At 42.5% G+C, this 71915-nt stretch overlaps 2 protein-coding genes across 6 annotated transcripts; one reads left to right on the top strand and one right to left on the bottom strand.

Annotated features, from left to right (window-relative positions):
- The first annotated feature begins 13685 nt into the window (after positions 1–13685).
- LOC148018344 (histone acetyltransferase HAC1-like) lies at positions 13686–26594 on the top strand. 3 transcript variants are annotated; one of them, XM_087661868.1, is made up of 17 exons: positions 13686–13917; positions 14274–15239; positions 15340–15492; positions 15974–16067; positions 16206–16776; positions 17177–18831; positions 18936–19232; positions 19311–19586; positions 19988–20116; positions 20290–20490; positions 22355–22497; positions 22578–22887; positions 23169–23311; positions 23666–23744; positions 24868–25242; positions 25379–25593; positions 25687–26594. In XM_087661868.1, exons 3-17 carry the CDS (start codon positions 15353–15355, stop codon positions 25799–25801), a joined length of 4743 nt encoding a protein of 1580 aa, XP_087517994.1. In that variant the 5' UTR covers positions 13686–13917; positions 14274–15239; positions 15340–15352; the 3' UTR covers positions 25802–26594. The 3 variants fall into 3 exon arrangements, with proteins under 3 accessions (XP_087517994.1, XP_087517992.1, XP_087517993.1); XM_087661866.1 differs by having other exon boundaries at positions 15200–15492; XM_087661867.1 differs by having other exon boundaries at positions 14274–15492.
- A 1644-nt stretch (positions 26595–28238) lies between these two features.
- On the bottom strand, positions 28239–30315 carry LOC148018343 (uncharacterized). Of its 3 annotated transcripts, XM_087661805.1 has the most exons (3): positions 29875–30315; positions 29515–29778; positions 28239–28907 (listed from the first exon to the last, which is right to left on the bottom strand). In XM_087661805.1, the coding sequence occupies exons 1-3, from the start codon at positions 29977–29979 to the stop codon at positions 28854–28856; spliced, it is 423 nt and encodes a 140-aa protein (XP_087517931.1). In that variant the 5' UTR covers positions 29980–30315; the 3' UTR covers positions 28239–28853. The 3 variants fall into 3 exon arrangements, 2 of the variants coding, with proteins under 2 accessions (XP_087517931.1, XP_087517932.1); XR_015687708.1 differs by having other exon boundaries at positions 29175–30315; XM_087661806.1 differs by lacking the exon at positions 28239–28907 and having other exon boundaries at positions 28920–29778; positions 29964–30315.
- Between the last annotated feature and the right edge of the window lie 41600 nt (positions 30316–71915).

Raw genomic sequence — 71915 nt, 5'->3', positions numbered from 1 at the left:
AGGAATGAAGAGCACGTCAAACTTTGCAAGCTCAACTCTCTACTCTTCAAAGATCTACTATCGATCAAGATGGACTGCAACCTGAAGATGTTATACGACGTACGATCGATTTGGCATCAGTCTCTAGGTCAATGTGATGTTAGCATACTGTGGGATCAATCCCCTTTAGGTCTTTATACGACCAAGAAAACATGTCTAAGTTCTCCTTTAGTAGGTCTCGCAAGACTACTAATTCTTCTTCTGGAAGATTTAGACCCACTTTCAGGTGACGTTTAGTACTGTCAGTATCCAAGGAAAGAAGTCAAGATAAGTAAAAGAAATTTCAAATTCCGTACTTTTAATGGGTTACGTGATGGAAAGACTATTCTCGTTTTTATTAGTCAATTTGATGATTATTTCTATGAAGAACAGTATACCAAAAAAGACAAACTCAAGTGTGCCAATAACCATTTAGTGGATAAAGCATCGCTATGGTGGACTGTTGTCCACAAAAGTATTGATTCTCCGACTACTTGGGAGGCTTTTCAAAAGAAATTTTTGTAGAACTTTCTTCCACCTCAATTCCACGAAAAAGAAATCAAACAGTGGGATCTTCTGCAACAAAGAGATCGTGAGCCTTTTTCACAATATATCGAGCATTTTTGGAACGCCTTATTGCAACTTCAAATGCTTGAAGATGTACCTGAGGCGATCCACAAGCACAAGTTTATGTCTAGTTTGCTTGGTCACTTTTATGCGGAGGTGAACATGTTCAAGCCAATGACTCTCGAGGATGCAATTTCTTTGGCCCATGATGCTGAAGACAAAATTCGAGGACAAGAGAAGTGACCACAACAATTCCCAACTAACAGTAACTTTGGTACAAAGCAATTCAATTCTAACTTTTGAATATTCAATCAAAATGTCTTCGTTCCATCTTCTTTCCATAAATCCTAGACACGACTCCTTGCTTTACCATCAAACACAAATCCAAATCCTAAGCCATCTTTCCAATCAAATTCCAATATACCTAAACTCCCATCTATTACAAATAATATTTCCAAAGCCAAACCCAGAGTCTACTATAAGTGCCATCAACCTAGATATCTAGTGATGAATTGTTAATCCAAAAAGCTAGTTATTCACATCATCTACTTGGGAGCGACTGAAGATGAAGATTGTGAAGAAATGCCAGATTTTACAGAAGACGATGATGATATCGGTACTACTTCAGATACTTTACTAAGTATGCCGAATCCTCATTCATTACTAAAGATGAAATGTCTTGTGCATGGTAAAGAAAAGATTGTCTTGCATGATGATGGGAGTACGCACGATTTTATTTTTGCAAAATTGGTCAAAGAATTGAATTTACATTGCTATTCCAACTCATTATCGCATAAAGGCTGCATTCTTATGTACTAGATACAATGGTACATAATAAGTTCATAATTTAGAAATTAAATTTGGTGATTATGTTGAGCGTAAAAATTTCCTAGTCGTGCCTTTGCAATCTAGTGACATTATTTTAGGAATGCCTTGGCATCATAAATATAATCTTGATATAGATTATTACACACATTCAATGAAGATTCATTCTAATGAAAAACAAATCACATTACATGGTACACACACTTTTGATAATTTTTCATTACTTAGTCACACACAGGCTAAATGTGCATTAAGAAAATGTAGCAAATCATATTTAGTATGGGTGAATGAAATTGAAGCTAAGGAAAATAAGATGCATCCTAGGCACACACAATTTCTTTTACAATTTAAAGATTGTTTTGCTGTTGACTTACCACCTGGTTTACCACCTACAGGTCTTGAAGATCATAAAATAGACTTAATTCCTGGTTTACAACCACCATGTAAAGTAGCTTATAGACATAATCAAATTGAACAGAAAGAAATTCAAACCCAAGTTGAAGAATTGACCTATAGGATGTGCATTGATTATCGTGTCCTAAATAAGATCACTGTCAAGAATAGATATCCGATCCCTAGGGTAGACGACCTCATGGATAAACTACAAGGGGCCACAATATTTAGCAAGATAGATCTTAAATCTGGATATCATCAAGTACGATTGGATACACTTGATATTTTCAAAACTACATTTAGAACTCAATTTGGTCATTATGAATTCCTTGTTATGCCTTTTGGTTTAACTAATGCACCAGCCATATTCAGTCGTATGATGAATCGCATATTTTTTAAGCATCAGCATTGTGTAGTTGTTTTCTTTGATGACATATTGGTTTTCAGTAAGAATGAGAATGAGAGTTATGAACATTTATCTTTGGTTTTCAAATTGTTGAAAGAGAATCAATTATATGCTAATCGTAAAAAGAGTGAATTTTTTCAAACTCAAATTGAATACTTAGGACATATTGTTTCATCTGACGGTATTAAAGTTGATCCTAAAAAGATAGAAGCAATTTTGAATTGGCCGATACCTAAAAATGTGCATGAATTACATTCTTTCTTAGGTCTTGCTAGCTTTTATAGAAAATTTGTGAGAAATTTTTCATTGCTTGTATTGCCTTTGAAAAAATAATTAAAGAGAGGTATTATGTATCATTGATCTGATAATCAGCAAAAGTCTTTTGATCTATTGAAACGTGCTTTAACACATGCTCCTATATTGCAATTATCTAACTTTAATAGACCATTCTTCCTAGTAGTCACTGATGCTAGTGGATTTGGAATTGGAGCTATCCTTATGCAAGATTCACATTCCATAGCCTACTCTAGCTGCAAACTTAAACCATCTGAACTCAAATATTCTACATATGATAAGGAATTGCTAGCTGTAATACAAGCATTACGTCAATGGAAACACTATTTAATGGGATCTGAATTCATGATCAAAACTGACCAACAAAGTATTAAACATCTCCTTAGTCAGCCACAAATTTTTGACCATCATATTAAATGGGCTGCTTTTATTCAAAATTTTCATCCACTTATCCAATAACAACCCGGAAAAGAGAATGTTGTTGTCGATGCCTTGAATAGAAGACTAAGTATCCATAATATTTATGTTATATCTTTTGATTCTCTTATCTCTATGAAAGATACCTATGACCAAGACCCCAGTTTTCAAGCTGATTGGAGTAAATTAATTGCAAATAACTGGATTCCAATAGATTCATTGTCTTATTCTGAAGGATTTATGTTTTATGAGAAAAGGTTGTGTGTAACTGTTCCATTTCGATCATTTGTGTTGCATGAAATTCATTGTCCCCTATATCAAGGTCATAGAGATATTATTTTTACTTTATGTACATTGGTTGAAGATTTTTATCGATCACAAATGGAATATGATGTTTCCAACGTTGTATCCGAGTGTTTAATTTGTCAAAGAGTTAAGTGATACCATGGTAAGCAATATGATTTATTAATGCCTTTATCGATTCTTGAACGACCATGGGAACATATTTCAATGGATTTTATTACTAGTTTGCCTAACACCCAAGCTAATCATGATATGATTTGGACTATTGTAGATTGATTTACCGAGCAAGCATATTTCATTCCATGCAAGAAAACGTTAACTACATCTCAAGCTGCACAATTGTTTTTGAAGATTGTTTTCACTAACCATGGTTTGCCATTTTAGAGGCTAGTTACCTGTTCACCCTATCTATGAAAACCCTCCTCTGTTAAAAGAAGAAACTGAAATCCTTGAACCCAAAACTATTCTAGACACTGACTTTATGACCACTAGAATTGGCCGTAGATATTCTAGATATTTGGTAAAGTTTACAAATCATCCTATTGAAGAGGCCCAATGAATATACGCTTACGACCTAAGTGCTTATCCCCTCACTACTCGCTCCACATTGAGTTAATAGTAATTCACGTCAATTGTTATCCCACTCCGTGGGTATGATACTAAGAGGCATATTCCATGGTGGATTCCGTAATACTATATTCATTTGCCAGGGCTCATACAGAAGGTGGATTCCTTGTGCGAGAAGTTGACGGGGATGCTTGTTCTTTTCGGGCATTATGTTAATTTAATGTGCACATGGGTGATTCTACAAAATACATATTTTAATTAATGGACGTTTATGAGTTTAGAGTGTACTCGTATTAAATTAAGATTAGGATAGAGTTTCAACCTATTTATTTATTTTGTAGCTAAAAACTACTAGGTATTCACTTTTGTCGGTTTAATTTTATTATTTTTTAACAATTGTGAATGCTTCAATTGATGTGAAGAGCAAGCAACGGTGGCGTTGGGAAGCACTGGGTGATAGCGTGTATTCAAATTACCTAGAAGAAATTATCATTTTTTATGGGCGTGCGTCTTATTATTAAAGGTGTGACACTAATATTTATTTAGACATGCTTATTTACTGAAGCACTTGACAAATATTTATTATTTTGTATGTGCATGGGCGTATGGTTTAAATATTTTATTATTGGACATTGTATTTGGGCACAACCCAACTTTTGGGCCACCCAACCGCTTTATTCTTTCTTTGGACAAAAGCAAACACAAAAGCTAAAGCATGCTTATTGTAAATTTGGGCTATTTTTTGAGCTTTGAGATGAATAAATTTATAAATACATGCCTTGTGAAGGGCTCACACAAGGCATGGGGGGAGATTATACCCAATGTGTCTCTTTTCTTCATGTCGTGCAAGTCTATCTTCTTGCTTTTTGAGCTTAAGTAGAGTTGTTTTGTTCTTGAGGACCTTCCGACGCTCGCTATGTATGCATTCAGCATCCGATTTGCGCATCACTCAAGGCACAATTGAATTACTTTACCTATACCATCACGATAAGTACATGGAACCAATTTGTTACATTTCTTGATTGAAGATAAATATTGTTACATCAAAAGTATCCATTCATTTACGTATTTCATGTCAATTGTGAGCCCATAGGTTTGAGAAAATTAGTAGTACTAATTAAACAAAACATGAGTGGTTGAACTAATAATTTGAGTATCTCACTACATTATAAATTTCCAAAAGTGAAAATATCAACCCAAAGTTTACCTAACTAACTCCATTCAACAAATTTTCTATGCAAAAACATTCAACTAACAAGTGCCTCTCACAAGAAAGTGACCACACTTACTCAACACAACCAAATGACTAAACAAGCAAGCCAATGAGCACAATTAACTAGAACATCAAAGGAACACCTCTAAAACAATCTTTATGTCAATGCTTGTTGGGGGTAAAGGTGCCTTCGCCGTGCCGCCCCGTGTATTACTACACTGACAGTACCCGCCGCTGCACACTGCAAGTGGCGGGTGCCCGTCACGTCACTTTATTCTTTATTCTTTTAGTGACAGTTTGAATAAAGGAAGGCCCGGTCACACATTGTGATTGTTGGAGTTCCCATTTCTTGTCTCTCTCTTTCTTGCTCTTGCTCTCCCGCCATAGCTCGCGTGCAAGCTTCGATCCTTCTCACCTTTCAACTGGTATCAGAGCTTGGCATTCTCTTGCTCGAGCTCGACTCGGTGCTTCCCGACCTTCGCATCGACTCGCTTCACGCATTGGGTCTCCATCCTAACAGCCATAGCCGACCTCTCGAGCTCCCGACTCTCCTCGGCTTCCCGAGCTCCATCCCAGCCTTCTTGAGCTTCATCAGGGCCTTGCCCTTGAGGTATTGCTTCAGTATTTGCAGGCATTTGAGTGTATTCTCAGTTTGAAACAGGGCAGGAACAAAGGGCAGCCACTCTTCTTGAGCTCCATAGCTCATATCTACCCTCCCCTTTGCATTGGGCCTTCATGGCTTGGTATGTGCCTACCTTGGGCCATCATTGAGCCCCCCCAACCATCATAACTCCATGTGATTGGCAGCAGCACTCCAGGCCTCAACATGCTGAATATGGCATTCATTTTCAGACTTTGACCTCCATGTTTTACAGCTGAATGCTTTGTTGCTCATGGAGCACTCATCATTGGCCTATTTGGAGGGCATTTGAGCCATTTTTTGGATGTCATTTTGATGCTTTGGCTTGACATTGAGTTTGGGAGCTGATCATTCTCAGTTTTGAAACTGTCATTCACTGCATAACAGTGTTGGAAATAGGGCAGCACCCCTGACACTGACATTTTTGCTTATGCCTCATTCCATTGGAGCTATTTTATGCACGTATGCGGTCTACTTCCTACCTGGATGTATTGGGGATGTATGCATTTGGTTTGACCATGATTTTGGCTTGAATTTGGGGCTGAAATCTACTGTTTAGAACAGTAAATACATGCTGGAATAACAATGGGCTGAAGGTACTTTACATGCTTTGGCACTTACCTACCAATACCGGATGTATGCTTTGAGCTTTGGCATGATGTCTTTGACATTTGGGGACGACTTGGAGCATATGTATGAGATTATGGGATGCTTTTGAGCTTCGCATTAGCTCCGTCTTCACTAGCATTTGGACCGACTTGGCATGCTTGTGGACCGCCTATGCCTCATGTCTCTGCTTGACAGTTAGGCTTTTGCATTACATGCTTTGGTTCGTGACATATGCTATTTGGTTCGTGTATGCCATACCGACATTTGAAGCTTGGATTTGGATGTATTTGAGCATTCCCGACTTACTTGATCACTGATCTTGGTTGCTATTTGGATGTCATTGAGTTGACCGAGAGTTTATTTGAGCTTATGCATTGCTTCATGGTTAATACGACCGGTGCTTCATGTATGTCATGCTCTCTTGGATGCACTTGATGCATTGACAGGGTCACTTATCACTGGTGCTTTCTCTTGGGTCGTTTGAGCTTCTGAGCTCGCTTTGTACGCCTTTTGTGCCAGTGGGAGCATTTTACATGCTTGCTTGACCTTTGATAGTTGCATGCTATTGGAGCACTTACATGTATTTGGAGCAGTTTATGTCTTGAGCAGCTACATACGCATTGAGACTTTGGGATCATACTCCGATCTTTATGGATATGCATTGATGTACTCTTGGTTCATAGGATGCTTATGAGCTGAGTCTCATATTTGGATCTTTCTCTTTGAGCAGACACCTATTTGTGTTAGGTTTTGGTAGTTACAAGAACACTTTGCCTAGAGTGTCTGGGGGTGTGCCTTTCACTGGCAGATGTTATTTTGACATGCTTCGGTGTTGAGCTCATGTTCTTTTCACTGTCATTGGCCTTGCTTATGTCCGTTTCATGCCAGCTTTGGACCTAGCAGTGTTTGCTTGAAATTGGATCCTATTTTGGGACAGTTTGCTCTCTAGACTACATACCTGCAATTTATTACAGCAAGCAGTTATTGGTGGACTGAGCAGTATTTTTTATGCTGAAATATCCTAATTTGGTGTACTGCACCTAGTACTAAGTGGGTAGCATCTTTTGGCACACTTTTCTCGCCATTTGGAGCTAATTTCAGTGGATTTTGGGCATTTTCTGTAGTAAAACAGCCAGCAGTTTTACATTGTCTGTGCATTTCCAGCCTGCATTATGGCATCCTCTTCGACTGATAATGCCATATTTAACATCACAAAGTTGGATGGTATCAACTACTCTTATTGGAATAGTCAAATTTGGTAGGTCTTGGTGCAGAAATCTCAGATTAAGCCACTTCGGTTGAGTGGGGAGCAGCCTGAAACTATGGACAATGACGTCTGGCTTGAACTTGATGAGCTATGCAAGTCCACGATTGTATTGTCTCTCATTGAACAGGTACATTATAATGTATTTGAGGAAGCACAGAGTGCATGGGATCTATGGAATAAGATCAAGAATCTTTATGATAAGAAAAGTCCGGCGAGTCAGATGTACTGGTTGAAGCAACTTATGGATCTGCGCATGAAGGATAATGCGACTATGTCTGCTCACTTGAGCCAGTTCCATGCTATACTGAAGAACCTAACTTCGCAGGATATCACCTTTGGAGAGGAAGTAACTCCTCTTTTCTTGCTTGGGACTTTGAATGAGTCATGGGATGTATTCCGCACTGCCCTATGTGCCTCTAGTGCTACTCTGAAACTAAATGATGTTGAGAGTGCTCTTCTGCAGGAAGAGGTTAATCGCAAAAACTTGGATGCCTCTCGTGTTTCACATGCTTTGACAGTTAGAGGCAAGAATGACAGGAATGATCGTGGTAATAACCGTGGCCGTGACTCGCAGAAGGGTCGGTCTAAATCTCGCGGAAAGTCGCGTGGGCGCAACGCTAATGTCACTTGTCATCATTGTGGGAAAAAGGGTCATATTAGACCACAGTGTCATGAGTTGCGCAATGAGAAGCGCAAGGATAAGGGGAAAGATAAAGTGCAGGAGAAGTCCTCTGATCGCAGCATAGTACCTGCGAAGTCCAGCGTCAAGATTGAGGAAATTAATGTCACGCAGACTGAGGAGTCCGATGGTGGTGATGAGTTTATACTTGCAGCTAGTTCTTCTAATGCTTCACACTTGACTGAGACATCTAGTATGTATGCACAGTGCTGGTTATTGGATTCAGGAGCATCCTTCCATGTGATGCCTTACCGTGAGTGGTTCCACTCTTACTGCACTATATCTGGTTCAGTCAGACTTGGAGATGATAGGTCTCTTGACATTGTGGGCATGGGTGATATTCAGTTGCAGTTTTCCATTGGCAGTTCCTTTTTGCTCAGGGATGTACGTCATGTACATGCGCTTACGCGCAGTCTTATGTCTGCAGGACAGTTGGATGATGTAGGGTTTCATGTCTGTTTTGGGGATTCTGCCTGGAAGATTACCAAAGGCAGACTTGTGCTTGCTAGAGACGCCAAGGCTGGTAGCCTCTATCCTCTTGTTGTATCTGGGTCTTCTGTAGACCATGTTTTGGCAGTGGGCTCTATCCCACATGTATCACTTTGGCATGCCCGTTTGGGGCATATGTCTTTGAAGGGAATGAAAATGTTATTTGGTTTGCAGTATCTTCCGCCTTTAGACTATGCACGTTTTGACTCGTGTGATCATTGTCTTTATGGTAAGCAGAATAGGTCTACGCATAAGAAATCGGGTAGGCCACGCATGAGTGAGCCCTTGGCATTGGTGCATTCCGATGTTTGTGGGCCTATGCCTTGCATGTCTATGGGTGGCGCGAAGTACTTCGTTACCTTCATTGATGATTTTTCTAGGAAAGTGTGGGCTTATCCCATAAAGCAGAAGTCCGATGTCTTGGCAGCTTTTCAGAGATGGCTTGCTCTTGTTGAGAACCAGACTAGGTATAGGCTGAAATGCCTTAGGACAGATAATGGGGGAGAATATGTCTCGCATGCTTTTGAGCAGTTTTGTGATGACAGGGGTATTAAGCGTCAATTGACCGCCCCCTACATCCCACCCCAGAATGGTTTGGCTGAGCGCATGAACATGACTATTCAGGAGCGTGTGCGCTCTATGCTTAGCCATGCAGGCCTACCCCAGAGTTTTTGGGCTGAGGCAGTTAGTACGGCAGTGCATGTCATAAACCGATCGCCTTCCAATGGATTGGATTTCCAGGTTGTAGAGGAAGCTTGGGCTGGTAAGCCACCCTCTTATGCGCATCTTCGTGTCTTTGGATGTGAGGCAGTCTGCCATGTGCCCAAGGACAAGAGGAGTAAATTGGATCCAAAGAGCATTAAATGCATATTCCTTGGCTATGGTGAGTCAAGAGAGATGGGCTATCGCCTATGGGATCCGCAGGCGCGAAAAATAGTACGCAGCCATGATGTCGTCTTCCATGAAGACAAGATGCACAGGCAGCCTGAGAAGGTGGTTGAGATCCACAGAGTGATCTTTCAAGAGGAGCCTAGAGCTCCAGCACAGCCAGTATTACAACCTGCAGCAGTTCCTCCACAGGGCTAGGGTGTTGGACAGGCAATTAGACAGGCAGCAGAGCCTGCAGTGAGACGGTCTGCTAGAGACAGACGTCCACTTGACAGATTTCAGCCCTCTATGCATTATGTTTTGGTTACAGATACAGGAGAGCCTTTCACTTATGATGAGGCTATGCACAGGGGTGACAATCACTCCTGGGAGAGGGCTATGCAGTCTGAGATAGACTCCCTGCATAAGAATGAGACTTGGGATTTGGTTGCCTTACCTAAGGGCAAGAAGGCTTTGCCATGCAAGTGGGTGTACAAGCTGAAAAGTACCCCTGGACACCCCAAGCCGGCATACAAGGCTAGATTGGTAGCAAAGGGTTTTAAGCAGGAACATGGTGTGGACTTTGATGAGGTCTTCTCTCCTGTGGTTAAGATGACCACCCTGCGCTTAGTCTTCGCTTTGGTTGCACAGCTTGACTCAGATCTATATCAGATGGATGTCAAGACGGATTTTCTACATGGGGACTTGCATGATGAGATCTATATGGATCAGCCTAAGGGCTTTGCAGAACCTGGCAGGGAGCATCTAGTGTGCAAGTTGAAGAAGAGCTTGTATGGCTTGAAGTAGGCACCTAGGGAATGGTATCATAAGTTTGATGCCTTTATGCAGTCACAGGGGTACAGCAGGAGTGCTATGGATCCGTGTCTTTACACGAAGAAAGCCCGTGATGGCAGTTTGCTTATCTTGGTACTCTATGTTGATGATATGTTGATAGCAGGGAAAGCTCATGATGAGCTAGATGCTCTTAAATCTCAGTTGAAGAAAAGCTTTGAGATGAAGGATTTGGGACAAGCCTCACATATACTTGGGATGCGCATTAAGCACGATAGGCATCAGGGGCTTTTGTATCTCTCACAGCAAGAGTACATTCATAAAGTCCTTGAGCGCTTCCGCATGCAGGACATAAAGCCTATTGGCTGTCCATTACCTTCTTATGTGAAGGTATCACAGGCCGATTGTCCACAGACAGATGAGCAGAGGGCCGAGATGGCCAAGATCCCTTATGCTTCAGCCGTGGGCAGTTTGATGTATGCCATGATAGCCACTCGTCCAGATATTGCGCATACAGTTGGTGTTGCGGCATGCTATATGGCTACACCTGGCAGCAAACATTGGGATGCCGTGAAGGGTATCATGAGGTACCTGAAGGGCACATCAGATATGTGTATTTGCTATGGCAGCCAGGATATAGGGGTCGTGGGGTACACTGACTCCGATTATGCAGGACATGCAGATAGTAGGAAGTCCACTTCTGGCTATGTATTCACCTATGCTGGAGGGGCTGTCTCTTGGATATCCAGGGTTCAGAAGTGTACGGCTTTGTCTACCACTGAGGTCGAGTATGTTGCAGCCCACTGAGGCTTGCAAGGAGGCCATATGGTTAGGCCATCTAGTTGCTGACCTTGGGATCAATGCTACACCTACACTGCATTCGGATTCTATGAGTGCCATTCAGTTGGCTAAGAATCCGGTCTTCCATGCGAAGACGAAACACATTGAGGTGAGGTATCACTTCATACGTGGTGTCGTGGAGGACAGGTCTATTGACCTTGTCAAGATCTCCACTGACGAGAATCCTGCAGATCTGCTCACGAAGAGCCTCACTACTGAGCGCTTTGCCTTCCTCAGGAGGTTGATGGGCGTTGGATGAGATGTCGCATTTCCTCATCCCTTGTACCTATGTACATTTGTACTGTCTTTTCTTTTTTCTTTTCTCTCTCACTAGGGCAGATTCGTCTTTAAGTGGGAGGTTGTTGGGGGTAAAGGTGCCTCCGCCGTGCCGCCCCATGTATTACTACACTGATAGTACCCGCCACTGTACACTGCAGGTGGCGGGCGCCCGTCACGTCACTTTATTCTTTATTCTTTTAGTGACAGTTTGAATAAAGGAAGGCCCGGTCACACATTGTGACTGTTGGAGTTCCCATTTCTTGTCTCTCTCTTTCTTGCTCTTGCTCTCCTGCCATAGCTCGCGTGCAAGCTTCGATCCTTCTCACCTTTCAATGCTCACATGTAGCCCATGTGTATTAAGTAAATAAGCTAGAATTAATTGATACCAAAGGTTGCACTTTAATTTGTGTTCATATTGACATGCATAAGAATGGTGTGATCTTTAAGACTTTGATTTAGATTATAATCAAATGAATAAAATAAAATGCAAGTTGCAATGATGCTAATTTTGTAATTAACAAAAGGAAGGCATTTCAATAGGTGAGCTAGTGAACACCTTATCAAAATAGGTAATATAAGCAAGGAGAGCATACATTAACATTAAAGCAGCGATAAGTTGCATAAATTTGTTATTGAATACCACAAATTGTTATCTTGTTATAGTCATGATTGAACTGTCATAATGCTCTTCACATAAGAGCAAGTTTCCTTCCATTCTCCTATATCTAGTGAGTAAAACATAAAACAACTTTTGGGAGAGACTAATGTGTAACACAAACAAGAAAGAATAGAATTTTCTCTTATATGAATAAATTTGGTTGCATATTTGCAAGTATGAAGTTGGTTATTTCCTTTACCTCCTTCTCAATGTATAGAAGTAAGTGGGATTAATGATAAAACTAATGACCTAAAAAGTTGGCATATAAACATACGTTCTTGTCGAACTTTAATATGTTACATGTAATATGAAAATTTTAATTATCTAAAGGTTGCCTTTATAAACATTTAAATGAATAAGTGAATATTGTGTCGAAGGAAAGCTTGTCTCAAGTACTCTCTCAAGTTCAAAAAGTTTTGTAAGGGATAATGTTTGTTTAGCCATATTGCCAGTTTGACACCCACTTCATTCTGTATACAACTATACTTATCATATTCTTTTATTGCAACTGTAACTATTACATTAACCAAAAGATGGTGCTTTGTACAATTTCAAGATAATGCTCCCATAGAAGGATTAATGATCTCAATTAACAATGAAATAGCCGTTACTTGGAAGAAAAAGAAAAATTTAGTAGACCAAAGATGCAAAAGAGGTATTGATGCTTAGGTGGAACTACAACAAGGCAAAATCTAATGAGAAGACACTCTCTTCCATTAAAAATAGTTAGGACTACTAGAAAACTATATCTTTCCCAAAAGCGACAATATATGTGGATAGAGGTGCATGGGATGTAGCACTAGTGCGACATAGGTTAGAGAGTTGTCTGAACAACTTGCTAACTAGTGTCTTTAGGATTGGATGGTACACATGGAGGTAAGATAGTTTCTTCTAGTGGGCTATGCTCTTGGGGTTGGGCATACAACTCAGATGGTTTATTAAGTTCACACAATTGAGCTTTAAAGGCCAAGTTTGTTAGTATTATTGCCTTAAGAGCATATCAGTTAGCTACACTTGTGGTTTAATGCTTGAAATTTCCATCACCTCAGATGGGCCTCATTGCAAAAAGTGGCTCCTTGCTCTCTCCAATGTTGCGTTCCCACCCTTCCATTTTGGCACTCTTACTTCTCGTTGTCTTGTTTGTAGTGCCTACACTCTAGGCTAGGAATTGTGCTCTCTTGTTTGGCCAAGAGAGAGATGCATCCCATTACCTTTCTTATGTAGCCAAGAGAGATAGGCATTCCATTAGAGTTGGTGCTCTCTTGTTTGGCCGATAGAGGCAAGCATCCCATTACCCTTGTCATGTAGGCAACAAAGTTGGGCATTCCATTAGAAGCTGCATTCATTGGGGAGTTAAAGCCTAGCCTAGGCTACTAGCAAGTTTGCAACAACGCCAGAGCAACAACAAGAACCTGGGCTGACATGGCGCCCTTGCCACTTGGCGTCATGCGAGAGGTTAGAAAATGCGGGGGTAAAACGATAATTTTTTCTAATAAAGCCCGAAATGATAGAAAAACGAGTCCCTTCTCTCTCTCCTTCTCTCTCTCCTTTCGTTTACACGCTCTGAAGGTTTTTTGCTATATTTTTTTTTCGGTGTTCTCCGCTTCGACACAGCTTGGGTTTCCTGTGTGTCATCGATCCTGCGAAAGCTCGAGGTCACACACAGGCGCACAGTAGGGTTGCGCCCACACCACACCATAGATGCTGCTGCCGCTCCTACAGGGCCTCTCCCCTTGATCTTCACCTCCTGAGACGCCCTCGCCTTCGCTATCCACCCCCCGCCCCCCGTGCCAGGTATGCACCCCTTCGCCATCGATCCTCTGGTCTTTGCTTGATTCATCCTGCATACCTTCATCGTTGCTTAGCGCGATTCTCTCGAAGGAAAAATTGCATCCATTTTCTCCTCTGCGATTTTACCCTAATTTTTTGTTGCCATCGTTTTCTTCCCCGAATTTGATGGCTGTCATCCGAAGCTCAATAGGACCTCGATGAGGACAACTGTATGCCCTTGTGTTACTTTTGCGTTTCAGACTTATGTTCGTATGTAGGACTCCCCAGGATTCAGCCGGATATGCCAGCTGATCTTCAGAAACAGGCGGTCTGCAGCGTTGGTTGACTAATTGACTGACAATTTCATTACTGCTTGTCAGTTTACATCAAGCTGGGTGGTATTAGAACATCAAGGAGAGCTTCGAGCTTCCCTGCACAGTATGACTTATGAATGAGACCGAATGCATGCACACAGGGAAGTTCGTCAATTTGCATTTTAAGAGGCGTCTGGTACATAACTTTTCAATTTGCAATGTAGATATATCTAGGTCAAATAAGTGTTTTAATTGTATGATGTCTGCTAGTTCAGTTTAGTTGTTGCAGTTACTTGCGAGTACAAATATTAGTTGAACGATTGACAAGCAGAATTCCCTGAAATTGAACCAAGCCAATCAGTGCATTGGCGTCACCATAAGTTGAAGTTTTGGTCATGATGAGCGAAAAGCTAGTCAATCAACGTGATGGCAGTAGCCTCTTAGTTTGGCACATTGCTAATACTGAAATTCTTTCTCCACATTGCTTATGTGAATGTTACTTTTAATACTATGACAGTTGTGATTCTCTGTTTTCACAGCCTTCAAGGCCAGAGCTAGAAATATTTTTGTTTTTCATTACTCCATCTTGTCATGGCTAGCTGAGACTGTCTCAGTAGGCATTTGTGTTCCCATAGAAGGAAGAAAGGTGTACAGTGGAAGGATTTTTACCTTACATGGTAGCCTTTTATTTGATTAATGATTTATCATAATTGTGCTTTCCTTAAGAGAAGTATAAATATAGGTTCATCTTGCATTTTAGGATCTGTTTGGGGCTGCCGTGTCTGCCACAAAGGTAACGTGCCTGGTAATGTGTCTTTGTGTAGCTTGTAGATAATGATTAAATGGTAGACCATGATTGACAATAACTAGTGTAACAAATGTAGCACTTCTGGCATGTGTACAATCGGATGCCAATCAGACATGGTATTTTCTTTTCTTGGTTTTAAAATCATTGCTTTAAGAGGGTTGATGAGTATGAGTGAATATGGCAGGTGGGGAGCCAGGAATCACAGCTGCAGTATCTAAGAAAAGGTGCACCAGGAAAGAAGAAGTATTGCTTGCCAGTTCTGGAGTGTCCTTATTCCTGGTTGACCACAACTTCAGAGTTTTAATGATTGGACTTCCTTTTAAGGTGAAGAGTCAAGATGCTCAATCAAATCCAGATGGCTGGCCAACATGGTCAGCTGGGAGGAGCACCTCATCTTAACAAAGGTTTAGGTGCTTTGCGGAAAGCTTGGCACAGCGAAACTGATGTTAATATTCGACGGGAAATATTGTCTCAAATGTGAGTGTTGACAGGACATCTTGTGACACTAATGGCATTGTAGTGAGCTTTTCGCCATGTGAAATTGTTGATTTTCAATTTTCCTAGCCTGTTCTTTGGGAAATGGTGAAAAAGGTGTAGCCTTTGGACTCAAATAGTTCTTGACGGCTTAGCTATAGGGTCCAAAATTGTATCCGTATGTCAGTGCACAGAGAGGGGAAGGGGGGCACAGGCAGAGGGGGAGGGAGAGGTGGAGAACTATTTCAGTGATTCTAGGGTGCACAGAGCAGGGGAGGGGGAGGGGAAGGCAGAGACAGAGACAGAGACAGAGGGAGAGGGAGAGGGAGATGGAGAGGGAGGGAACTACTTCAGTGATTCTAGAGGGTGAGGTGAGTAGGCTGCTCACTAGTTTAATCGTGCCACATAATAGTTAAACAAAGTAAAAATAAAGAGCTGCTTTTTCCTAATGATTTAACTACCTCTTTCTTTTCATGGTGGCCAGTGCCAAACTTCTACAGAAGACTGGTTTGGAAAACAAAGTGCCTGGAATAGTGAACGAACTGGAGTTGTTCTTGTATGCGAGTGCTGCTTCAAAGGTGTGTTATCAGGCAATTTCAATGTGGTGTTCTGGACATACATAAATGTGTTTATTGCGTGCATCTCTTCATTTGTTTGTGTTTGTTTTGTTGACAAGTCCTTTGATAAGTTTCATTCTATCTTAATCTGTAACTTAGGAGGAATATGGAGACTCAAGTACATTGGAACAGCGGATTCACTCGTTGATGATGAGAGTAAGGAATGGCCACAAGTCTGCGCAGCTGGTTACCCAGTCAGGCCCTGCTGCTTCCAGGGTCTTTTCTCATGGTTTCTCAAATGTCACAGCCCCAACTTCAAGTGGTGGTTACAATTATTCTACGCTAGGCACAGGAAACTTCCAGTCTCCAAATTCAAGAATGCTCCTCAATACCTCTAATGCTCCTACATCCATTACATCCGCATTTGATGTTGACAGTAGTGGGCCCGCTGCGGGTTTCAACATGTATGCACATGGTTCAGCTATTGGACAAGGCGCTTCTTCATTTGGTGTTTGTGAATCAGGGTTTGAAAGAAACAGTCAGTACCTGCATGGTGTAGGCATACCAAGGATAGGGAGCTGTATGATTCCAACCCCTGGCATGAATGTCAGGACGAATGAGGTCCCTTATAATTCTACAGGGCTTAGTTGTGCAAATACTAATGATGGTTCTATTGAGAAGCTAAAGCAACATCTTCTTTTCACAGGGACAAGGGGAGATGACTTGTTTGGTAATGTCTCCATCTGAGCCCTGAGCTACTGCTAGACCCTCTAAACTAAGTTAATAGTCTATTGTGCATGGTGGTCCGCCCATGCAAACATCTGTAAGAAGCAAGGACACTTCCTCTCAAAAGAGAGCTAGGTGGTGTCAGCATCTAAAGTTCATTTGAATGTAAGGATGCATGATGTAACAGCTGGGTCCTCAGTTTTTTACGTCACCATATGAAAACTGTGGTGACATATGGTGATGTAAAACACTGATGTTGGTATGGTTCTTAACATGTGAAAATTGTGAAGCCTTCTGTTATTTTTGTTTTGAAAAATAATCGGGAACAGTGGTTTTGCTGCAGCTATATAATGTCAGTGTTTGCCACATGGACTGGATCAAACTTGTTACTGGTGTTCTTGCAGGTGTAACTCGGGGAAATGGTTTTGTAATGAATGCTCCAGATGTTGTTGATACTAGGAGTCTGTACAATACTATGTTACAGGCAGGATCTGTTTCAAGTAATGAGAATTTGAGCTCATTAGTTGCAAACCAAGCAAGCTTGATTCATGGTACATTAAGTGAGCAACAAGATTTTAAGCATGCTAACAACCTTCAATCTCATCAAATGTCACTGTGTAATGATTCCACACAAAGGTCATTACTCTTTCAACAGCAACAGCAACAGCAGCAACAGCAACAGCAACAGCAACAGCAACAGCAACAGCAGCAACATCAGCAGCAGCATCAGCATAAGCAGCAGCAGCAACCAGGGAGGAGTCTCCTCATCTCAAATAGGTGTGATAAAGCTGCTAGTGATACCTTTATATTGCAGTCACATGTGGAAATGCCAGAGAGGGTTTTCGAAGATCATAGCAACTCAGAGATGCTAATTAATGAACGAGGCCAGTCTCAATCTGAGCGAAGCCAATCTGTGTTTGTGGGTCAGGGTATCCAAGAAGGTAGCTGTCTGAAAAGAGAGGTGCAAATGGATTCTGAAAGGCAGGTTAATTCACAGAAACTACAAGAATGTTCTCAACAGGGTATGTCTGTGAATCAAAATATGGATTCCCACAGTGGACAGGCATGCCAAGCCAATAGTGCTGATACAGGGCAGTCTGAGGTGGTTAGCAATGATGATAGCTTGGCACCAAGTCAGGTCAAAGAGGTGGGCAGCTCAACTTTTTTGCAACAAGTGAAAAGGCAACGTTGGTTATTGATTTTCTTGCGGCATGTTAGTCGCTGCACAAATCCAGGGAGTTGCACTGTAAGCCATTGTGAGGCTGGACAGGATGCATGGAATCATCTTAAATCTTGCCAGACTTATCGGTGTTCCTATCCTAGGTGCAAGCCCTTGAAGGAGTTGCTTCAGCATCATCAGCAATGTCGGAACTCAAAATGTGTCATCTGTAGTCCTGTACGCCTTTATTTTGCCAATCAATCAGTGGCTAATCGCTCAAAGTTGGGGAGACAATCTAATTCATTACCAAGTTGCTCAAAAACATTACAAGTTGGTTCTTCAAAAGAATCTGTATCTAATGAGGTTGAATCACCTCCTGTGAAGCGAGTAAAAATGGAAGCGCTAGTTTCGGATGTATCACAAGGTTCACAGATAGTGCAACAATCAACGAGCACTGTTGAAAGTCAGGAGCAAGTGAGTGATCAGGATACATTGTCAACACCTAAAGATGCATATTCTCACTTAAATACAACTCAAACTCCTAAACATCAGATCCCATATGAGTCCACGTCTGATAAATGTAAAGACAAATCAGCCTTTAGCAAAACAGATTCCCCCTCTGAATCCTCTTTGTTATCAGAGCTACAGGTTGAAGGGCCAACCAATGAGAGACCAATTAACTCTATGAAATCAGAAACAGGTATCATAAATGATGATTCTGCAACAAAGGTAGCAGGCATTGCAGACCTCCAGATAAGTCCTTCATCGGATCCTCTCAAACAAACATTGAGTAATGGAAAGCCTGCCAAGACCAAGGTTTCTGGAATCTCTTACATTGAAAGCTTAACACCACAACAAATCAGGCAGCACATCTCCAGTTTACGGAAATGGATTGGTCAGGTAACAGTTTGTGAAAATTTTCAATTTCACTGTATGCTTCTGAAAGACTTTCAGATACTTTGGCCTGTTTGAATTGACTTGAGGATGATCTTTTTCCTGGACAGAGCAAAAATAAAGCTGAGAGAAATCAAGCCATGGAGCATCAAATGTCTGCATCAGCCTGCTCAGCTTGTGCTGTTGAGAATCTGTATTTTGATCCAATACCGGTTTTCTGCACACAATGTGGCTGCCGCATCAAACGGAATGCGACTTATCACACAGCAGGCTCTGGGGAAAATACTGTCAATTTTTGTGGGCCATGTTATAATGCCATTCGGACTGATGTTTTGGAGGCTGATGGGCTTAAGATTCAGAAGTCGATGCTTGGAAAGAAGAAAAATGATGAACAACGGGTTGAAGCGGTATGTTGACTCTTACAGTAAATAAATTTTTTGGATTAGAAATAGTAATCTGCCTAACAGCATCAATTGTTTGTCCAGTGGGTGGAATGTGACAAGTGTAAAAAGTGGCAGCATCAAATATGTGTACTGTTCAATGCTCGAATCAACAAGGAAAGATCCGAGTACATATGTCCTGAATGCTGTATAGCAGAAATGGAGAGAGGGCAAAGGGTGCCTTGGCCTGCAAATCTTGTGCCTGGAGCTAAAGATCTTCCCAAAACAGTTTTAAGTAACCATGTCGAGGATAGGCTGGTGCGTAGGCTGAAAGAAGAAAGGATTGAACGTGCCAGAGCACTTGGAATAGATCCGGAGGAGGTAATTTTTTAATCATGGCTCAGTGTTTCTGATTTTATTGTTCTGGGTTTGAAGAGAACATTTGAACATTGCCTTTTGGATATTGTCCAAGTGTCATTTGAGGTGCAAAATGCAATTATGATCTTGAGGTCTATTCTTGAATACTGACTATCACAGGAAAAAAGTTAAAACATGCATAGCGCAGAACTTCCACTGAGCTCAGATACTTTGGTAGTCTGCGCCTACTAATAGAAAATGCTTATGCTCTGTCTGACAGTCTATTCAAAGACAGTTCAACATTTTGGTTAAGCTGAAACTGTATGTAGTTAGGGCCTGGCAAGTGGATTCTTGATAAAGGCTATATTTTTCTTTGTTGTTGGAGGTGGGGCGTTTTTTTTAAATGTGATTCAACTACTTCTCAGGTCCCTACAGCTGATGGTCTAGTAGTGCGGGTGATCTCTTCTGTGGACAAAAAACTGGAGGTGAGGTCAAAGTTCTTGGAATTGTTTCAACAAGAGGACTATCCCAAAGAGTTTCTCTATAAGTCGAAGGTAATTTTGTGCAACTTTGTGTGATTGTTGCTGTGTGCAGACTTTATACCAGAAGTGTATGTTTGTGCATGTGTGTGACTTTTTAAAAGAGTATCCTTCTGTGCCATTTGAATCTTTGTGATTTGATGTGGCTATGAGCAGCAAAGTAAGCATTTTGTTGGTGCATATGACAGATGCTTATGCTATTCCAAAAAATAGAGGGCGTCGAAGTTTGCCTTTTTGGGATGTATGTGCAGGAGTTTGGCTCTGACTGTCCTCAACCAAATGGGCGACATGTTTACCTTTCTTATTTGGATTCTGTGAAGTATTTTAGACCTGACGTGAAAACTACGAGTGGTGAAGCTCTTCGCACATTTGTCTATCATGAGATCTTGGTAAGATTACTCTTTTTCAAATGAAATATTGTATGCCAAGATGGACTTTCATACATAGTTTTAACCTTACTGAGTAAACTTACTAAGTATAGTTATCTAAAAGGTCATGAGAACATGGTTGGGAGATCTGTTTCCTCAAGTAGGATATTATTTCAAATATCACTATGTTTTGGTTAAGTTTGCCACTTAGCTTGCCACGTGTATCTCTCTGATACTTGTATGCAGGCAGTTGGAAGTTAGGTTTAAGTTCCTAAATGGTCCTTTCACAATAACTTTTAATCATTTTCCAAGTCGACGTCACTCTGATATGGTGTCTGCTAGAAACTGTGGTGCCCTATTGCACCAATGTGATGTAGGAGTAGAATATAGGTGTTGTATCGCATAAGCAAAGGATGTGTTATGATGTACCTTCTGCCTGTTTAAAGAGTGAATGAAGAATGTGTGAATTTTGTTGTATGTAGCTTTGTGTTCATGTTATCAGAGCTATACCCACCCACACCCACCCACACCCACACCCACACCCAAGAAAAAGCACCTGCTTGTCTTCTGTTTACATTCAAGCTCTTCATCCAGCCCCTTGTTAGTGTTCTAGCTTATGAAAAGTTCTAGTCTTATTGCAAGACCTTGAACTTCAGCTTCCTCATCCCATATAGAGGGGAAAGAGATCTCTCCATTTTTGAGTTTGTGATGCGAAAGACCAAATGAGAAAGCATTTTAAATTGAGGTAAGAGCACTAAATTTGGAATATTATACCCCCGAATTTTTGCGGTTTTACTGAAATTTGCAAGTGTAGCTCTAGTGTCCTGCAATTTGTTGCATAGACAATGTTGCTGGGGTTATGAACAATAGGACTGGTTCAACAATTGGATGAAAGAGAGATTAAGCTGAAAGCAATAGAATTACCTCTGTAATGTTGATGAAGAGTAGTAGATGAATCCAACTAATCAATATTCAGCATAAACCACCATCAATGGACCAAGATTGAAGATTATAAGACCAGCTTCAAGAAAGCTTTGTCCAATATAATTGCTGCCATGGAATTTTAGCTCCCGATCAATAAGATTGCTCCAATGCTTCAAGAGAATCCAATTACTTGATAGAAGTCTTACAATGACTTGTTGGAGAAGATCCTTTAGGTGCTCTTTGGCAATTACGGTACCATCCCTTGATGTTGGGCTTAGCAAGTGGCTGTACTGTGTCGATGAATATCTTGTTGTTATGCATCATGCAGTTCAAATATGGGGTGGTTATCCTCAATTTCAGGTTCTTTGCTGTGATGCTTTTTGTGAATGACCTCAATTGGACATGATGTTCAATGTCACATGTCAACAGTCTGTTCTGGCGTACTGCATTGAGATTACTTGATTTTTTACGGGTAGGGTTCTAACACTTCATATTCATACAGATGTCAAGTGCAAACTGACTGATGTAAATTTTAGTGACTCTGATGCTGATCCCAACAGTTAAGACCTATTGGGATATTGCTTATCCAACTCAAATAATGTAAATTATGAGCTGAATTTAGGCAGTATGTAAGTACTAAGAAAGTTAAAGGGCAGAGAAACAGGATGGGTTAGTTCATGAGATTGGGAATAAGCTGAAACTGCTATTCCTTGCTAAATAATCAAAACATAGTCCTTCATGGACTAACTTAAAGTTTTACCTGCATTTACTGAGTTGGGATGCTACAGCAGGCAAAGTAGTTAATATTTCTGAAGTATCAGCATTGAACTCAAAGATTTGTCATCTGTGGTTTCTCATATACCATGTTCGCACAAAAGTTTTACTCTTTGGTCAATATGAAAACCTTACCACTTGGAACCTAAGATTAGTGGATTTTCTCGTCTTGTCATGAATGTTTTAGATTGCTTACTTGGACTACTGCAAGAACCGTGGTTTTAGCAGCTGTTACATATGGGCATGCCCTCCTCTCAAAGGAGATGATTATATACTTTATTGTCACCCAGAGATACAAAAGACTCCCAAAACTGATAAGCTTCGGGAATGGTGAGTTTGTGGTTGACATACTTGGAAAAACCAATAGAGATTTCTTTTTAATGTGTACTAATCCTGATGGTTTTTTGAAGGTATTTGAGCATGATTTCAAAAGCAAAGAGGGAGGATATTGTTGTAGCCAACCGGAATCTTTATGATTACTTTTTCACGCCGGCTGGTGAAAGTAAAGCCAAGATAACTGCTGCAAATTTACCCTACTTTGATGGAGATTATTGGCCTGGAGCTGCTGAAGATATACTTCAGCAACTTCAACAAGATGAAGGAGGAATGAGTTCTCAGAGAAGAGGCAGAGTGAAGCTGGCCACAAAACGAACTACAAAAACCTCAACACATGCAGAACCTGCAGGCAATGGATCTAAGGATTTGCAACTTATGCAGAAGGTAACTTGGTGGTTATTCCAGGATTATCATGATCCTATGTACAATCCGGGTTGATGTGTTTAGTCTTCCAACCTCTGCTCGATTTCACAGGAGACTGCCAGTCTAGTTACTAGTATCTTTAGAGCTTAGTCGTCTCTCTCTCTCTCTCTCTCTCTCGTAATGCAAGTATCTGATAAGAACCTTAAAGACTGTTGTCTTTGGACAGAAACTCATGAAAAATCCACAGCTAGGCCGAGTCTATACCTGACTGATACAGTTTTATCTTTGCCTGTTGCTAACAGCTAGGGCAATCTATTGCGGCAATGAAGGAGGATTTTATGATGGTTCACTTGCACCATGCATGCTCGTATTGCCACAATTTTATTATCTCAGGCAATCGCTGGTACTGCCAACAATGTGCTGGCAACTTTCAGCTCTGTTCAGGGTAAAGCTCTTTACCTCAATTTTGTTACAATGTATTGTTTATCATACAGTCTATGGTCTTGTCTTCACCTTTACCCAGTTTGTTGCTTTAGATTGACTATGGTCTCATGATTAGCTTATGTGCATGGACAGTTTGTGTCTGCAGTAGCATGGTCCCAGGACTTTGGTCTTCAGAACATGAAGTAGAACATAATAAAAGAATGTCGTCAGGATGGTGGAAATTTTGTTATCTGACATAGAACAAGCTCTGCAGTGACAAAATAAAAAGAAACAAATCACATGCTATTAGGATAATCAAAATTTCTAATCTAGGATAACTGCAGTCCTTTCTAATTGATATGTTGGTTTCATTCAGGTGTTATGAAGAACACCAGAAACTAGGTGACGAGGAGAAACATCCTGCTGGCAAGAAAGAAAGACATCTATTGATAATGGTAGTGCTATTGCATCTGTTCTTCTTCTCTGGTGCTCTTTACATCTGGTTTTTTGCTTGCATTTTAGAAGTCAGGCTTGTTTCCAGTTGTAAATGAAAGAGGCATGATCGATGTGCTACCATCAGCAAAATTTAGTCTTTCTCCTGCTTGCGTCATGGTCTATTCTCAAGCTCCGTGTCTCTTTTCAAGTACTTTTCTTTCCCCTAGTTGAGCTTTAGTGGCCCATCTTTAACTGCACCTTTTGTTCAAACGAACGGTCTCAAGAGGAGATTGAACCTGTGCTCTTCAGTGGCCTAAGCCCTACTGACAAGGTTTCCAAGTACCCATAAACCAGGTTGGTTGTATCACATGGACATTGATTTAGCCAAGTTCTCTTTGTGCACAGGCTCTCATGTATCATGTGAGAGGGTCAACATGAATTGCTCAAGACCATTTCTTTCTCATTTTGCAAGTGATTTCAAGCTTTCCTGGTGAGTGTGAGTTGATATCAATGTACATCCATAAGTGAATGTGTGACTTAACTGGTGCATTAGGTCCATCGGATTGTGTTCCACCTGAATAAAGTGAAAGAAATCTAGTACACTGTAGGGGAATCAGAGATAATCTTAAAGCAAATAGTTGTTTGTCGGAGGTAAATTTCCCACTTCCAAGTCAAATGGGATTTCAACTCCCATCAGCCAATGAAAGACTGTGGCTTTTACCTCTCGAAGCTGTCAGTATTTTCTGATGCATTCACCCACCCGCCCACCACACACCCACCCCACACCACCCCACCCCCCCACCGCACCCCACGCCACCCCAGACCTCCACCACCCTGCCCCACCCCCCCAAAAAAGCGGGGGACTTTTTCCCTTCCTGAGATAGGATACCCACCCCTGAGTGTCCATTGGGGGAGGATATTAGCTAAGAGTGGGGGCAAGGGCCACACCAACATTTTCTGATACATTCTTGTGTGTCTGCAAGGCCGGAAAAGGGTTTCCAACACTTAGCCTGTTCAAAAGGCTTCAAAGAACTGTTTTATTCTTTTTCAGCAGTTTGAAATAGGGATGTTGAATGATGTTTCCTTCTTAGACCTTACATGCTTGTTCTTTTCAGTTTCACATTTGGTGCATTTGTTTTACAGGAGGAAGTAGGAAATGTATCTGCTAATACTTCAGATAGAGATGAGATAATGGAGAGTGAGCTCTTCGACAATAGACATGCCTTTTTAAATCTTTGTCAAGGAAATCAGTATCAGTATGACACTCTTCGGCGGGCTAAGCACTCATCGATGATGGTTCTTTACCATCTACACAACCCTGATGCACCAGCATTCATCGTCTCTTGTACCATATGCCACAATGAAATGGAAGGAGCACATGGGTGGAAATGCAAGGTTTGCTCAGATTATGATGTCTGTAGCTCATGCTATTCAAGCAAAGAAGTCCAGCAACACCCACACAAGCTTGTCGCACGTTCTACTGCAGCTGATGATAATGCAAAGCTGCGTATGCAGCAGGTTTTAATTTTTGCCCTTTGTTATTTCTTTTCTGGTTGTTTTCTTTGATTCATAGTGGATTCTCTGTGTTCTATGTGATGGTGGGCTTATCACACATTTTTATTCTCTCATTTTTCATGCTGTTGGATGTAAATAGTTAAGGGTAATGCTGGAGGTATTGGCTCATGCGTCAAAGTGCCGGGAAGCATGTCAATATCCCAAGTGTCGGAACATGAAAGAGTTGTTCAGGCATGGTATGACATGTACACAGAGGGCTGCAGGCGGTTGCTCTCGTTGCAAGAGGATGTGGATCCTTTTGCAATGTCATGCTCGATCTTGCAAAGAGACCACTTGTAATGTGCCAAGATGCATGTAAGTTGGTCCCCAAGCAGTTCAAATTGAAAAGCTTTAACGAAAGATATATTTTAGCTTTGATACTTAACCCCTTTTTTGGATGGAGTTCAGGGATCTCAAGAAACACTTTAGAAGGCTGCAGCTACAGCAGGAGTCACGGCGTAGGGCTGCTGTGCAGGAGATGATCAGGCAGCGCGCGGCAGAGCAAAGTGCAGGAGGTCAATGAAGATCCTTATTCTGTGTCATATTGGCCTAATGAAAAGGGCTCGCAAGTGTTGCCCTTGACTTCATTCTGCATGTGCCTCGAGCTCCCCAAGAAGTCACTCATGCCACCTCCTCTTATGTGCTCCAGGCCCTAGCTTTCCTGTATCAGGAATGAGTTTTGAGCTAGGGTCTGTGAGAAAGTGTATATATCACATTTGCGGAGCTGGTGATACTGTACATGCTGAGTGTTGCAGGCAAAAGCTGCATTCTGTAAAAGCATTTATATATGCTGATCATTGCACCTATCATCAAGTACAGGTATTGTATTCATTTATTTACAAGCTGGCAGTGATACACCAGGCTTGGAGGCTGACACAGCAAGTTAGTTGGCAGGTTTTGTACTTGTATGGTACATTTCATTTTTTTATTGAGAAAGCCGAGAAATGGTTTGGACTCTTCCCATCAGGCTGGTTTTTGCTCTGCTTGCAGGGTGGTGGCTCTTGGTTCCAGACACACTCTGTAACTATTGGTCTGTTCGCTTTCTGTTAAATCTGTCGCATATTTCTGGGTCAGCAATGTTGTCCGTTGTCCAGAGCAATCAGCAGGTGCAGGCTGCTTTTCCATCTCTGTATCATCCTGATCCAAAATTTTGACTAAATTTGCCTCTCTTTAGCCTAATGTCCTGTAATCACAATGTTAATCTCAGTTAAGGATTTTCAACCTTGGAAAATCCAACTGTACTTTTGTAGCCCATTGCGTACTATTTTGCACCATGTTTTTACCAGATTAATAAAAGAGCTACAGTATTTGTCTACTCTCAAGAAAGTATTTATAGTTGGTAATAGCTCACTGCTGGGGACAAGTCCTTGCAACTTAACGAGTGATGTTTGGACTTGCAGTTTGCTGCGAATATCTTATCTTAACAAAAAGTAGTGTCTGTATCCATTGTAACATGTAGTGGGTTGTGTATTATTGCCAAAGCTCAGTATAGAGGTTATACAATCAGTGTTCTTGTGTGCAGGGTTACAAGTGATTGGACTGCTAGGATCCACAGACATTTTCCTTTACCTGGAGGCAAAAAGGTGCAACAGGAATGAATGAATTAAGTTGGTGAATAGTTATGCGGGATGAGTATGAAATTAAACGGCTAGGTATCAGTACAGTATTTATGAGCTAACAGCATTTGCAAATATCCTTTACGATAAACAGTAAACTCAAATTTTCATGAACGTCCGGTATCACTTAGAACTTTGTATTTCCTTTAGGAGAATCTGGTGTGAATAATTGGAAGTAGACCCTCTGCTTGGGAATTCACAGTGCTGCATAGGGTTGAAATGATGATGGGATGGTGTCATGTCTTCAACGAAATAAAATGGTGACATGAATTTGACGTACTGCAGAATTAAGCGATCTTTTTACAGCACAGTACTAAAACATCATCAAAACCACAGCTTTCAACCGCCCAATGTGCCTCTTAGATATCCAACAGTGATCATGTACGAGTGTGTTTTCTAATTCTTTTATACTTACGTTAGCGTGAATTCTATTGACACTTAAATCAAAGGAAAGCTTCAGCTTCAAACTAGTATTGTATACATGGGATTGGCTTAGTTGCCAACCACTGGCTATGCAGGACGTTGATGATTATAAAGCTGTATTTCATAGTATGCCCCTATCTCAAAGTGAGCGTGGATATATGAAGCATTCAAGGGCAAGAGTGTGCATGATGCTAAGAAGAAGTCTCGTCTTGTACTCGGTTGGGACCAAACATGAAAATGTCCTCCAGTATAGAAGTAAAGTGACATTCTCAAAATAAGAACTCTGGTCATTAAGTATGGTTTCAAATTGGAGCTCTTGTCATTGTGCCCATTAATTAGGAAATATAATTATTTTCAGGTTTTGATGTTAAGACTCGCATAGAACACTGCAATGATCCAGAGAAATGACACTTATCTTTTTGAGTGACATGGTAAAACAATTCTAGAATTGGGGTCTTTGGAGGGACACCTGCAGTTATTATTGGCTAGTGTTACATATTTTCCCATGTTTGTGAGTTACATTATTTGCTTGACATTTGAGACTAGACATTTGAGACTAAAGGGATGGAGTGATCTTGCCTATGAGCTTTGGATTAAGATAGTTGCAAGAGTATGTGGATGGCAATAATAGTAGATACTGTGTAATGCTGTGAGGTGGCAAGTTCAACATTTGATACTAGCTTTTGGGTCAGTTATTACTTTTAATTTGCTTGAAAGGGGGGAAGAAATAGAACAAGTAGGGGGGAGTAAATAATGCAAAATCTCTTTTTCATTGACCATTTAAATTTGATGTCGTTTGTGTGTTTTTGTGTCTACCCCTTGACAATTGACTTGAATTAGCTACTATGGTTTTGCCTAAGTATCTACCAGAACTGGCCTACATATAAGGTACCAGTCCATGTGTGTTATGACACTTGCATTTTCATCTCAAGTACCTTTATATGTTTGGTTTTAGATGGGTTTAAACCAAGGTGAATGAAAATGATAATGGTAGCCCAAAGAAAAGCAACAATTATGGGAGATGGGGAGTGGCAAGCCATTCTAGGAAGGGAAACCTAATTTTGGGTTGTATTGTTGGGGTATGTGCTGCAAGTTATAGAATGTGTCATTCACCTTGATCTCATACATGAAACACACATATGGAGAGAAAGGAGTATGCTTAATACGGTTTAGCTTTGTTTCAAAAAATGTGAAGATAAGATGGATTGAGTTACAGATCAAGTAAAATATACATCTATGATGCCAATAAAGCAATTAACAGACTGTGATGCCATTAGAACACTAGACAGCTAACAAGCCTGCTCTAGAGCATCCTAGACTATCTTGAAAGTAGGTATTTTCCTATGAGCAGTACACAAAACTGTGATGCTGTTAGAGCAGTACATAACTAACAATGCTGTTTCAGAGCATCCCAGACCGTCTTGAAAGTAGTTTTTTTTTCCTAAGAGCGCATCACAGTTTTTTTCCTAAGAGCGCAACACAAAACTGTGATGCGTTGAGTGCACTACACAAGTAATAAAGTTGCTTCAGAGCATTTCAAAGTTGGTCTTTTACCTCCCAAGCTTTTTGTTGAGATATCCAAGCAAATTCCTGTAACAAGATAATATAATAGCCATTTTATACTCATCATTCGTCTTGCCATTGTACCTGAAAAGCAACTCACTCATGTATATGATATTGACAAATCTTGCTGCATGCATCATTTTCTTTGATTAACCCATATGGGTTTGACTTCATTGACATCCCCATAAAACAAGTACTCGTCTTCAGAAGAAGTTTTAGACAAATTCCCACCATAATGCCCACATTGCGAATCTCGATGACACTACAAGCATCTGTGGGGGAGGAATTGCATACCTAGCTAGGTGCAGTTCGGGGCAGGGGCAGGTCATGATGATGTCGAACATCACAGGTATAAAAGGGGCAGTTCAAGAACTGGCCTCATCTGTGATGTTTATGAACGGAAGGAGGTTTGAAGAAGTGGCCTTGTGGAGGAAGATAGAAGGTTAAGTCTTGAAATCACTCCCCTTTTTGAACTTAGACACAGGTTTACTAGTCTTACTGCACCTAAATCCCAGATGTGAGACTGTATTTTGATAGTAAAGCTGGGGTTTCCCCTTTTTCCGGGCCTCTCAAATCTGTCGTTCTAAAACCTTTGTTCTGCCGAATCCGAGCCGCTTTAATTGAGAAATCTAACCTTATGACATTGAGACAGTGGTCCATCCGCAGCCTTGTTTCCATTGATACAGATAAACTCTAGCTGTCCAAATCTTGAAGCAGTATAGAGTCTAGACCAAGGCCGATCTGCTTCTAATTTTTGAAGCATTGGAAAAGAAAAGTGTGTTAGGTCCGTCCCTTCGTCGTCCTTCCAGCGCAAGGGGCAAGCTGGAAGGTGATTCCAGGAAATGGCATGCCTCCATAGCTCCCAAAAAGCCGCTCGATGAATTCCCATGCACGCTGACTAAATGGAAGCACGTATCAGATAAAGACTGTTAACGGAGATCATGGTGTGCATCTGGCCAGTAAGTGGCTACCACAAAATTATACGAAGACTAACCATTTCTGAATCTTGCCTTAAGTTCTGGTCAGATCTGTGTTTCACGGATACGTCTGTAAAGGGGCGACCTAAACATCCGAACACCTTACCTGGCTCCATGATCATCAGCTCTGGAGAAAGTTTTCTGTTGTCTGCGAACACTGCTGAATGTATCTTCAGTTTGTATCAGAGTTGCTGAACAGACGTCCATTAGTAATGGCAAAAAGTGGGAGCTAAAGGGTCTGGTAAAAGCCAATGTAGTGGTACTACTGCTTTATTCCTTCTGTAACTTGTTCAACCACTCAAGGCTACCCCAATGCGATGGCTCCTTCCATTGCATGCATGCATGCAACAACTAAGTGCGCTATGCAGAGAGTGCAGAGGCAGGCAATCTTCTGTTATGAAAGGGGAAGGGTGTTCCAAGGATCTTGCGCGCGTCTCCTTAATCATTGTAGGATGTTGGGAAAGTTGTCTAAGATGGGACTCATTAAGTTGATTCCCTGTTTCTCTTTTTCTGTAGACTTGTACACGGCCGTCCCCCCAAAACCCTCAAATTCGAAGAGCACTATGCCTTTTCTTTTTTAAGGGGAAAAGTGAGCTCAACCTTCTAAAAAGATAGGCAATAAAATATAATAACCTTCATGTGATAAGTATTTTTGAAGAGGCCCTTTCCTAGTTGAAGGATGCTTTTGAAGTATGCTTCACATAAAATTCTCTATTATTACAAACCTGTAAATTTGATCTGTTTGACCATCGATTTCTAGAACGTATTTTGCAACCATAGTAAATGATAAGGATATTTTAATGTCATTGAATGGATGCTAAAAAGAAATCAAAATGCCAAAAGGGAGCTATAATGCAGTTCCAAGTCAATTTCTAGTGCTCACAATATCAAATCCCATGAAAGAGAGAGAATAAAGTCAAAGCAACCCACCATAATTTAGTAGTATGAAAGCTCTCAAACTATTTTAAATGTTTAGAAAATGCAGTTATATTTTAGTGGTATGGAAGTAAACGATTAATCTATGTAGAATATAAATAAACAAAGGGCAAACTAGAATTACATTTAGATTTTGCTTTAGTGTAATGAAAATAAACAATCAATCTATGCACAACATAATTAAGCATTGCGGCAAACTAGAATTACATTTAGATTATATATGCAATTACACATTATGAAAAAATTGTGTCAAGGACTATATTGAAGTCAAATATATTTTGAACTACTTAACATCTTAAACAACTAAGTAGTTCTAGCATGTACAAAGAGACCAAGAGCTGTTTCCAACTATGAAGCATGTACAAAGAGACTAAAAAGATGGTTAATGTTGAGATCAAAATCTTTTTGAAGCACTTACAAGTAGACCAAAAAGAGAGGGAGATCAAAATCTTTTTGAAGTGCTTACAAGTAGACCAAAAAGAGAGGGCATGTGCATTTGATATCATATAAGTATAGAAAACTATGCCAACAAAATGTTAAAAGTCTAATCACAGAAAGTTCTTGCTATTGTTATACTCATGCTAAAGTATGATTACAAAAAGTTATTGTTGCTTATGATGGCCCCCAAAGCTTGACCACCTCTCATCTTCATATTTTTCCAAACCTTGAAAATTAAATCCCAATCCACTCCCCCCATATTCTTTGGTGTAGAAAGAGACATGAATATGAGCATGTCTAAAGTAATGAGAGACAAGCACGATCTCTCATAATTTTTGACCTAATTTTGCTTAGAAAACCCCTCTTTCACAAGCATATAAACTTGTATATAGCACCACCATAATCTGCTATAACTTAATACAAAGTTGGAAACATTTCTATCCACTCCATTTTAGCTCCACATTGTTCCCATGCTTCAAGAAGTCCCTTTGAAGGGTAGGACTCAAAGAGATACATGATAAACCTTTGCAACTCACCTTTACATTGTTTAGATCCAATTGTTGTAACACTTTAAAAATGCCTTCATACATACTTTAAACTTTGCCATTATCAATACTAATCAATTTTACAAAGGAGGTTATATGAGGGCATGCACCACTATCTTTTAAATATATAATATAAAGAATGAGGTGCTTTTCGAGCATTTGATCTGTGCTTTCATCTAGAAGGATAGAATAGAATGGTCTATTGTAATATATCAAATAAGATAAAAGTAAAAAAAATTTCCCCCCTCCTTCTCCCCCCAGCCGACGTCACGCTGGAGGGGAAGGAGGACACGGAATGCAGCACGCTGGCACCCATGTAGGTGCTGGGGCCATGCGTGCTGCTGAGTATGAGAGAGAGGATTTCCCCCTCCCCTCCTATTTAAGCCCAGGACGACTCTGCCACCTATAGGGTGGGGGGAGAGTAGGCCGTGAGAGAAGAGGACGAAGCCATCGCCTTGCTCGTGTTGCTGCCGAGCTGTAGGAGGAAGGACAGAAGATGAGGAGGATGCTGCCAGAATCAACGTTCTATTGGAGTGAAGGGAGGAGTCGCTCCATTCGCCGTCGACGGCCTTAATAGCCCCCCTCCTGCCACGTGGAGTATGGAAGCTTCCTTGAAGAAGCTTCTTAAGGGGGGCTAATTAAGCCCCCTTTCACCCCCTCATATCCCTTTTTACTCACCCTTTTCCCCCGTGCTAAACCCAATAGGCCTTTTTCCTGGGCTGTACAAACCCCTTTCACCCCTTGATGAGCCTTTCAAAAACCTTTCACCCCCTTTTATGCGCCTTCTAAAAACCTTTTTACTCCCTGATTTAGCTTTAAACCCTTTCTTCCTTAAGCACCTTCTTGGGGAGCCCTTAACCCTTTCCGTGAAACCATTAAGCCTTTCCGTGGAGCTCCCATAAAACCCTTCCCATGGATGGAATCCCCAAAATGAACTAAGGCTTGAAAAGCCTTATTACCCTTTTCCATCGTGCTATATGCCCTTCACCCTTCACCTTTTCCCTTTCACCTGGGGTTAAAATCCCTAAAACCTTTGCTACTCCGTGTCCCAAAAACCTCTCCAAAAATCCCCCTTCCTATACCTTTTACCCCAAGCCCAAAGATCTCCCAAGGCCTTTATATGTTTTTTTTGAAACCACACTCACACACACCATTTTTCACAACGTATAAATCCCTATAGGGCCTTTTTCTTTTAGGCTTTATAAACCTTTCCCTCTCCGAATAAGCTAAGACCTTAAAAGTATTGTTACCCCTTTCTCGTGGTCAATCCCTTAACGATTCCTTGACTCGAAAGAGAGAAGAGGAATATTGAAGCGACGGTGGAATTCCGAAAAGGAGTGTAAAGCTCCCTTCACGTTCGAAGGATTACAACTGCAATGCCGCCTAAGAAAGTCCAAGGAGTAGCTGCGGGAGGGTCATCTCCCGGTATCCATGTGGATATCTCACCCCAAAACCAGGTTTTTCCTTCTTGGTTTTATATCGGTTTTAATTCAACAATGCAAGATGAATTGTTAGGGATAAGATATATTTTGTCCTAGTTATTTATGATGAAGGAGTTTAGTTTAATTGAACATGCAAAATGGATAATGTATAAAACATAGTTTTCCTTCAAATAGCATCATGCATTGAAACGAATTACGAGCAAGATTATCTACCCACTATAGTAGTATATTTCGTCTAAATCTTGAAGGTATAAAAACTGCATCTTGCACCATTAACCCCTATTCTTTTTTTTGCAACGAATCATCATAGAAGGTGAAATTCATGAAAGGTTTCTTACGTTGCTTAAACTCTAGGAAGTTATCATTGCTACCTGCATATCTTAGCAAGGAAAAGATTATTTATTTGGCATGAGTTTTGTTCGCAAGGAAAAAAGGAAGATTAATTAAATTTACCTAACCTCAAACTGATAAAGTTTAGGATTGAAAAATAAATTGACACATAGATAGCAAATCGTGCAGAAGTGATCTCGATATTACCTTCTAAAAGTTAACCGAATTAATATAAACTTAGAAATACCTATGTTGCGAAATATGCATTGGGAATGATTTAAAATCCAAGAAACGTTTATACCTTAAATACTTGCCCACCTTCCCTGATTGTAGGGTCAATAAATCGTAAACGTAAAAGAACTAGGGTTTGTCCCTGAGGTTCTTAAAGAAAATAATAAAAGCTAAGAAACTCTAGGATTGATAAACGTCAGTTTAAAGAAACTGAAACTGATTGTTTTTGTAACTCCATTATTGCATAGTACGATGCAAGACTTGCGCGGCAAGTACAAAGTCATATGGTCTTGTGATTGATTCACAAGAAGAAAGGTTGAATACCCTCAAAAAGGATGGCGGATCCTTATGCAAGTTATCTTGCAAAAGGATGTATTCTTTGATATCCTTCTAAATAAGGAAGGTTAAAAACCAGAAACTAAAGTATCCAATGAACTTTAGGGTTGACCAAGTTGGGTTAATAGGGTACACCCTAACCCAGAATATAAAGGATCTTGCCAAGTTGCAAGGCACCCCGGATCGAGTGCTAGATGCATTCAAAAGGTAAAATTCCTTCCTTAGCAGTTTGCCAACAACAAGATCGGTTAATGGAAATGTTTGTGCTTGCTAGAGATTTTAGAGCACTGTTTGATTTATGAATTACAAATTAAATGAATATCTATACTTCAGGTTGAAGGCCTGAAGGGAGAGGCAGCTTCAGTTACCCCCGACTGCCTGCCTGACCCTAAGCAAGGGGGTTGTTGACCGCGCCGGGAACGTGGACCAAATCCGCCGCAAGAGGTCTCTCCGTTGAGCTCTACTTGGAGTAGGAGGTTGCTTGGGTGCCAGGGGGGGCTCTGGCCGTAAATCCCTCGCCTTCTAGGTCCTGCACAAGAGGCTAACGTGACTCGGGATTGGATCTCGAGGCCCATATACTAGTCTATGGGCGGAAGCTTAGAATAGTGATCCTTGTGGATTACTGGATAGCCTGCGGGCGGATTATGGACAAGCCTACGGGCGGAACTCCTTGTATTTCAAAGATAAATATGATGATATGCTAATAAAGAACTTGTTTGATATTGTTTTTCTATGTCACGTGATAAGATTACGTGAAGGAACCAGTGCTTAACGGATTAATTAAATAAGCTGATTGTTACATGTCCAATTAATGTGTTAGATAATTATATAACTAAAACAAACCGAGGAAAGTGTGGAGGATGGGCTATGGGTCCGTCCTACGGTTGGGTGGTCCCGGTTGGCCGGGAACTTTTCTCAAATCTCGAAGAATAGCGGGATGATTGTCAAAGGACACGAACAACAAAAGCGGTGACCTAGAGTTATGTCTTACCCGATTTATGCTGTTTTAGGGGAACGAAATGGGACTATGCCTTATGGCAGAGAGGTTGAGCTTTGCATCCCTCTCGTTTTCCATTCTCCTTGAACCGAGTGCAGCGTGAATCTGCTTCGGACCTGGCGTTTCTGCGTAAAGTAGTTCGCTTGGGTCCGCCGATGCTTGTTTCTGTTAGGCAATGACCAATCAGGAAAACCCTAATTCCGGTCGATCCTAAGTGGGAACGGCCAGAATACTTCCGCTACGTGGCAGACGCAGGAAGCCCTAGATTGCAAAACCCGTAACATTCCATGGGAGTGGCGGGCGGAGCTTTCTAGACATCCTTTCCGATGGACTGCTAAGATGTGTCCTGGATGATATTAGTGGACACGTTACAATTGGTATGAGAGCCGACCAATAACAGAATTGTTTTTATGAAATCTCAAAAAAATGACGTAAAGAAATTGTTGCTGTCCAAACATTTCCTTACCTTCAATGCTGTCTTGCAGAATTACGAAGCGTGGAACAAGTTTTTGGTATTTCAAGTCATGTTTATGACTCCAATGCATTCTCCTCTTTATAGACAAAGAATTGGGATGATGGACATCCTGGAGCAGATCTATAATCTATCACCTTTGTACATGGAATGAAGATGGACGGATGCTTCAGGAATCTACTATATAGCCGCCCACCGGTTTGCTTATCTATAGACCAACCTAAAGAGGATCAAGTGGTTGGAAGACCTGAAAGTCGTGAAGCTGTTCGTTTTTGTGGAAGCTCATGTAAATTCGACTTTACATATTCGAGGTCGGAGGGTTGAGATGAACTCATATGTACATGAGGAAGTAACTCGTGTAATCCCTGCTGAGACAGGATTAAAGTGTTGGGCCGCCATGAGAAGTATGGATTCCAACGGAAAGGATATCCTGAACTTCCAATGACTTACCGATTCTTGAAGATCCATGACCCAAACCCTTACTATTACACAATTCTTGTAGATAAATGTAATACAACGTTGTTCTCCCCAAACTAAATGTAACAATGGGCTTATCATTACATGAAACGTTGTACTCGAAAGGGCTATGCCCATGTAAATACAAATAAAGACTTCTTTTTTATCAATGTCTGGCTGTGCATAAGAGTTGATAAAAAGTTAAGTAGCTACATTGTTACGAGATAGCTGAATTAAAGATAAGCTAACGACGATTATCGTATAATAACGTTAAGAAAACCTTTATTCAGGCACAACCCCAGGTACAGGTTCCAAATTCGCCTCCTACATCAAGTACTGCTGTGATCCAGGAGAAGAAGTTCCTTCTCAAGCAGATTAAGCCACCCGAGTTTGACGGGAGAGGCAGATTCGTTCAGGCTGATGCTGAAATTTGGATTGAATCCATGGAGGATTACTTCGAAGCAGCCAGTACTGCACCTGCCAATCAGGCTATGGTCGCCAAGTTAAAGCTCACCGGCGAAGCCAGACTTTGGTGGAAGCAATGGTGCAGGGATCAAGGGATCGCAGAGGGATCCGTTACCTGGGAGAAGCTGAAGAAAGCCGTGCAGGGAAGATACTTACCACATGCATATCACATGCAGAAAATGAATGAGTTCTACGAGCTAAAACAACTAGGACTCACTCTTGACGCATACTACTCTAAATTCGTCTCACTTTTAAAATATGCGCCACAGATGGACATGACACAACATGTGTCCAAATTTTGTGCGGGCTTAAATCCACCAGTAAATACCTGTCTTGAATCTATGCGTCCATTAGATCTTCAGGATGCACTCATGCGAGTGGTGCCTATAATTCAGGAGGTGCAAGCTAGACCAAGGGGTAACAAAACTTGGTCTTATAATGACCCGAACAGAGGAGCATTCAGACCTCAAATGAAGAGAGTTCAAGGTCATAATCAGGGCCAAAGAAAGAAAGCAAGGAGAAATAACGTCAACAACTTTGTTTCTACTCAAATTAATGGCCGAAACCTCCGTTGTTTCCACTGCAACGAACCCGGTCACTTCAAGAGGCAATGTCTCAAGCTTGGTGGAGGACATCGCCAAGCACCTTTTCAAGGAACATGCCGTGGTCAAGGAGCCGCTACCCAAGGAAGAGGAAGAACTGCCCGCATTGCCAATAGGAAAATGTGCGAAGAAGAAGAGGAAGATCCGACCATGGAAGCAGAATTCGAAAGAGCGACAGTCCATGCCGCTTTACACAAAAAAGGGCCGAATTACTAGTTCTCGATGATTCAGACACCGTCGGACTATCAAGGTAAAGGTTTCAAAACCTTGATTGATTGTGGTAGTACACATTCCTTTATCTCACCAGCATGTGCAAAAAGATTAGGAATAGCCACAATAGAAGCACCTACCCTGCTTGTGGAATTGGCAAATGGTCGTGAGGTTACTTGTACCAGGCGAACTGCTAAGGTAGAATTCTTTCTGGGAGGAAAGAAGACTTTGGTTAAATTCAGAGTCATGAATTTAGGTATCCATGAGTGTCTACTCGGAATGGATTGGCTTAAGCCCAATGACGCCCACATTCACTGTGGAAAGGGTCAAGTTTCCTTTCAAAACTCTGAAAGGGAATTAGTCACAACTCAAGGTGAGGCAGGAGTGCCAAGAATCCAATTGCCCAAAGTATCTCGGATCATAAAAGGAGTCAGAAAAGGATTACCTGTTTACTTGATCAAACTCAACAAGTTAGATCAAAAGCAAGAGTCTCATGAAGGACCTTCTTGGATAAAGGAATACGCGGACGTATTCCCTGAAGAGTTGACCGAAATTCCACCTCAAAGAGAAGTGGATCATGAGATTAGGTTAGTACCTGGAGCTGCGCCAATTGCCAAGAGACCTTATAGAATGTCCATACCAGAAGCAATTGAGCTGAAGGAACAACTCAAGCAACTGTTAGATCAGGGCTACATCCGGCCTAGCAATTCACCGTGGGGAGCTCCAGTACTATTCCAGAAAAAGAAAGATGGGGCACTTCGACTATGTATTGATTACCGAGGGTTGAATCAATCAACAGTCAAGAACAAGTATCCTATTCCTAGAATATATGAGCTTCTTGATCGTCTTCAGGGTGCAAAGATCTTCTCCAAGATTGATCTCAGGTCAGGTTATTATCAGATAAGGATCAAGGAAGAAGATATCCCAAAGACGGCCTTCAATACAAGATATGGGCACTTTGAGTTCCTAGTTATGTCATTCGGGCTTACGAATGCACTGCCACCTTCAATAGGTTAATGCAGGATATTTTTAGGCCATATCTTGATGATTTCGTGCTTGTCTTCTTCGATGACACTTTAGTCTATTCTAAACAGGAAGAAGATCATGAACCTCAACTTCGGATTGTCCTTGAGACAATGAGGTCACATAAGCTGTATGCAAAAATGAAGAAGTGTGCATTCTTCAAGCGTCAGATTGAATATCTTGGATTCATAGTATCAGCAGAAGGAATATCAGTGGACCCAGCCAAGGTTAGAGATGTGCTTGAGTGGCCAACACCAGTATCCGTCAAAGAGATACGTAGCTTTCTTGGATTGACAGGATGGTATAGGGTCTTCATCAAAAACTATGCTTTGATTGCAGCACCTCTGACGGACTTACTAAAGAAGCAAACTTCCATTACATGGTCAACTCCTGAACAGAATAGCTTCGACAAATTGAAGCAAAGTTGGTATCAACACCTATTCTAAAACTTCCAGACCTCAATAAGGAGTTTGAGGTAGTAACTGATGCTAGCATTCTTGCCTTGGGATGTGTACTTATGCAGGAAGGTCACCCAGTAGCGTACTCATCAAGGAAACTGAAGAACCATGAAAAGAATTATGCTACGCATGATCTGGAATTACTAGCTATCATCCATGCTCTAAATCTTTTGAGACACTAGCTGTTGGGTAACAAGTTTACTCTAGTAACTGACCATAAGAGTCTCAAATGGATCTTTACCTAGAACGAGCTCAACATGAGTCAACATCGGTGGATTGAAGTGTTGGAGGAGTATGACTTTGAAATCAAGTACCGACCAGGGAAAGAGAATGTAGTTGCCGATGCACTTAGTCGCAAGGCATTCCTAAATTCCCTAATCTTGCAGAATCCATCAACGGCTAGATCTCTAGCTACAAAAGTATCTATGCCAAACAACCCTATACTTGAGTTAGCTAGAGAGGAAGCATGCCATGATTTGGCCTACCAAACAATGCTAAAGGAGATCTCTACCAAGGAGCAGAATCAAAAGTTGCAAGCTAAGTATCAGGAATTTTCCATTGATAATGGACTTGTCTACTACAGAACAAGGCTGTGTATACCAGCAAGCCAGTCACTTAAGCAGAAGATAATGTGGGAAGCTCATGATTCCCCTTTCGCAGGACATCCTGGCTATGCTAAGACTCTTAATGCAGTTAGGAAGAGCTACCATTGGGAGAGGCTCAAAGGTGACGTTCTCAAATATGTCACTGAGTGTTTGTCTTGCCAACGTATCAAAGCCGAACATGTCATGATGCCAGAGAAACTGCAACCGCTTGACATCCCCCAAATGAAATGGGAATTCATCAGTATGGATTTTGTTGTAGGCTTATCCCAAGTCTAGGGATGATACAACTCCATCATGGTTGTGGTTGACATGCTTACCAAGGTTGCACACCTGATTCCAGTAAAGACAAACTATAAAGCCTCCAACATTGCAAGATTGTTTATCAAAGAGATATTCAAACTACATGGTTTACCCAGAAGAATCATTAGTGATCGAGATTCTCTCTTCACATCACACTTCTGGAGAGCTATCTTTGAAGCTATTGGGACTCAACTCTGTTTTAGCACCGCCTACTATCCCCAAACGGATGGCCAAACAGAGCGAGTAAATCAAGTCATCGAGGATGTGCTTAGGGCATACTGCTGTCGAGAGCCGAAGAGGTGGATTCAATACTTGCCATTGGTCGAATTTGCATACAATGCTTCTTACCAGCAAAGCATTCAGATGACCCCTTTCCAAGCATTGTATGGTCATGACTGTCGAAGTCCCCTAAATTTTTCCGATCCAACCTTAAGAGTTGAAGCTTCAAGACAGATGTTGGAAGACATGGATGATCAAATAAAGTCAATAAGACAGGACATCCAAGCGGCCAAGGATAGACAGAAGGCATACGCGGATTTGAAGCGTCAAGAAAGAGTCTTAGAAGAAGGAGACATGGTCTTCATTCGCGTACGCCCTAAAAAGAGTTCTCTATCCCTAGGAGATTGCAAGAAGCTAAGTCCAAGGTATTGTGGGCCGTACAAAATCCTCAAATGCCTAGGACCCAATGCTTATAGATTGCAACTCCTTGAGAACCTAAAGGTTCACAATGTATTCCATATCAGCCTATTGAAAAAATATGTACCCAACCCTAACCATGTACTTGATGACCAACAAATTGTAATGCCTAGTCAAGGAGTCCTTGAACTAAGGCCGGATAGGATCTTAGATGTTAGGGAGAGACAGTTAAGATCCAGAACCTTGAGAGAATGCCTCGTCGAGTGGAAAGATTATCCCGAAGAGGATGCCACTTCAATAGATGAAGGCACACTTAACCATCAATATCCCCAGTTTATCTCGAGATGAGGACATCTCGACTCCTCTAAGGGGGAAAGAATGTAATATATCAAATAAGATAAAAGTAAACTTTTTTCCCCGCTCCTTCTCCCCCCAGCCGACGTCGCACTGGAGGGGAAGGAGGACATGAAATGCAGCACGCTAGCACCCATGTAGGTGCTGGGGCCATGCGTGCTGCCGAGTGTGAGAGAGGATTTCCCCCTCCCCTCCTATTTAAGCCCAGGACGACTCTGCCACCTATAGGGTGGGGGGAGAATAGGCCGTGAGAGAAGAGGACGAAGCCATCGCCCTGCTCGTGTTGCTGCCGAGCTGTAGGAGGAAGGACAGAAGACGAGGAGGACGCTGCCAGAATCAACGTTCTATTGGAGTGAAGGGAGGAGTCGCTCCATTCGCCGTCGACGGCCTTAATAGCCCCCCTCCTGCCACGTGGAGTATGGAAGCTTCCTTGAAGAAGCTTCTTAAGGGGGGCTAATTAAGCCCCCCTTTCACCCCCTCATATCCCTTTTTACTCACCCTTTTCCCTCGTGCTAAACCCAATGGGCCTTTTTCCTAGGCTATACAAACCCCTTTCACCCCTTGATGAGCCTTTCAAAAACCTTTCACCCCCTTTTATGCGCCTTCTAAAAACCTTTTTACTCCCTGATTTAGCCTTAAACCCTTTCTTCCTTAAGCACCTTCCCGGGGAGCCCTTAACCCGTTCCGTGGAACCATTAAGGCTTCCCGTGGAGCTCCCATAAAACCCTTCCCATGAATGGAATCCCCAAAATGAACTAAGGCTTGAAAAGCCTTATTACCCTTTTCCACCGTGCTATATGCCCTTCATCCTTCACCTTTTCCCTTTCACCCGGGGTTAAAATCCCTAAAACCTTTACTACTCTGTGTCCCAAAAACCTCTCCAAAAATCCCCCTTCCTATACCTTTTACCCCAAGCCCAAAGATCTCCCAAGGTCTTTATATGTTTTTTTTGAAACCACACTCACACACACCATTTTTCACAACGTATAAATCCCTATAGGGCCTTTTTCTTTTAGGCTTTATAAACCTTTCCCTCTCCGAAGAAGCTAAGACCTTAAAGGTCTTGTTACCCCTTTCTCATGGTCAATCCCTTAACGATTCCTTGACTCGAAAGAGAGAAGAGGAATATTGAAGCGACGGTGGAATTCCGAAAAGGAGTGTAAAGCTCCCTTCACGTTCGAAGGATTACAACTGCAATGCCGCCTAAGAAAGTCCAAGGAGTAGCTGCGGGAGGGTCATCTCCCGGTATCCATGTGGATATCTCACCCCAAAACCAGGTTTTTCCTTCTTGGTTTTATATCGGTTTTAATTCAACAATGCAAGATGAATTGTTAGGGATAAGATATATTTTGTCCTAGTTATTTACGATGAAGGAGTTTAGTTTAATTGAACATGCAAAATGGATAATGTATAAAACATAGTTTTCCTTCAAATAGCATCATGCATTGAAACGAATTACGAGCAAGATTATCTACCCACTATAGTAGTATATTTCGTCTAAATCTTGAAGGTATAAAAACTGCATCTTGCACCATTAACCCCTATTCTTTTTTTTGCAACGAATCATCATAGAAGGTGAAATTCATGAAAGGTTTCTTACGTTGCTTAAACTCTAGGAAGTTATCATTGCTACCTGCATATCTTAGCAAGGAAAAGATTGTTTATTTGGCATGAGTTTTGTTCGCAAGGAAAAAAGGAAGATTAATTAAATTTACCTAACCTCAAACTGATAAAGTTTAGGATTGAAAAATAAATTGACACATAGATAGCAAATCGTGCAGAAGTGATCTCGATATTACCTTCTAAAAGTTAACCGAATTAATATAAACTTAGAAATACCTATGTTGCGAAATATGCATTGGGAATGATTTAAAATCCAAGAAACGTTTATACCTTAAATACTTGCCCACCTTCCCTGATTGTAGGTGTTGGGGGTAAAGGCGCCTCAGCCGTGCCGCCCCGTGTATTACTATACTGACAGTACCCGCCACTGCACACTGCAGGTGGCGGGCGCCCGTCACGTCACTTTATTCTTTATTCTTTTAGTGACAGTTTGAATAAAGGAAGGCCCGGTCACACATTGTGACTGTTGGAGTTCCCATTTCTTGTCTCTCTCTTTCTTGCTCTTGCTCTCCCGCCATAGCTCGCGTGCAAGCTTCGATCCTTCTCACCTTTCAACTGGTATCAGAGCTTGGCATTCTCTTGCTCGAGCTCGACTCGGTGCTTCCCGACCTTCGCATCGACTCGCTTCACGCATTGGGTCTCCATCCCGGCAGCCATAGCCGACCTCTTGAGCTCCCGACTCGCCCCGGCTTCCCGAGCTCCATCCTGGCCTTCTTGAGCTTCATCAGGGCCTTGCCCTTGAGGTATTGCTTCAGCATTTGCAGGCATTTGAGTGTATTCTCAGATTGAAACAGGGCAGGAACAAAGGGCAGCCACTCTTCTTGAGCTCCATAGCTCATATCTTCCGTCCCCTTTGCATTGGGCCTTCATGGCTTGGTATGTGCCTACCTTGGGCCATCATTGAGCCCCCCATTACCCCCTTTTCAGCCCATGTGGAGCAACAGCAAGTTCAGCACCAACAGGGCAGATTGCATCATTTTTTTCCAGGCTGTGAGCACTCATCTACTTCAGCTCCACACTTGGCCATTGCTTCTTGCTCTCTACCTTGATCAAGAGGGCTATAGACTTCATGTTTGATGTCATTCAAGCTTTGGGTATTGGTCTTGATCTTTCGGGGCTGATTTCTTCAGATTTGGGACTGTCATAAACTGTCATAACAGGCTGAAAACAGGGCAGCACCATTGGCATTAGCATTTGTTGCTTATACTCCATTCCGGTTGTGCTATTTGATGCCCGTATGCGGTCTACATGATGCCTAGTGCCTTGGAAATGTATGCACATGATTATGCCATGATTTTGGCTTGAAATATTGGCTGATTTGGGACTGTTATTTACTGTTATACAGTGCTGGAAACAGGGCAGCCACACTTGGCATTGGCATTTAATGCTTATACTCTACTCCGGTTACCTTGTTTGATGCCCGTATGCGGTCTACTTCCTACCCGGATGTATTGGGGATGTATGCATTTGGTTTGACCATGATTTTGGCTTGAATTTGGGGCTGAAATCTACTGTTTAGAACAGTAAATACATGCTGGAATAACAGTGGACTGAAGGTACTTTACATGCTTTGGCACTTACCTACCGATACCGGATGTATGCTTTGAGCTTTGGCATGATATCTCTGACATTTGGGGACGACTTGGAGCATATGTATGAGATTATGGGATGCTTTTGAGCTTCGCATTAGCTCCGTCTTCACTGGCATTTGGACTGACTCGGCATGCTCGTGGACCGCCTATGCCTCATGTCTCTGCTTGACAGTTAGGCTTTTGCATTACATGCTTTGGTTCGTGACATATGCTATTTGGTTCATGTATGCCATACCGACATTTGGAGCTTGGATTTGGATGTATTTGAGCATTCCCGGCTTACTTGATCACTGATCTTGGTTGCTATTTGGATGTCATTGAGTTGACCGAGAGCTTATTTGGGCTTATGTATTGCTTCATGGTTAATACGACCGGTGCTTCATGTATGTCATGCTCTCTCGGATACGCTTGATGCATTGACAGGGTCACTTATCACTGGTGCTTTCTCTTGGGTTGTTTGAGCTTCTGAGCTCGCTTTGTATGCCTTTTGTGCCAGTGGGAGCATTTTACATGCTTGCTTGACCTTTGACAGTTGCATGCTATTGGAGCACTTACATGTATTTGGAGCAGTTTATGTCTTGAGCAGCTACATACGCATTGAGACTTTGGGATCATACTCCGATCTTTATGGATATGCATTGATGTACTATTGGTTCGCAGGATGCTTATGAGCTGAGTCTCATATTTGGATCTTTCTCTTTGAGCAGACACCTATTTGTGTCAGGTTTTGGCAGTTATAGGAACACTTTGCCTAGAGTGTCTGGGGGTGTGCCTTTCACTGGCAGATGTTATTTTGACATGCTTTGGTGTTGAGCTCTTGTTCTTTTCACTGTCATTGGCCTTGCTTATGTCCGTTTCATGCCGGATTTGGACCTAGCATTGTTTGCTTGACATTGGATCCTATTTTGGGACAGTTTGCTCTCTAGACTGCATACCTGCAATTTATTACAGCAAGCAGTTATTGGTGGACTGAGGTGTACTTTTCATGCTGAAATATCCTGATTTGGTGTACCGCACCTAGTACTAAGTGGGCAGCAACTTTTGGCACACTTTGCTCACCCTTTGGACCCCGTTTTGATCATTTTTTGGGCAGTTTCTGCAGTAAAACAGCAAGCAGTTTTGGACTGTTTGGGCATTTCCAGCCTGCATAATGGCGTCATCTTCGCATGATAGTGCCATCTTTAACATTACAAAGTTGGATGGTACCAACTACTCTTACTGGAAGAGTCAAATATGGCAGGTTTTGGTGCAGAAATCTCAGATTAAGCCACTTCGGTTGAGTGGGGAGCAGCCTGAAACTATGGACATTGACGACTGGCTTGAACTTGATGAGCTATGCAAGTCCACGATTGTATTGTCTCTCACTGAACAGGTACATTATAATGTATTTGAGGAAGCACAGAGTGCATGGGATCTATGGAATAAGATCAAGAATCTTTATGATAAGAAAAGTCCGGCGAGTCAGATGTACTGGTTGAAGCAGCTTATGGATCTGCGCATGAAGGATAATGCGACTATGTCTGCTCACTTGAGCCAGTTCCATGCTATACTGAAGAACCTGACTTCGCAGGATATCACCTTTGGAGAGGAAGTAACTCCTCTTTTCTTGCTTGGAACTCTGAATGAGTCATGGGATGTATTCCGCACTGCTCTTTGTGCCTCTAGTGCTACTCTAAAATTGGCAGATGTTGAGAGTGCTCTTCTTCAGGAAGAGGTGAATCGCAAAAACTTGGATGCCTCTCGTGGTAGTCATGCTTTGACAGTTAGAGGCAGGAATGACAGGTATGACCGTGGTAATGGCCGAGGCCGTGACTCACAGAAGGGTCGGTCTAAATCTCGTGGTGGCAAGTCGCGTAGTAAGTCGCGTGGACGCAATGCAAATGTCACTTGTCATCATTGTGGGAAAAAGGGCCATATTAGACCACAGTGTCATGAGTTGCGCAATGAGAAGCGCAAGGATAAGGGGAAAGATAAAGTGCAGGAGAAGTCCTCTGATCGCAGCATAGTACCTGCGAAGTCCAACGTCAAGATTGAGGAAATTAATGTCACGCAGACTGAAGAGTCCGATGGTGGTGATGAGTTTATACTTGCAGCTAGTTCTTCTGATGCTTCACACTTGACTGAGACACCTAGTATGTATGCACAGTGCTGGTTATTGGATTCAGGTGCGTCCTTCCATGTGACGCCTTACCGTGAGTGGTTTCACTCTTACCGTACTGTATCTGGATCAGTCAAACTTGGAGATGACAGGTCTCTTGATATTGTGGGCTGTGGAGATATTCAGTTGCAGTTTTCCACTGGCAGTTCCTTTTTGCTCAGGGATGTACGTCATGTACCTGCGCTTACGCGTAGTCTTATGTCTGCAGGACAGTTGGATGATGCAGGATTTCATGTCTGTTTTGGGGATTCTACCTGGAAGATTACCAAAGGCAGACTTGTGCTTGCTAGAGGCGCCAAGGCTGGCAGCCTCTATCCTCTTGTTGTATCTGGGTCTTCTGTAGACCATGTTTTGGCAGTGGGCTCTATCCCACATGTATCACTTTGGCATGCCCGTTTGGGGCATATGTCTTTGAAAGGAATGAAAATGTTATCTGGTTTGCAGTATCTTCCGCCTTTGGATTATGCATGTTTTGACTCGTGTGATCATTGTCTTTATGGTAAGCAGAATAGGTCTACGCATAAGAAATTGGGTAGGCCACGCATGAGTGAGCCCTTGGCATTGGTGCATTCCGATGTTTGTGGGCCTATGCCTTGCATGTCTATGGGTGGCGCGAAGTACTTCGTTACCTTCATTGATGATTTTTCTAGGAAAGTGTGGGCTTATCCCATAAAGCAGAAGTCCGATGTCTTGGCAGTTTTTCAGAGATGGCTTGCTCTTGTTGAGAACCAGACTGGGTATAGGCTGAAATGCCTTAGGACAGATAATGGGGGAGAATATGTCTCGCATGCTTTTGAGCAGTTTTGTGATGACAGGGGTATTAAGCGTCAGTTGACCGCCCCTTACACCCCATCCCAGAATGGTTTGGCTGAGCGCATGAACAGGACTATTCAGGAGCGTGTGCGCTCTATGCTTAGCCATGCAGGCCTACCCCAGAGTTTTTGGGCTGAGGCAGTTAGTACGGCAGTGCATGTCATAAACCGATCGCCTTCCAGTGGATTGGATTTCCAGGTTGCAGAGGAAGTTTGGGCTGGTAAGCCACCCTCTTATGCACATCTCCGTGTCTTTGGATGTGAGGCATTCTGCTATGTGCCCAAGGACAAGAGGAGTAAATTGGATCCAAAGAGCATTAAATGCATATTCCTTGGCTATGGTGAGTCAGGAGAGATGGGCTATCGCCTATGGGATCCACAGGCGCGGAAAATAGTACGCAGCCATGATGTCGTCTTCCATGAAGACAAGATGCACAGGCAGCCTGAGAAGGTGGTTGAGATCCGCAGAGTGATCTTTCAGGAGGAGCCTAGAGCTCCAGCACAGCCAGTAATACAGCCTGCAGCAGTTTCTCCACAGGGCCAGGGTGTTGGACAGGCAGTTAGACAGGCAGCAGAGCCTGCGGTGAGACGGTCTGCTAGAGACAGACGTCCACCTGACAGATTTCAGCCCTCTACGCATTATGTTTTGGTTACAGATGCAGGAGAGCCTTTCACTTATGATGAGGCTATGTGCAGGGGTGACAGTCACTCCTGGGAGAGGGCTATGCAGTCTGAGATAGACTCCCTGCATAAGAATGAGACTTGGGATTTGGTTGCCTTGCCTAAGGGCAAGAAGGCTTTGCCATGCAAGTGGGTGTACAAGCTGAAAAGTACCCCTGGACACCCCAAGCCGGCATACAAGGCTAGATTGGTAGCAAAGGGTTTTAAGCAGGAACATGGTGTGGACTTTGATGAGGTCTTCTCTCCTGTGGTTAAGATGACCACCCTGCGCTTAGTCTTGGCTTTGGTTGCACAGCTTGACTTAGATCTATATCAGATGGATGTCAAGACGGCTTTTCTACATGGGGACTTGCATGATGAGATCTATATGGATCAGCCTAAGGGCTTTGCAGAACCTGGCAGGGAGCACCTAGTGTGCAAGTTGAAGAAGAGCTTGTATGGCTTGAAGCAGGCACCTAGGGAATGGTATCATAAGTTTGATGCCTTTATGCAGTCACAGGGCTACAGCAGGAGTGCTATGGATCCGTGTCTTTACACGAAGAAAGCCCGTGATGACAGTTTGCTTATCTTGGTACTCTATGTTGATGATATGCTGATAGTAGGGAAAGCTCATGATGAGCTAGATGCTCTTAAATCTCAGCTAAAGAAGAGTTTTGAGATGAAGGATTTGGGACAGGCCTCACATATACTTGGGATGCGCATTAAGCGCGATAGGCATCAGGGACTTTTGTATCTCTCACAGCGGGAGTACATTCATAAAGTCCTTGAGCGCTTCTGCATGCAGGACGTAAAGCCTATTGGCTGTCCATTACCTTCTTATGTGAAGGTATCACAGGCCGATTGTCCGCAGACAGATGAGCAGAGGGCCGAGATGGCCAAGATCCCTTATGCATCAGCCGTGGGCAGTTTGATGTATGCCATGATAGCCACTCGTCCAGATATTGCACATGCAGTTGGTGTTGTGGCACGCTATATGGCTACACCTGGCAGCAGACATTGGGATGCCGTGAAGGGTATCATGAGGTACCTGAAGGGCACAGCAGATATGTGTATTTGCTATGGCAGCCAGGATACAGGGGTCGTGGGGTACACTGACTCCGATTATGCAGGACATGCAGATAGTAGGAAGTCCACTTCTGGCTATGTATTCACCTATGCTGGAGGGGCTATCTCTTGGATGTCCAGGGTTCAGAAGTGTACGGCTTTGTCTACCACTGAGGTCGAGTATGTTGCAGCCACTGAGGCTTGCAAGGAGGCCATATGGTTAGGCCGTCTAGTTGCTGACCTTGGGATTGATGCTACACCTACACTGCATTCGGATTCTATGAGTGCTATTCAGTTGGCTAAGAATCCGGTCTTCCATGCGAAGACGAAACACATTGAGGTGAGGTATCACTTCATACGTGGTGTCGTGGAGGACAGGTCTGTTGACCTTGTCAAGATCTCCACTGACGAGAATCCTGCAGATTTGCTCACGAAGAGCCTCACTACTGAGCGCTTTGCCTTCCTCAGGAGGTTGATGGGCGTTGGATGAGACATCACCTTTCCTCACCTATGTACATTTGTACTGTCTTTTCTTTTTCTTTTCTCTCTCACTAGGGCAGATTCGCCTTTAAGTGGGAGGTTGTTGGGGGTAAAGGCGCCTCAGCCGTGCCGCCCCGTGTATTACTATACTGACAGTACCCGCCACTGCACACTGCAGGTGGCGGGCGCCCGTCACGTCACTTTATTCTTTATTCTTTTAGTGACAGTTTGAATAAAGGAAGGCCCGGTCACACATTGTGACTGTTGGAGTTCCCATTTCTTGTCTCTCTCTTTCTTGCTCTTGCTCTCCCGCCATAGCTCGCGTGCAAGCTTCGATCCTTCTCACCTTTCAGTAGGGTCAATAAATCGTAAACGTAAAAGAACTAGGGTTTGTCCCTGAGGTTCTTAAAGAAAATAATAAAAGCTAAGAAACTCTAGGACTGATAAACGTCAGTTTAAAGAAACTGAAACAGATTGTTTTTGTAACTCCATTATTGCATAGTACGATGCAAGACTTGCGCGGCAAGTACAAAGTCATATGGTCTTGTGATTGATTCACAAGAAGAAAGGTTGAATACCCTCAAAAAGGATGGCGGATCCTTACGTAAGTTATCTTGCAAAAGGATGTATTCTTTGATATCCTTCTAAATAGGGAAGGTTAAAAACCAGAAACTAAAGTATCCAATGAACTTTAGGGTTGACCAAGTTGGGTTAATAGGGTACACCCTAACCCAGAATATAAAGGATCTTGCCAAGTTGCAAGGCACCCCGGATCGAGTGCTAGATGCATTCAAAAAGAAAAATTCCTTCCTTAACAGTTTGCCAACAACAAGATCGGTTAATGGAAATGTTTGTGCTTGCTAGAGATTTTAGAGCAATGTTTGATTTATGAATTAAAAATTAAATGAATATCTATACTTCAGGTTGAAGGCCTGAAGGGAGAGGCAGCTTCAGTTACCCCCGACTGCCTGCCTGACCCTAAGCAAGGGGGTTGTTGACCGTGCCGGGAACGTGGACCGAATCCGCCACGAGAGGTCTCTCTGTTGAGCTCTACTTGGAGTAGGAGGATGCTTGGGTGCCAGGGGGGGCTCTGGCCGTAAATCCCTCGCCTTCTGGGTCCTGCACAAGAGGCTAACGTGACTCGGGATTGGATCTCGAGGCCCATATACTAGTCTACGGGCGGAAGCTTGGAATAGTGATCCCTGTGGATTACTGGATAGCCTTCGGGCGGATTATGGACAAGCCTACGGGCGGAACTCCTTGTATGTCAAAGATAAATATGATGATATGCTAATAAAGAACTTGTTTGATATTGTTTTTCTATGTCACGTGATAAGATTACGTGAAGGAACCAGTGCTTAACAGATTAATTAAAGAAGCTGATTGTTACATGTCCAATTAATGTGTTAGATAATTACATAACTAAAACAAACCGAGGAAAGTGTGGAGGATGGGCCTTGGGTCTGTCCTACTGTTGGGTGGTCCCGGTTGGTCGGGAACTTTTCTCAAATCTCGAAGAACAACGGGATGATTGTCAAAGGACACGAATAACAAAAGCAGTGACCTAGAGTTATGTCTTACCCGATTACATTGTTTTAGGGGAATGGAATGGGACTATGTCTTATGGCAGAGAGGTTGAGCTTTGCATCCCTATCGTTTCCCATTCTCCTTGAACCGAGTGCAGCGTGAATCCGCTTCGGACCTAGCGTTTCTGCGTAAAGTAGTGCACTCGGGTCCGCCGATGCTTGTTGCTGTTAGGTAATGACCAATCAGGAAAACCGTAATTCCGATCGATCCTAAGTGGGAACGGCCAGAATACTTCCGCTACATGGCAGACGCGGGAAGCCCTAGATCGCAAAACACGTAACATTCCATGGGAGTGTTGGGCGGAGCTTTCTAGATATCCTTTCCGATGGACTGCTAAGACGTGTCGTGGATGATATTAGTGGACACGTTACATCCATGTCCAATCTCTTCCTTTAGCTTTTTTCCAATACACCATATACATAGAAGAGAGAAAATCTTTTCCTGAACTTAGATATATATATATGTTGAACACTCACAAGTAAGGGGTGTTCTTAGAGTTTTCATGTATATATGAAATTTGCATTCATCTTTGAAAGCTTCTAAAGACTGGAGCCCCAAGAGGAACGCCAAGGAAAAAGGGAATTCTCTTACAAGAAAATCTATCTTGTAACATCAACAAGCTTTTTTATTAGGTTTCATATGATCATAATGAAGAAAAGAACACCAGACATAACAAATCTTTATGCAACATCATGTAGATCTCCCACGGATTTGATAGAATCAACCATATTCTTCAATATCTTCACAAAATCCATCAATATAACAAAGAAAGCAAAGAAATACACCATCTTTGAATGGAAATACATCACATAGTATTCATCTTCAATATCTTCATAGTCTTCTCTCTCAATCTCTCACATACAATCACTCTGTTTTAGTAGATTTGGCTATCTCTGACTCTCTCTCTCTCTCTCTCCATCAATAGTACATCATCTCCTCACTACAATCTCTCATAATCACTCACAATAATCCTTCTTAGGTCGTGGATACCCCTCCCAAGAGGTATGTCTGATATGAAGAGTCACCAGAGCCACTACAGTGTCCTTTCATAGCTCACCACTGTCACTTCACTTCAGTCTTTACTTGAGTCTTCAGCAGCTACTTCTTTCACTTCTTTTAGCTCTTTTGCACTTGTATTCACCTCTTTCCAAGGCTAGAAAACTTTCCCAAGCTATACAGAACACATACAGAAGCATACAGAACAGTCTACAGAACAGTACCAGAACAGCTATAGTACAGTTACAGTACAGAGACAGAACAGAAACAGAAGCTCTACACAAGACCTATAGAAGGTTACAGAAGGTCATCAAAACCTCATAACTCATACTCAAACCATTCCAAACTCTCAAAAACTATTCAATAAGCTTTCACAAGATCTCAATCTTCATCAATCATCAATCCATGCTTCATACAGAAGACAATCAGAACAAAATAGAAGCTATACAAAAGGTATACAGAACCAATCAGAACCTATTAGAACATCACAGAACCTCATATCTCTACTAATAAACATCATCATGAGCTCAATAAAACAATTCCAACCTATCCAAAACACTCTCAAACCACTTCCAAACCAATCAATCATCTCATAAAATCAACCATTCAACTCTAAAAAATAACAAAAATTAGCCAAAAAGCAGGTCATTTCAACACTCAACATATCCCCATACTTAATAAGGAAGCGTCTTCGCGACCCAGGAAAAAGGGAATACAAGTTCATTCAAAAGCTCAACTTTGATCTTCAATATATCTTCAAAAACAGTCCATCCAACCACGACCCCAACTTATAACCTGTATCTGATATAAAAATACAACAAAAGGAAAACCCTTTATACATTAACACTTCTTATCAAACTAGAAATCACAACAAACTTGTAAAGGATATAAGAGGTTACTTCTTCTTCTGCATCGGTATCTTCAACTCTCCAACCACGAACCTATCACCACAATTCTTCAAAATGGTAGCTCGCACGAAAGCAAATCGAATCGGCAACCACCACGATCTTATTACATCAATTAACCCACAACATAAACACTACACACAACACAACTATCTAAATGACTCCTCCAAAAAGAGAAATTTGATCATTAAAAATTATCCACCATACATGGCAAAGGTATCAATGAAGATGATTCCTCTTGAAAGATTGGTGACTTTGGAAACGATCCATAGATAAGGATTCATCTACAAATGTCTTAGGAGGATTCTGAAAAAACTGAAGGCAGCACATCCTTTCCAACAGGACAAGATATCTGCTAGGCAAACACAGGGCATAAAAATATAATATATCCAGCTGCTGGGAATCAATGCTCACATTGACATTCATACAAAACTTTGGAATAGGCTTTGAATCATTATGAGAATGCCTATGCATATACGCCAGATACCAAGCAAAATGAGCAGTCAATCTCACAGAAGGATCCAGAGACTGTGAATACTGCTGAGCAAAATGAATATAGTTCTGGTATGCTTGACTGGCAGTTATCCATTCTCTTGGAATTAATGGCCAGTTTATTTGAGGTCCTGTAAGAGAATCATTCGAGCTCCATCCCCTTCTTTTGGAAATTTGATGATCAAACCTGTCATAGTCACTAACCAACTGAGGTGGTTGAGAGATAGAAGTGGCAGGAGATGGAAGTGGAATAAAGAAAAGTGGATGAAGAGATGGGTAGGCAAAATCATAAAAGGAGGAATAATTTAAAGAAGGAGTGGCTGAAAATTTCAGGGAATCACTTAGGAAGGGTGTTAACTGATAAATAGGAAAGGTAGAAGGTACATGAATGGATGGAGAAGGACATGGTGGAGAAGGGGAAAATACTCTATCCTCGATAAAGGAGCAGTATGTAAATATGGGAATTTGAGGAAAAGATTGAGGTTGGAAAAGAAGGGGTAAGATGGTTGTGGAATTGGTTTGATAGAGGGAAACATATATATCATAACGGTGAGCCATTTGTTGGTAATACAATAGGGTAGGAACATAAGGTCCTAAGATAGATCTTCTCTGATAGGCATAAAAAAAGGTAGAATCAAACGGATTATGTTTGGAAAGATGAGCTAAGAGATCCACCCTCAGTTGGTTAGTGCTCTGGACATAGGTAGGGGCTGTGTTCTGTCTTTGATTCAGGATCACAGAATCAATCATGGTATGCCAGGAATTATCAGGGCAAGTAGTCACTTTGGAGGAGTAACTCTGAAACATGTCATCTATTCGCAATTCCAAATGGTTGACATACAAAACAGCTTGTAAAACCATGTCTCCCACATACCAAGCCATATCCACTTCATCTGGAATCAACAAGTCTCCTCGTAGATACATATATGACATCAACATGGTATCGATCGTGACAGAATCTTCAAACACCAGACGGACCACCTCTGTCAGTAACTCAGGAGAGCAAGCCCCGCTCCAACCATCCTCTGGAATAGGAAGATCCATCGTGGAAAGCTTAATGTAGAAGGCAAACTTCTGTAATTGATAGTGGACAAAAAAGGAATAGTCCGGAGGAACATATTCCTGGAATTGCTCAAAGGTAGACCATAACAAATCCATTCTGGATTGCAATCTTTCCACTTTATCTTGGAATAAGGGACACAAGGTAGCCTGTCTCTGAAGAGCTGCCAAGTCCTGTTGTGAGAGAGAAGGGATCAAGTGAACATGAGGGCTTGGAGGAACAGACCGTGACTTTGCCAGTTGATCTTGCAATTGCTTGATTTGGGAAGCTTGTGATTCCACTGTGTCATTAGCAGTCTGTAAGGCTGAAAGTTTGACATCTAAAAGAGTTTGGAACTCTTGCGCTTCTTTGGACATCCTCTCCTTCTCCTCTGAGAGGCTAGTAACCTCTGATTGAGCCCCTATTAACTGAATCTTCAAAGAAGATATCTCATCTCTTTGGGTTGCAATCAGGTGGGTTTGTTGCTCCATTTGCTTAAACAAATCTGCTAGGGTATCCTTAGCATAGGCTAACTCGGATGTTGCCTTATGCAACTGGTCCTTAGACTGCATCAGTTCTTCATAAAAGGAAGCGTACAACTGTTGAACATAGGCTCACTGACAGTTCAATGGAACTCTGAATGTCTTTACATAGGAAAGGAATGGCATCTCCCGAGACTAGACTGTTCAGTGAGGGAACTGATATATCCAACGAACCTTCTCGATGTGCTCTGAACATGTTATTACATGTGAGATAACTAGGGAGATCACTGCCAGAGGTAGTAGGAATGGGCACTGAAGGAAGAACTGAAGGAGCTTTATCTGCTACCCGCTTCTAGCGTTTGCACTGTATGACCAGGGGAGGCAGAGAATCCAAATCCTCTATATCAATTGGTTCTGACTCATTTGAAGGTGGAGGAGGAGGTACTGGATCAGATGGAGGAGGTGGAGGCATACTCTTCTGTAAACCTGAGTAGGTCAAGAAGGCATACAAGTACGATCCATAGGTGATATTGGTAACATTGCCCCTGGTGACTTTGATGAAATGTTGATCCATCTTAGTGAGTAGGTAAGTGCTCCAATCAATAGCTACTCCTTTTAATACCATCCTTGAAGCTGTAAAGAGCTCTTTGGACAAGTAATGGTATGGCGTTTTTGCAGGCATAAACCTATCTTGGAGAAACTGACAGACCAACTTCCACACAAGATCAGTGATCATGGAAAAGGAAACTCCTGAAGAGTTAATCACATTCTTAACATCTAGAATTTCCCTGGTCTGCTTTTGTAACAGCTTCAAAACCTCTTCGTTAGAGAAAAGTTGGCGAGTTGTAACAAAGGGTTCACCTTTGGAGGGAAGAGACAGAGCCTTCCCGAGGCCTCGAGGTGTCAAAGTCATGGAAGTACCCTGGACCAGTCCCGACTTCTTGCTGTAGGAGGCCAGAAACTCATCACACATTGATGGATCCTCTGGAAGCAATGGAAAGGAGGCAGCCACGAAAGTCGCAAGTCCCGCCTTCGTGAGAGTCTCAAAAGTGAGTAGGGAAGAGTAATCCCTACTGACTAGTGGGACATACTGGATAGGGGGAGGAGCGTGAGGCGCCATTCAGATGGTTACACACACACCACAAACACAGACAAACAAGGAGAATGCTTGCAAAGCAACATACAAAAACCAAGGATAAGATATCAATCAAAACGATAAAACGTGACTCGACCAACTATCCCCAAGCAAACCACAACCTAGAAAAAAAATTCGACATGACCTCTAGACATATGCGACCGAAAGCTTCATGCTATGCAATATGCAAACACCCAAATCCCCGTATCAGGCAATAAAGAAAAAAACTACACACCGTACCCTTAACCGTAACAAAGAAACTGAACCAAAACATAACAACAACCCACACATATCAAGACCACAACTTTGATAATCGGGTTTGACCATGGAGACAACTCCAAAGACTGCGCGTACCCATCCCACGAAACGAGTTCATTAAAAAAAGGAATTAAGTGCAGTGAGGGAGAAATTAATTTAATGAAAGGTTCATTTTATAAATTATTAAGAAATGGGTGAATTTTTATTAAGTGATAAACCTTATCAAGAAAACGGCGGTTCCTTCTTAAAATTTGAATTACCAATTATTAGGTTAAAGCGGTGCTTTAATCCGAATCCCGGACTTCGATACCCAGACTGGGTCTCTAAATGCAAGTTCATTTATTAAAAATTAAGGTGATGTGGAGCGCTTTTTTGCCAGCGCGTGCTCTTGTGATGGTTGGTTGATTTTAATTAAAAATATTAAAGTGCCTCTTAAGCGCACTTAGCGCATGCTAAGTGGACGACGGGTTTATTTTTATTAAAAAATGGTGTGTTTAGCGCGAATGCGCGTGCCATGGTGGTGTTTAGGGTTCATTTTAAAAATTAACCGTGGATTTTGGGGTAGCGAGAAAAAAAATAAAAAATAAAAGAAAAATACCTGGTAGTGGTGTATGTGAATGCAAAGAATGCGCTCTCCTCAATCCCAAAAGGGTATCTGGATTTGTTTCGAGATTTTTCAGTGTGTGGTTTGAATGAAAGAGGATTTTTTAATTAATTTCGAATTTAATGAAGTATTTTTACAGCTTAAAAAATATGCCAAAAATAAGTAAAAATGTTAATGGAGGAATTTTTTGGCAATTAATTTGGAATTTTAACCATTTTTAATGAATTGTTTTCATTTTTTGGGTATTTTTAAATGAATTTTTAATTTTAAAATGGTCTTAATAAAAAAAAAACTAAAAATTTTAATTTAGAAAAATATGGCAATTTACTGCAAAAAGATTGGGAATTTTTTCAAGATTTTTCTGTAAGTTTTGTGTGAATTTTAAGTGTTTTTTAATGTTTTTTTAAATAATTTTTTTTCAATGTATTTGGAGGTTTTCAGGTTTTTGAAATTAACAATCCGGGAAAATACCCAGAAATAGGCTGCATGGCAGCTGTGTGTGAACAGCCGGTTGCACACCACCTCACGGACCACCTAACGCACGTCCCCGCGCGTGAACATCCACTAGCGGTCTCCCGCACATGATCATGAGCAACCATGAACAACCACGCGCGCGTGTCAAAGGACGAGAAAAGGGGCGTATGGGGGGTGTTCTGTTGTTGGATTCCTGCGGGTGGGAACAAGGGCTTGGAGGGAGGTTTTCCGTGGTTCTGCGGGTGTGTGAACAGTGGTTATGGAAGGGTTTGGTGGGGGTAGGGTGTGTGTGTTTTGGTGGTGTGTGCCTTGGGGGGGGAAAAGGGGCTTAGATGGGGGTTAGGGGGGATTTGTGTCGGTAAACTGAGGTGGGGGTTGGGTAGGTTTGTGGGTTTGGGGGGAAGGGGGCTTGCAGGGGGGTGGGAGGGTTTGTGTGTGTTTGGGGGGGGGAAGGAGGGCTTAGGTGGGGTGGTTTGTGTTATGGTGGGGGGAACAAGGGCTTGTGTGGGAGGGTTGGTGGGTGTGTGTTTGCAGTGGGGGGAAGGGGGGCTTGGAGGGTAGGAATGGGTGGGGCACGTGGAGCAGCAGGAGTGGGTAGGGGAAGTCAACGGACGTGGCAGGAAACCATCGTGGCGGGAGCATGCACGAAGGAGGGGAGGACTCCACGTGGCGGACAACGGCGTACAATGGCGGTCGAGGGCGCAGCGGCCAGGGCGGGAGGGATACGACGTGGGTGTCAGCAGCGTTCAACGGCGGGGAGGAGGCCGCAGGCGGCGTCGTCAGAGGCGTCGGCGGCCACATGCGAAGGCAGCGGGCGCGGGCAGAGAGCCGTCACGGCGGCGGGAGTGAGGCACAGGGTGGCGCGAGTGGGCTTCAGGCGATGCCAGCGCGGGGCAGGGCCACGGCACAGGCGCTCGGCGGCGGGGGCACATGCACAATCGGCGGCGACGAGGGGAAGAGGGAGGGGAAGGAGGGGAAGGAGAGGAGGAGAGGAGGAGGGTGAAGGAGATGGAGGGGAGGAGGAGGGAAAGGAGGAGGAGGGGAGGGTAGGAGCAGAAGGGGAGGGTGAAGAAGAAGATGAGGAGGTGGAGATGATGGAGGTTGAGGTGGAGATGGAGAGGGGATGGAGGGAGACACGCAGGAGCGGGAGAGGGAGAGAGGAAGAGAGGCGGTTGGGGGGGGAAGGGTCGGGGAGAGAGAAAGGTTGGGGGGGTGGGATGAAAGGGTTGGGAGAGGGGGGGGGGGGGGGGGGGGTGGATAGGGAAGGGCCCATGGGATGGGGGGTGGGCATAGGGGTATGGGCAGGGGCCCATAGGAGGTGCCCGGGGGAAGGGGTAGGGAAATGGGCAGGGGCCCATGGGAGAGAATGGGCGGGGGGCCCATGGGAGAGAATGGGCGGGGGGCCCATGAGAGAAAGGCGTACCCCCGTCCCGCGCGCGTGCACGGGGCGGGGTAAAAAAATTTACCGTGACGGGATCGAAATAGTGCCAGGATGTCGGGACGGGCACGTGGACGCGACTGGGGCACGTGGAGACGCTTGAAATTGAAAACGGGCGCGTTCACGCGCGGGACGAGGCGCGCGAAAACACAAAAAAGGAAAAAAAAGAAAAAATGAATATCTCCCAATCCGATCAGCAAAACAAAATGTCATAAAAACAAAAAGTGGGCAGGACGGCAGGGGGAAGACAGGGAAAATGTGCAACGGGGGTTCCGGGGGAGTAAAGGGCGTTCACATGCAAAAAATGTAAAAAACAGAGCAAAAAATGCAATTAAAAATTAATATCGGAAGATCCGTGCATCGGAACGAGGTGCACGAAAAAGGAAAAATGTGCAGAAAGACGTGCCCGATAATCCTATCACATTAAAACATAGTTCCGACTGAGAGAAGATGTATTCATGTGGGAAAAACCCAAAAAACAGACCCGAAAATAGAATTGGAAATTAATATTGGACAAACCGTTCGCCGAAATGTCATGCAGTAAAAAGGAAAAATGTCCGCAAGAAGGGGATGTACAGGGTTGTCACGTTAGAACACAGTTCCGGTGGAAGTAGGAGGGGTTCGCATGCAAAAAACACAAAAAATACACCCGAAAACACATTAAAAATTTAATAATAAAAAATCTAGAAGGCGAAAGAGGCTGGAGGAAAAAGGAAAAAGGTGAGGGAAGCATGAGGGACATGGCTGTCAAATCACACTGGAATTTCGATGCAAACAGGGCAGGTTCACATGGAAAAAGGTCAAAAATACGCACAAAAAAGCCTCTAAAAACCGCAAAATTAATATTGGACAAACCGTGCATCAAAATGACACGGAGTAAAAAGGAAAAATGTCAGGGAGAAAGTTGTTGTTAGGGCTATGATGTCAGATCACGGTTCCGAAGTAAGAAAAGCGCGTTCACATTTAAAACTATCTAATGTGCGCAAAATGCTTTAAAAAGTAATAACTCGAGAACCGTGCACCGGAACAGGGGTAGGTAAAAAGGAAAAATGGTCAGTTCAAAGGGATGAATAGGGCTATAAGGCTGAATGTGGATTTCGGTGAACGTAGGGTACATTCACAGGGCAGGACCGCAAAATCAGGGAATGAAGGAAAACTTCAAGGGAACATCCCCGAGGGTGGTTGGAAAATGAACGGGTGGGTGGGAAGGGACCCCATCAAGGTAAAAGGAAGTCATGGCATAGAGGCATTAGCAGGTTGAGGCATATGCAGAAGGGTATGCAATGTAGATGCGTAGGGACGCGTCCCCATACTTAAAACCTTAACGGACAGGGGTAACCGAGCAACAGGGACCTAGGACCACACAACAGACCATTCGCTAACGTCCCCACACTTAAAACATGAACATCACTGAGAAACAGAAGGTGTAGGGTTAGAAAAACTTGGCCCATATTGTAGAGAATCAAGGTTGATTGTTGATGGCACGTCCTGTGTCGTTGTCGGCTGCAGGAGATACCAAGGCATCTTCACAGCACACGTCCTTCATGGCAGGGACCACACGGCAGCACCTAGGGAGGTAGCTGGTTGAAGGAATCACAGTAAATTTATCGATGGCGAGGGATATTACACTCAACTCACAATCACTCAAATGGAATGAAAGAACTGTCACTCACTCTATGACTAATATCACTCGAGGAAGAATGATTGAAACCCATATCTCGTACCCAGTTTAGAAATCGACAAGGGAATGGTGCAGAGGGAGTATGCCAGGGTGCACAGTTGATGGTGCATTAGTGCGTCCCACCCATCTGGCATAAGTGCAAGGAGGAAGGCAAGGGAGCCTTACAGTGCAGTGTACAGAACAGGGTGGCGTGTCCTGTGATGACGGTAGAGACCCATCCCGTGGGTGCATAGGGAAACGGGAACATACCTGACTCCAAGTGTCGTAACATCCCTCAATCTCACCTCTTGGTAATTGATTGAAGAAACTCCAGTAACACTCAGTCCACCCTCTGTCTCACGCTCGGCTGATGGATACAGGAGGGTAGCCCTTCCTGAAACCCATTGATGTTATCCTCACGGTCACTTGTGCAAAGGTTGTATGCATTGTGCGCATTTGATGGTGCAACTGTGTATCCCGCCCTGTGTTGGCATACGGTGCGAGAAGAAAGGCCAGGGAGCCTTATGGTGCAGTGCACAGAAACAGATTGTGCTTTGTGCATTGAGAGGCCCATCCCGTGCGTGCAACACGTCATTCACACTTCTCATCTCTCATTTGATTTGAAGGGAAAAGACTGGTCACTCGCCCCACCCTATGTCTCACACTCTGTTGATAGTTACAGAGGGCAACCATACTCACTTTCCCATCCGGTTAGGATGAAAGCTCACATCACTCAAGGGGTTGTCGATGAAGATTGCGTCGTCAGTTGTTGAAGAGGCGTACCTAGGGAGGTAGCCATCAAATCGAACGTTGTGTTGGATAGGACATGTCGTCTGCTAGAGGACAGTTAGATGCTATGCAGAAAGACCCAGGACACAGCGTACCAAGGGAGGCAGCTTCAAAACTGGATCCTGGGGATATCAATTGATGAATCCACTTTCTGGACTGCTAGGTGTTGCCACCTTTTCCACAGCCAGCTTCCCGCCAAGGGTGTTAAACACCTTTTCTTGGAATGAGGCCTGCTATGACAGGGAATTGCTTCCTTTTCTCCCATAACAGTTTTGTTTTTCTTGTTTTTTTTTCTTTCTTGTTTTCTTTTTTCTTGATTATTATTATTATTATTTTTTCGCCTACTCCCGAGGGTGTTTCTACCTTTTCTCGAAGAATAGGTCGGCATGACAGGGACCGAAGTCCTTTTCTCCCATGACCGATATGTATATATTTTCTCTTTCTTTTGTTTCGAATTAAGTAAGTGAATGGTAGAAATACCACTTGTCAGAACCCACCTCGCCACTGTCGCTAGTGAAAAATAGAGGATAAGAGATCAAGGCTGGAAGGTGGAGCTGAGGGGACAGAGGGTTGCGTCCATTTCATCAGGAGTGGCTGAAGAACGGCTATCAGAAGTAGCATTATAAGAGTGACAGTGCCACGCCAACAGGGGAAAGGATCAGGTGACCGTGATTGTCAAGATCCCCAAGGAGGGAAGTACTTCTTCAGGCGATATCCATTGATCAGGAAGGGACCATTAGAGGCATCAATGGTCTGCACTTGGACAGAGCCATTAGAGTTGACAGCAAGTACCTTATATGGGCCCATCCACCGCTGTTGGAGCTTGCCAGGAAACTTGCCAAATTGTGAATCATAGGCTAGGACTAAATCACCTTCTTTGAACTCCTTGTGCTTGATGAAGCTGTCATGGTAAGACTTGCGTCGAGCTTGCGTGGCTTTCATGCACTGTAGAGCCATCCTACGAGTTTTGTCCAAACATTCCAGGTGCAGGAGACGGCATAGCAGTGAATCATCGTCCCCCAAACACTCTTTGATAGCCACTCTCAAAGAGGGTAATTCCAGTTCAACAGGGAAAACAACTTCTGTACCATACACCAGCTAGAAGGGTGTCTGTCCTGTTGTTGCTTTATGGGAGGTTTTGTACGCCCAGAGGGCCTTTGTAAGTCGATCATCCCAATCACGACGATGTGGGCAATTGTTCTGGTCAAGATTGAGCAGAGGATGCGATTCGTGACTTCGACTTGGCCATTGGCTCTGGGGTAATAAGGAGTGGACTTGCGATGGTGGATCTTATACAATTCTGTCAAATCTTCCATGACTTTATTAATGAAATGAGTGCCTCTGTCACTGACCAGCTATAGGGGACTACCAAAACGGGTGATGATATTCTCATACATGAACAGGGCCACGCTGTTACCATCGTCCCGCTTTAGGGCTTTAGCTTCACACCACTTTGTGACATAATCCGTACATACGAGGATGTATCGGTTTTGTTTCCTTCTGGTAGGAGGATCGATCGGGCCTATGAAGTCGATGTCCCACTTCTCAAACGGCTTCAAAGGAAGGATAGGTTGCAGTGGCATGGCACTTGTCTTCGTGGGTTTCCCCATTCTTTGACAAGCATCACATCTTTTACAGTAATCATAGGCATCCTTATGAATGGTAGGCCACCAGTATCCTGCTAGCAAAACCTTCCTGGCTGTGGCTTCTCCTACAAAGTGGCCTCCACATGGCTCGTCATGGCAAGCCTTTAGAACAATCCCAATCTCATCTCCTGCAACACATCTTCTGAGCATTTCATCTTTGCCTTTCTTATACAGTGCACTGCCTAGCAGGGTGTAGGGGGCTGATTCTAACATAAGCTTCTTCCTTTCCCGGCTAGAAATACCAGGAGGGTACTGTTGGGTTGCCAGCAGATTGGCAATGTTTGCATACCAGGGAGTTACAGTATCAACCAGGAATAGGGAAGCATTAGGAAGGTCTAGATCATCCTGCTCCTCGTCTGCAGTTTGTGGATACGCAACAGATGATTAGCCAGAACATGGGAACGACTAGGTTTGGTAATTACCTCAAAGTCAAACTCCTGGAATAGAAGGAGCCATCTCATCATTCGTCCTTTCACATCCGCTTTGTTCATCAGGAAGGATAGGGCCTCGTGATCCACATAAAATTTAAAGTGGGTAGATAGGAGGTAGTGGCGGAACTTCTCTAGGGCAAACACCATTGCCAAGCACTCCAGCTCTGTCACTGTATAGTTCCGTTCCCTATCAATGACTTTTCGGTTTGCATAATAGATCAGTTGATCCAGCTTTGAGGAGCCCTTCTGGTAGAGGACAGCACCTAAGCCTTCAATGGATGCATCAGTGTGTACATGAAACTCCTTCGTCCAATCAGGAGGTTGCAGAATGGGTGCCTCAATTAGACACTGCTTCAGAGTGGTGAAGGCTTTGCCACATTCTTCCGTCCAAACAAACTCTGCATCTCTCCTCAGAATCTTGTGCAAGGAGGTTGCCTTTGTTGTAAAATGAGCTATGAACCTTCTGTAGTAACCCACATGGCCTAGGAATCCCCTCAACTGCTTGAGGTTGGTGGGTGCTGTCAGAGCTGCAATCTTTTCGATCTTTGCAGGGTCTGTTGATATCCCTTGTGTAGAGACAATGTGGCCTAACAGAACTCCAGAAGAGACCCCAAAGATGCATTTGTCGGGGTTGAGGGAAATCCCATACTCCCGGCATCGATCAAAGCATTGTTCCAGGTGTCCTCAGTGTTTACGGATCAAACTATAGACACAGAAGTCATCCAAATATACCTCAATAAAGTTGTGCAGATGATTTTGGAATGTAGCCATCATGACTCGTTGGAAGGTAGCAGGGGAATTGCATAGCCCAAATGGCATCACTCGATAAGCGTAGGTCCCTCATTCTGTGGTGAAGGTTATTTTGGATTGGTCTTCTTCTGCTATCTGCACTTGGTTATATCCACTGAATCCATCTAGAAGAGAATAAAGCTCATGTCCTGCCACTGTGTCCAACAGTTGGTCTGTGAAAGGGATAGGAAAGTGATCTTTCTTCGTCTTGGAATTCAACTTGCGAAAATCCACACACATACGAAGCTTGCCATTCTTCTTGGGTACAACCACGATGGGTGAAACTCATTCACTATTTGCCACTGGATAGATGAACTCGGCTTCCAGAAGCTTCAGCAGCTCTGCTTTCACCAATGTGGAATAATTCGGGTTCATTCGCCTCTGTCGTTGCCGAACTGGCTTGGCATAAGGCTCCAAGTCAATATGATGCTGACATATTGTGGGATCAATCCCCTTTAGGTATTTGTAGGACCATGCAAACACATCCAAATTCTCTTTCAACAAGTTGTACAAGGTTGACAACTCCTCTTCTGATAGGCTGCTACCCACCTTCAAATGGCGTTCAGTGCCATTTGCATCCACAAAAGTTAACTGTCTTTCACCATCTACTTTACGGATGAAGGTCCCACGGACTGCTTCTGGATACAGATCCGACTCCTTCAAGGGAGTGGTGTCCTTTTCTGATGTCCCACTAGAACCAACTTCTTCTCTTGGTGGAGATTTAGTTTTCTTCTTGAGATATTGAAATGGGATTAGAGCCGTTTCGGGTTTAGTTTCACGATTAGTTACCTCTTGACTTGAAGACTTCTCTTCTGATGACACATCCAGGAACGTCACATAACAGGGACCCTCTAATGCCTGTTGGGTTTGTGGGACTAGTGCTTGTTGGCACGGTGCATCATCATCATCTTTTCTTAGCAAGGATGGGTTAGGACGGCATGAGCCACTGCTGAAAGACGGTTTGGTCTTCTTAACCCATTTCTTATAAAGATTTTGCATATGAGAAGATCCCTTTACCAGACCAAATAGTACCATCGCCATTTTGTCCCATAGCATGAGCTCATCTGCTTCTGATGCTTCTAGAACTTCTTCTTCAGATATAACCTCTTCGGGTGGGATAGATTCTTCCATCTCGCTTTCATAACCTTCTTCTTTCATATCATCTCCATCCTCTTCTGTCTCTGTCTTTGGCTCCGGCTCTGTCTCTGGCTCTGTCTCTGTCTCTGGCTCTGTAGGAGCTCTGTAAGAGAAGAACAGGTTCTCTGTTTCATCTTCTGCCTCTGTCTCTGGCTCTGCTATGGCCATGTAACAGGGAGAGCAGTACATCCATGCTTCTATCTCACTGTCAGAAGTGATTTCGAAAATCGTTCCTGGTTTAGGCATGAAGTATTCTCCCATTGATAATGGCTTTGCATCTTTTGGGAGTTGGCTTACAGTATCCACCGTTAAGGAACGTGCCACTGTTTTCTTGGGAAGGATCTGTTTGACAGCATCTTCGTCTGCTGATGTTTCATTTGTAGCCTCATTAGGTGAGTCAGAAGATAATTCCAAGGAGGTGGATCCATGTTCTTTTTGAGCACCATAGAGCTTCAGCACCACTTTGTTGGGTCCTCTACCCAAGGTCAAGGTTCCTTTGAACCAATCCGTCCTTGCTCTGGCTTCAAAAAGCCATGGTTTGCCCAGTAACAGAGGGTAGGATGTACCATAAGAGTTTGGCTTCACCACCAGATAGGTTAGCCAATAATCTTTTCCAGCCACTGTAGCCTTCACATATGGGAGAATTCCCAAAGGCTTGATTCTGCTATGATCCGCCAGTCTGATGAGCCATTGGGTTGGTTGCACACCTTGTAGGCCTAGATCCTTCATTGTCACATCCGTCATAATGTTCACTGATGAGCCTTCATCAATCAGTGCATTTGCAATAAAGCAGCCTTCTATCCACATGCCAGTCTCTGGGGTACCGGGATCTAGGAAGGCGTTAGCCACGTCCACTTCTTTTACAGACTGTGAAGCTTTGTTAGACTTGGTTGCTGTTGAGGGAGCAATCCTTAATCCACGTCTTCTTGTCAGTATACTTTTGAACCTTTTTCGGCAACTGGGAGACAACATCAATAATTGTCGGAATGTGAGGTTTGGTTTAAAGGTATCTAGATCTCTGACCAGATCGTATTCCTTAATAGGATCCATTGGCTTCTCTAACCGGTTAGGGAATGGGGCAACACCAATTTTCATTTTTCTTTGTTCTTCCAACAGGGGCATCATGGGGACTTCTTTTGCCACTTGTGGCACTTCCTCCTCTTCTATCTCCTGGACCTTTGGTCCTGTCTCTGGAACAGTCTCTGTGACTCTCTGTGGCACTGTCGTGCTCTGTACGGCACTGTCAGGCTTTGTTCTGTTCTGTTCTTTTGGTGGAAGATTGAACTTCACTATTTTGGCAGGAGGATTATTTTCTTTCTGGATAGGTGGTTTCTTCTGCTTTGCACGCGTGATGGCAGCAACTTCTAATTCCACTAAATTGGAGGTAGGCTCTTGGGCCTTGGCTGGACTATCAGTAGCACTGTTTTTCACTGGGGCTGGGCTTGGACAGTCTTTTGCAGTGTGGCCTTCTCCTTTGCATCAACTGCATAAGGGCTTATAATCCACTGACCTTCTGGGATTCGGACAATTTGGTGAAATGTGTCCCTTTTCTCCGCATTTGTAACACTCCACTTCTGATCTCTGACCACCCCCAGACTGTCCTCCTCTGTAACTTTGGGGTGGAAATATTCTTGGACCAAAATTAGGACCAAACTCTCTAGGCTTGGATCCAATATCGTGTATTGTCATTTTGGATTCCAGCAAGTTGAATCTTGCGTCTTCTTCCTTCCTTCTCCTATCATGCATCTCCTTTAGAGAGCAAATATCATCAGTATGGTTCTTTCGCAAACAGTAGGAACAAAAAGCTCCAGGAATGGTTGGTTTTCGTGTACATTCAGTGGCTAAATGGCCTGCTTGATGACACTTACCACACCAAGTATTTGACCGCATCACATCTCTTCCTACTCCTGCAAGGTTGGATATGCTGGCGGTATTCACTTTCAGTGTCTGTAGCTGCTCTGTAATCACATCCATCAACTCCTTTTTGATATTTGCAACTGAGTTGGATAAATAATCCTTCAAGCTTTCTCCTCCTGAGGTACTGGCAGTAGGGTTTTGAGGAGTCTCTGTAATCACTGCATAAACAGGTTGGGTTGGCACCGAGGGGTCTCTGTTCTGATTCTGATTCAGAGCTCCTATTTGAACTGTTGGTTGTTGGCTCTAGTTGGTAGGGTTCCACTGTTGTTGCTGATTTGGCATTGGGGAAATTGGTTAGGACCATTGTTGCTGTGGTTGAACCATCATTTGAGGCATTGATTTTGGCCACTGTGGATTTGGTGCACTGTACTGTGATACTGAGGGCATCTGTTGGGTAGAGGTAGGGGATTGTCCCTGGGACTGCATTTGGTGGGTACATCACTCCTGGCATCAGAGGAGGTAGGACTCCTCTTCCTGAATTCATCGCTAATCTAGCTTCCACTTCATTGTACAGTCTTGCACCTTCTGTTGCAGCTTGCAGTGTGGCTGGTCTTTGCAGCTCCACAAACTTACGGACTTCCGGTTGTAATCCTCTGAGAAACACCCCCTTCTGAATGCCATCATCTAGATTATGGTTAGTCCATCTCTTCAGGATGGATTCCATTCATGAGACATAAGCTTCTACTCTTTCTCCAGAGGACTGACTTAGGTTCATAAATTCCTCTCGCATCCGCTCTTCAAAACCCTCACGCCTGAATTTAGTGAGGAAGGCCAACTTCAGGTCGTCCCATGTGCCAAAAGTTCCTGCTGCTTGTCTCTCATACCACTGAAACGCTGTGCCCTTGAAAGTGGCGGGGAATATTGCTAACCAATACTCAGGGGTTCTGGCATTGTTAGCTACACATGCTACCATAAACTCTGCTACATGAAGATCAGGGTCTTTATTGTACTCTCCCTTAAAAAATGGCAATGGAACTACATTCGCTGGCCTGTCATCAATATTTCCAGGACGGATCTGGCTTGGAAGTGGACCTCCAACAAGAGGAGGAAGGGCTTGACGTGCCATTGGGACTTCTGTAAAGAGTTCCACAAGGGCGTCAAAGGCGGCTTCTGCTGCGAGCTCGTTCTCAGCTTTGATTTTTGCTTTCTCTCTTCTCACGTACCTCTGGACTCGTTCTAACACTTGCCTCTTTATTGCGTCATTAATCAGGGGGTTGGCTCCACTATGTTGTTAGTGCTCCACAGAGGGTTAACAGAAGGCTGCAGTCTCTGGAGGACTGTCTTGCCAACATTTCTTCTACTTCTTCCTTTTCAACGTCTCTGAATTTTGCTTTCATGCCACTGCACAGAGGAAGGTATTCGGTTCTGAAGGTGTCAAAATGCATACGTCTAAGCATTGTAGTGGTGCCATTATCATAGTAATGCCAGCTTCTGATGGTTTCAACAGTGTATGTTGTGAAAAACACTCTGTCTACCAACTTCCAGTGGGTTGCTAATTGGACAAACAGAAGATTATCAGTGCACCAAGCATCCCATGTATCTTGCTGTTGAGCATCCACGAACAAATTCCAACTCTTTTCCTTCTTGTCTTTGTGAACCTCTACAGACCAAGACTCCTGAAGCTTCTTCACAATCTCCCACTTGATGATGTCTGGAAACTTCTCAATGAATGCCAAATCTTCCATGTATGGTCATTCTCTTTGTTTCTGCTCTTTAGTTTATCCCCAAACAGTTTTCCACCAAAATGCAAGTTTCTGCTGCTTCAACAGGAAGAGGAAACTGTCCACCATATAGAGCATGCATCATGATGGTGATGTGTTTCCGCCATTGTGGGATGAACTTCTTGTGGAAAGTGGCTTTGATTATGAGAAACTCCAACTCTTCAGTGGAAGAAGGAACTTTACAAACATCCATTGAATTCGTCTCTTTTTGGCAATGCCATTTCCTTCATTTTCAGCCTCTTCTGGTTCTTGTTGATGGCAAGTTTCCCTGGCTGCGCACCAAAAACATGGAGCCCCAAGAGGAACACCAAGGAAAAAGGGAATTCTCTTGCAAGAAAATCTATCTTGTAACATCAAAAAGCTTTTTTATTAGGTTTCATATGATCATAATGAAGAAAAGAACACCAGGCACAACAAATCTTCATGCAACATCATGTAGATCTCCCACGGATTTGATAGAATCAACCATATTCTTCAATATCTTCACAAAATCCATCAATATAACAAAGAAAGCAAAGGAATACACCATCTTTGAATGGAAATACATCACATAGTATTCATCTTCAATATCTTCATAGTCTTCTCTCTCAATCTCTCACATACAATCACTCTATTTTAGTAGATTTGGCTATCTCTGACTCTCTCTCTCTCTCTCTCCATCAATAGTACAGCATCTCCTCACTACAATCTCTCATAATCACTCACAAAAATCCTTCTTAGGTCGTGGATACCCCTCCCAAGAGGTATGTCTGATATGAAGAGTCACCAGAGCCACTACGGTGTCCTTTCATAGCTCACCACTGTCACTTCACTTTAGTCTTTACTTGAGTCTTTAACAGCTACTTCTTTCACTTCTTTTAGCTCTTTTGCACTTGTATTCAGCTCTTTCCAAGGCTAGAAAACTTTCCCAAGCTACACATACATTATACAGAACACATACAGAAGCATACAAAACAATCTACAGAACAGTACCAGAACAGCTACAGTACAGAGACAGAACAGAAACAGAAGCTCTACAGAAGACCTGCAGAAGGTTACAGAAGGTCATCAAAACCTCATAACTCATACTCAAACCATTCCAAACTCTCAAAAACTATTCAATAAGCTTTCACAAGATCTCAATCTTCATCAATCATCAATCCATGCTTCATACGGAAGACAATCAGAACAAAACAGAAGCTATACAGAACCAATCAGAACCTATCAGAACATCACAGAACCTCATATCTCTACTAATAAACATCATCATGAGCTCAATAAAACCATTCCAACCTATCCAAAACACTCTCAAACCACTTCCAAACCAATCAATCATCTCATAAAATCAACCATTCAGCTCTCAAAAACAACAAAAATCAGCCAAAAAACAGGTCATTTCAACACTCAACAAAGACGTATCTTTCAAAGCAACCCTATGGATGATGTGAATAATATTGATAATCTTGGATTTTGGTTATCAACCATTAGCTCCATATGTTTCTCTATGTGCTTCACAAAATTTTACTAGCCTTATTCTTACGTTATACTACTAACTTGTGTGACCAAAACACATTATTTATAGCCGAGGCTTGTTTTTGAGTAGTTGTACATCATTTTTCTCAAAGGATGGAGCATATTCAATGTAGTGCAAATTGAGCATTTGACTCCTTTTTTTTCACTTCATTTAAGATAGACAAGGACCAAGGGTGCAATAACTTCCATGATCCACATAGCTACAAACATATATTCTTTTTTTTCTATTAAAAATACGAGCATTTCCATTTTCATTTTCTATGTGCTGCATAGTTGGAAGACTAATGCCTAATTGCTCAAGCAATAATTGGTGCTTATCATTTGACACTGTCTTCTCATTTCTAAAATTACATTTCAACAAAATCTTAAACCAATGTGTGTATGCGTGCATGCAAGTTAAATGTAGCTAAATCTTTAACCAATGTGTATATATTTAAATAAATATATATGCAAATTAGACATATACAACACTTACTAGTGTAATGTGCACATCAACTCAATTCTACACATATAGACAGAACTAATAGCTATGTCATTCAAACAAGGTTTTTATTCCAGATTATGTGGCAGATGCACATTATTAAGATATTGATAAAAACTAATCTAGATAGCAGACATTTTTAAGATTTCACAATCAAATTTAAGGGATACGCAAGGAAAAATACAGATGAAGCAACACATTGAAAAATCAAAGGCTTCACATTGAACAAGCATGGTAGCAAATAAAAAAGCAATACTTATAGCATTTTAATATCTACAAACAACAAAGTAAGTATTTGATGGAAGAATGATAAGTGAAGGTTTATGGTTAAATAATGTTTACAAAGGGATTAAAGAGGATAAGATGGATTTGGATAAGTGATCAGGAAACTAAAGGGAGTACCTCATTGTTCATGTATGTAAGATGGATTTTATTGCATGGGTAGGTGACAAGAGGGCTATCGCAAGGATTTTATCACAAATTGTAGTTGGTGATGGATGCAAACTTAAGGCTATAATGTAAACATCTGTCCAATGTTGTCACCTATGTGTTGAGAGACACAGAGAGGGAGGGAATGATTTGCTATAGCAAAAACAGAGGTATAGAAGGTAGAACAATCAACTATAGGCAAACAACATAAAATTAGGAGTAAAAAAATAGCAATATACATCATCGTGTTAGAACAAACATCAATATATCAAATAAAGCTAAACATAAACCTAGTAACTCTTATGTTGCTGAATTGATGATTCCTAAAGGTAAGTGGGGGAAAATCTCATGTGCATGATAGATTTAATAACCCTCCAACAATGAAAGGACCTCCTCTATTGCACAAAGATTATTGAGTATAAATGAAAGGATGGTGCAAATTTAAGCTTCATAGGTTTAGAGTTAAAACTTAAGCTAAATAATGTTGCACAAGCCAAATAATGTAGCACTAATGAGTAGAAACATGACATATCCTTTGAGCAAAGCCATAAATATACCAAGCTTGTTCAAAGAAATGTGGCCCTAATCCTGCCATGAAATCATGTGCAGAACTGGTCATTGATATCCATCAAGATTATATCATACATAAGACCATGCTAGACCTTGGTTTGCTTGAGAGAGGGAGGGAGGATGGGGATGCAAACTAGCTGGCAAGTTGTGTAGCAACAGAGCTTGGAGGCTCGAGGGAGACTCGATGCAAACCGACGTGCTCATTGCTAAAGGAGAACGATATGTATTATGCACGTAGTGCTTGGGAGAGTGATATGTAGTATGAGAGTGATTTGTATTATGCACGTCAAGGGTTGAAACTTGAAGTATCATACATATCATGGCGATAAGTAGGGTGGGC

Source organism: Lygodium microphyllum, chromosome 21 (assembly GCF_053477565.2).
Source record: "Lygodium microphyllum isolate KBCC chromosome 21, Lygodium_microphyllum_v1.1.10, whole genome shotgun sequence".
NCBI lineage: Eukaryota > Viridiplantae > Streptophyta > Polypodiopsida > Schizaeales > Lygodiaceae > Lygodium > Lygodium microphyllum.
Note: the sequence above shows the minus strand (reverse complement) of the source record. Positions and strands in the feature narration are given on the sequence as shown.

What these genes read in the sequence shown, in the direction of transcription:
- LOC148018344 (XM_087661866.1), top strand. Translation starts at nt 15,353, where the DNA reads ATGCTCAATCAAATCCAGATGGCTGGCCAACATGGTCAGCTGGGAGGA. An exon ending in TTGGAATAGATCCGGAGGAG is followed by an intron (nt 19,587 to 19,987) that starts GTAATTTTTTAA and finishes ACTACTTCTCAG; the next exon opens with GTCCCTACAGCTGATGGTCT. An exon ending in ATTTGCAACTTATGCAGAAG is followed by an intron (nt 22,888 to 23,168) that starts GTAACTTGGTGG and finishes TGTTGCTAACAG; the next exon opens with CTAGGGCAATCTATTGCGGC.
- LOC148018343 (XM_087661805.1), bottom strand. Translation starts at nt 29,979, where the DNA reads ATGATCATGGAGCCAGGTAAGGTGTTCGGATGTTTAGGTCGCCCCTTT. An exon ending in TAAGGCAAGATTCAGAAATG is followed by an intron (nt 29,779 to 29,874) that starts GTTAGTCTTCGT and finishes GCTTCCATTTAG; the next exon opens with TCAGCGTGCATGGGAATTCA. An exon ending in CACTGTCTCAATGTCATAAG is followed by an intron (nt 28,908 to 29,514) that starts GTTAGATTTCTC and finishes ATCTTGTTACAG; the next exon opens with GAATTTGCTTGGATATCTCA.